The sequence below is a fragment of the Platichthys flesus genome, chromosome 6, assembly GCF_949316205.1.
Source record: "Platichthys flesus chromosome 6, fPlaFle2.1, whole genome shotgun sequence".
In the NCBI taxonomy this organism is placed as follows: Eukaryota; Metazoa; Chordata; class Actinopteri; order Pleuronectiformes; family Pleuronectidae; genus Platichthys; species Platichthys flesus.
The window spans coordinates 11446052-11498809 of record NC_084950.1 but is presented as its reverse complement, the minus strand read 5'-3'; the positions used below and the strand labels follow the sequence as shown (position 1 = coordinate 11498809).

At 43.5% G+C, this 52758-nt stretch overlaps 5 protein-coding genes across 7 annotated transcripts in view; 2 read left to right on the top strand and 3 right to left on the bottom strand.

Moving 5' to 3' along the window:
* Nucleotides 1–2019: 2019 nt before the first annotated feature.
* Nucleotides 2020–19722, bottom strand: kcp (kielin cysteine rich BMP regulator). Its single transcript, XM_062390760.1, has 46 exons — nt 19224–19722; nt 17690–18240; nt 17350–17422; nt 16456–16760; nt 16203–16371; nt 14867–14940; nt 14668–14761; nt 14070–14152; nt 13901–13994; nt 13739–13818; nt 13218–13303; nt 12998–13088; nt 12649–12748; nt 12474–12559; nt 12242–12335; nt 12000–12149; nt 11521–11627; nt 11347–11440; nt 11056–11229; nt 10896–10978; nt 10720–10813; nt 10434–10616; nt 10149–10319; nt 9854–10027; nt 9668–9750; nt 9486–9576; nt 9323–9405; nt 9069–9242; nt 8428–8607; nt 8043–8307; nt 7822–7904; nt 7639–7732; nt 7393–7566; nt 7219–7301; nt 6522–6642; nt 6348–6430; nt 6050–6149; nt 5870–5955; nt 5515–5617; nt 5287–5429; nt 4852–5024; nt 4307–4418; nt 4134–4235; nt 3876–4040; nt 3498–3798; nt 2020–2733 (listed from the first exon to the last, which is right to left on the bottom strand). Exons 1-46 carry the CDS (start codon nt 19324–19326, stop codon nt 2513–2515), a joined length of 6333 nt encoding a protein of 2110 aa, XP_062246744.1. The 5' UTR covers nt 19327–19722; the 3' UTR covers nt 2020–2512.
* Nucleotides 19723–22402: 2680 nt separating this feature from the next.
* Nucleotides 22403–29858, top strand: LOC133954951 (cadherin-related family member 5). Its single transcript, XM_062389550.1, has 16 exons — nt 22403–22589; nt 23306–23432; nt 23539–23753; nt 24360–24416; nt 24507–24599; nt 24696–24782; nt 24895–25005; nt 25130–25300; nt 25705–25795; nt 25930–26036; nt 26138–26338; nt 26428–26559; nt 27168–27246; nt 27332–27522; nt 27618–27638; nt 28422–29858. Exons 2-16 carry the CDS (start codon nt 23342–23344, stop codon nt 29418–29420), a joined length of 2646 nt encoding a protein of 881 aa, XP_062245534.1. The 5' UTR covers nt 22403–22589; nt 23306–23341; the 3' UTR covers nt 29421–29858.
* Nucleotides 29859–31356: 1498 nt separating this feature from the next.
* Nucleotides 31357–36544, bottom strand: calub (calumenin b). 2 transcript variants are annotated; one of them, XM_062389552.1, is made up of 7 exons: nt 36455–36544; nt 34554–34796; nt 34170–34363; nt 33898–34064; nt 33741–33801; nt 33373–33572; nt 31357–32712 (listed from the first exon to the last, which is right to left on the bottom strand). In XM_062389552.1, the coding sequence occupies exons 2-7, from the start codon at nt 34781–34783 to the stop codon at nt 32608–32610; spliced, it is 957 nt and encodes a 318-aa protein (XP_062245536.1). In that variant the 5' UTR covers nt 34784–34796; nt 36455–36544; the 3' UTR covers nt 31357–32607. The 2 variants fall into 2 exon arrangements, with proteins under 2 accessions (XP_062245536.1, XP_062245535.1); XM_062389551.1 differs by lacking the exon at nt 36455–36544 and adding an exon at nt 36123–36368.
* Nucleotides 36545–36751: 207 nt separating this feature from the next.
* gtf3c6 (general transcription factor IIIC, polypeptide 6, alpha) lies at nt 36752–39480 on the bottom strand. Of its 2 annotated transcripts, none has more exons than XM_062390699.1 (6): nt 39313–39480; nt 38894–38974; nt 38710–38773; nt 38139–38183; nt 37932–38039; nt 36752–37779 (listed from the first exon to the last, which is right to left on the bottom strand). In XM_062390699.1, the coding sequence occupies exons 1-6, from the start codon at nt 39334–39336 to the stop codon at nt 37652–37654; spliced, it is 450 nt and encodes a 149-aa protein (XP_062246683.1). In that variant the 5' UTR covers nt 39337–39480; the 3' UTR covers nt 36752–37651. The 2 variants fall into 2 exon arrangements, with proteins under 2 accessions (XP_062246683.1, XP_062246684.1); XM_062390700.1 differs by having other exon boundaries at nt 36752–37776.
* An 8226-nt stretch (nt 39481–47706) lies between these two features.
* The window catches only part of LOC133955848 (zinc finger homeobox protein 3-like), a 14572-nt gene continuing 9520 nt past the window's right edge, over nt 47707–52758 (top strand). The window contains exons 1-6 of the mRNA XM_062390885.1: nt 47707–49372; nt 49453–49991; nt 50107–50320; nt 50964–51068; nt 51192–51328; nt 51521–51631. Coding sequence (XP_062246869.1) covers nt 47707–49372; nt 49453–49991; nt 50107–50320; nt 50964–51068; nt 51192–51328; nt 51521–51631 — 2772 coding nt within the window. The remainder of the gene's footprint in view (nt 49373–49452; nt 49992–50106; nt 50321–50963; nt 51069–51191; nt 51329–51520; nt 51632–52758) is intronic.

The following is a 52758-nucleotide window of genomic DNA, read 5'->3' as shown; positions in this document are numbered from 1 at the left end:
AGCTAGTTTCTTTTTTTTTTTTAAATAAAGTTGATACAAAATAGGGCCACATGAAATAACATAACAAACAAATAAATATACAACCAGGGGTTATGAAAATCTTTCACATCAATCAATACAAACTGATAGTGACTAAAGTAGACAGACATAATTAAGAGAAAATACTCACACATATATATTCAACCTTATTATTTATTAAATTCAATTAAAGATTTAAGGTATTTTCTGCTTTTCTATTACAGGTCATTTACAGACAAATTTATTTTACATCTTCAATCAGGAAAGTAACCGAACAATCCTTAACAAGGAAAAATTATGCTGTGGTGTATTTCCCTCTTGACTGTGGTATATTCTAGTGTTACCAATAGGATTCAAGTAAAGTTCCTATAGTGAGGAAATCTTTTACCTTTCTACCTTAAACAAAAACATGCTCACCTTATCCAGCACTGCCTGGCTGCTCTCCTCAGCCTCTTCACTCCTCTCCCACTCCCACACAGCTCCTTGTTCCCCACTAGGCTCTCTGTCTTCGGGAGAACATAACAGAAGTAATCAAATAATGAAGAACAGAATCTCGACTTCAGTGCAGGAAAACACGGCCCCACTGTTAAAGACATACCTGTGAACTGACTGTTGTGAATGAATGTAAAGATCCTGTATCTGAGCTGTTGTTCTTTTTCAGAGTATTTGTGTTTGTGCTTTGAAGCAGCGTGTCCATCTCATAGAGAGTGTTGACGTGTCCGCCATTTATCAGCTGGAGGTCCCAGTACAGCTGAAGATAAAAAATACTCAGTCATGGTTGTGAAAACATTTAATTGTACATACAGTGTTTCTCTGATATTATAAGATTCAGAAAACGAAGATTGAATTTGACCTTTTCCTGCTTCTCCCTCTCCCTTTCCATTTCTACAAGAACATCAAAAACGTTTTCACCAACACAGGACCAGCTGATGTCACCACCTGCAATCTGACACCGACACAAAGTGAGAAACAAGGATACATGAAGGTGGTAGCTGGAGTGATAGGGACGTCTTCTTACCTTCTTCAGAGCCGAATGGGCTTCATCAGGGTCGGAAGGAACATGAAACACTTTTCCGTAGAGGACGCTCACGTCTTCTGAGGAAAACTCGGCTCCGACAGACAAACCCAGACACTGGTAAACACCGGCAACGCAATCCTGAGAGGACAACACAAGGACATTGTTGTAGTCCACACACACTAACACATGGGAAACCTAAATAATCAGAAGATCTTACTTGGTCCATGTTTTCACCTCCGTAGGCCTGGCAAATCATACAGGCAGTTACTATGGTTACGGCGGTCCTCTGGACAACAGCTGGATCAGGTTACCAAGCAACAAAAGTGAGAGTGTTGTCTGTCAGTGGGAGACGGAGACGGGTGACATGTGACACGCGAATCATGTGACATAATAAACATGTGTGGAAATGTCTGGTGACACATAACATCACATTCACTAAGTCTGGAATCTCCTCTGACAGTAGCTCCTGGACGAAAAAAAGTAACTGATACAAACAATAATAATAATGATAATAAATAGTAAGTAAGTAAATGCATCACATAAAAGCAGTTTGAACATTTATAATGAAACACTTAAACATTGAAATCTTAATCAAATTGAACATAAAAAGCAGATTAAGACATAAAATAAAATTTAACAGGATAAAATACCTCAGTGTATTGTCTATGGGGGAAAGAGTTCTGTCTAAAACTTTTAGAAATAACGTTTAAAAGAACTACAACATTAATGAGATCATTAGTCTTCATACATGCTCAACTTTAGACCTATTTCACATTTTGATATGTCCATTTCATCTGCTAGACTCACTAAAACCCTCATTGTATAATTAAAGGCTATTTCTACATAATTTTACAATTTGTTTTTTTTATAATTTTACTCATTCCGTTGCAGGTAACCTACAAATAAATTATTGAGAAACTGTCGATCTAATTTCTATCTTAGAATTTAAAAATAAATAAATAAATATAAAATGAAACACCAGAAACGTTGGAGAAACCTTTGTTTATTTGTAGAATTGAGAGCGAAAATAAAGGAAACACCTGAGGTCATGTGGTTTATTGTATAAGCAGTCAATATCACACAGGCTAAAATAAACCTGAACAGTAAACAAATGATCTTTGGACTGTAAATAAAAATGTTAAACAATCTCATATCTCATTAATCTGTGATACAGGAAAAATACAAAATAACAAGTGACATTTGAAATGAATTAAACAATTTGCTTTGTTATATAAATATTCAGTGCTACTGATTCATATATATATGAAGTTTATATAAACATCAAGGATTCAGTTTTACACTCAAGCCAAAGTGTAGAATCCACAGGTCGTGGCAGGAGTTCCATTTCAAACTTCAGTGACCAAAGGCTGATGCAGTCCGTGAGTAGACTGCAGATTACCATAGCATGGCATTGCGTGTGTGTTTGTGTGTGTGTGTGTTAGTGTATACAAATTAATGTCTGTAGCAGTTCAAGCATCATGTGTGTTTGCCGTGAATGATCTTGGGGCACTTTTCAGGCTGTATGCAGTGGTTGTTGTGCAGAACCAGACCGGCAGGACACTGGCAGCCTGGGACGCAGGGCTTGAAGCAGTGGCTCTCTATTACCCCCAGTGGTACGTCGACGTTAAAACAGGTGACGGGACACGGAGGGCCACACTCATCAAACACAAAGCCCCTCTCCACCGGACAGCCCACAGCTGTGAGAGACAGAGACAGGAATAAAACAGTGAGAGGGACTGGAGACACTGTGCATCCATTATGGTTTAAAGAGCATGATGACCTTTACTGGGGCGCAGCAGGAGTCAGCAGATTGTTAAAACATCTCCTGCCAGTAGCAGTGTGAAGAAAGCATCCCGGTTTTTACACAGCAGTTTAAATTGGAGCAGGTGGACTTTCTTTTAGATAGAAATAAAAAAAAAATCGGTTATGACTTTTATTTCAATGTAAAAACTCAAAGGTTTATCTTCGTAATTCTGCAATGTTATTCAGAAGATTCGTTTGTTGTCAGCAATGACCAAATTTTCCTGAAAAAGCCCTGAAAACGTGGTTTAAAATCTTTTTCTTGATAAGATGATACTGTACAGGGTAAATAAGAAAAATATGATATTGTTTACCATTTATTATAATCGATATCTAAAACTATTATCATAGTTTAGAACTCAAACATCACATTATGTTTCTATTTACAGTATGTCATATTCCTTGTAAGATTGTTTTTAATTATTTTTGCTGTGTTTTAGTATTTTTGGTGTGAGAGATTTGTGCCCACTTGTATTTTTGTCTATTCATTATACTTTTATATTTTATATTATAATTTTATAATCTGGTATCTGGTATGACAAACATCTTAAATCTTGGCTCTTTGGCTGATTATTTGTTTTCATGTAGACACCCTTTCCAATAAAGTAAGAAGCTGAAACATGTTTTCTTCTGGTTTTCTTCCACCACGCGTTTCTCTCACCACACAGCGACGGGCTCCTCCACTTCAGGACAACCCCGGCCTCCCTGCACCGACTGCTGTAGGCCTCCAGAGCGTCGCACAGACACTCGTCACTGTTGGCCCCGCAGGCACAGAGATCGTACACGCAGGCTCCGTACCACGGCTCAGGAGGCACCACCCGATGGCAGGGCTTAAAGACGGCGGACTTCAACACCTTACAGCGAGCATTAGCGCCCTTCTTGGCCTGGTAACCTGCGTCCTTGCAGGGGTCAACGTCCTCACCGGGTCGACAGGTTGAGAGGGAGCGGCTACCGTTCTCCACCTGAAATGAAAAAACGTTGATTGATAAACATGAGGCTTTCATTCAGTCGTTCTCTTTCTGGGATGTGTGGGTTTTACCCTCCAGCTGTTGCCAAAGCCAGACTCTGATAGGCTGAGTTGTCCGCTGGGCATTCGGAGGTCATCCTGGTAGTAGTTGTTGAAGTTTCCACAGAGACCACAGGTGTGGCCCTTATAGGAGCCCGGCACGCTCACTTCCAGGTGTGAACGGCCACTCCACAGCACCTACAGGGTGTGTTAGTGTGACGAAGTCGTAATATATCAGAAATCATATCATCCAAAGAGCATAAAGTAAGAAGGAATAACAACAGTGTGTACCTTCAGGCCAATGTTTGTGTTGAGTAAGATGGTGTTGGTTTGTCGTTCGACGTAGATGTACGGTTCTCTGAGGAACGGCAAACTCACAACTTCATCATCGACCTGAAAGTAAAATAAACGGACTGAGTGGATGCAAACACACAGACTTATTTGCAGTTGTTGCGCACACAAACCTTCACAACCCAATCCTGAAGTAGCTGCACTGCAACGTCTCCAATAAACACAGTGACCTCTTTAGTCCAGGACACTCCTTTACGTCCACGATCATCGTTGGTCACGTGAACACTGCACAAAGAAGAGACTTTAAGTTTCACATTATTAACTTATTTTTCGATTTAAATTATAAAACGTGTTTTTCTTCGGTGAAAGTCGGAGGGAACTGCTTGTTATTACCTTTAGTGGACTCATACTTTTCCACATGAAATAGGATGTTGGTGGAGGACTTGAAGACGATAGGTTTTCCGGTTTGTGAACTCCCAGATAACGTGTTTCTCTCTCTTTTTCTGTGTTTGTGTGACTACGTCTGAGCTCAGAATATCCTGCTGCATTCATTAAAGTCGGACCCAAGGTGATGTCTGTAAACGGCTTGTGACACTTATTCAAAAGTTGTAAGAGCATTTAAAACCAGCGTCTACTTCTGACCTCTCATCACCGGTTACGGCCTTCTACTGCCTACTCCTTACACCCCTTGCTTGTGTAACAGTGCTGACCCTCTCACCTGAAGTCTCCATCCTCACAGTCCTGTGCCAGGACGTACGTGCACGCTCCCTGGAAGTGCAGCATGCGGCCATCGAAGGTGCGATAATGAGGGTCACCGAAGGCGATGCAGGTGGCCGGACGAGGAAGGCAGTGAGGACAGCACAGACCTGGCACAACTGCTGGCATCTCATCCTGATGGCAAACACACACAGGCAGGCATGCACACACACACACACACACAAACACACACACACACACACAAACACACACACTGGCTGAGTAACAATGATGGACCACAGAGCCTCAGTGGAAGCCAAATAAATGTTGTCAGTGTCAATTCGAGCTCTGAGGAAAAGGATGATATTTAACATCATAACATTGAAAAAACTATGATGAAAAAACTGTGTTTGTGTGTGAATGTGTGTGTGTGTGTGCGTTTGGTTCTTATACTAACTGTTGCACAGGTGAGGGGAGGGCAGCGTTCACTATGACAGTGCACGTCTCCAGACACACACGTACAGCCGGTGCACTCGTCCACCTCCCACTGCTCGTTACTGTGATACACTGTTCCCTGGTGCAAACAGGACACCCCCGAGGCTACAACACACACATGTACGCAGCTTGTTAAGCAGACTTCATGCAAACAGTCAGGGATGGTCACTGTAGTGGCTTGCAGCGTTACCAGGGCATTCTGGGCAGCATTTCCCTGGAGTCTTTACTGGTTTTTGGCCGTCCAGACAAACTGCAGGTAAACACTCCTCGATGCTGCATTCAATGTAGCCCAACTGAGGAGACATACAGAAAGAACACACGGCTTTAGAGGTAGATTGAGGAAAATGGTCTGAATAGTACCTGATATTTTGTATCTCGTGCATACAGGATAAATATATATTTTTCTTAAAAATGTATATATATCTCTCTTGTGCGCACAAGGGGGGAAGACTAAAGAAAATATTTCCTGTCAAGGCTCCGTGGAATAGATACAAAAACTATCACCAAAAAATCTCGAGAGCTGTACGTGTTTCTTTCCGACTCACGTTACAGGTACACGTCACGCAGTTGTCATCGCTGTCTGTCCAGCTGCTGCCATTGGCCACTCTGCCTTGACCCTCAATCACACACTCTGTATGAAACACAATTATGGACGTTTTAATGCCAATAAGACTAAGAAATGTAAAAGGAAAAGAGAAATGGGGAGAAATCCTTGGTCCTCTCACCTTTACACACAGGGCAGCAGGAGTCTGGAGACATGAACTGTTCACGAAGAGGACAAGTCACCGGGACGCACTGCTGGTGGAGGCAGGTCCATGTCAGGTCCTAAATCAAAGAAATGGAATCACTGCGCCGAATAGAATCATATAAATCACATTAAAAACTGTTGTAGAGGTTTGACTGTTTTGTTTCTGTTCTTCAGTTGCGAATTAGTGTTGGTAAAAAACTATTGATCACTTAATGCCCTTTTAGTTTTCCTGACATATTCTGTTAATTGCACGAGAGGTGTCGTTGCTGTGTCACCTTGCAGTGGCAGGTAAAACAGGGGTCATCTGTGGCCAACACCTCGTTCCCAATCAGTGCAGAGGTGCAGTTACTGAGAGGCTCTGAACACAATATTCACAACACATAAATTACAAGTGCACAGCAGAATAATATTCATCACATCATATCATGTGAATGCAGTGTGGTACTGACGTGCACAGACAGGACAGCAGGAGTCTGGACCAGAGAACAGGATGTTGCTCTTGGGACAGTCAACCAGACTGGGACACTGCTTTCGTAAACACCTCAGATGTTGCTCTCCGTCCGGCATCACCTGGATTACAAACGGATGATCAGTCCAAGGTCAAAGGTTAAGGTCAAGAAAATATGGTCTGAAAAACAAATTTGTATTCGTAATTAATAGAAAGGCAGTTGTAAATTAATTTATAGTTACACTATAGGAATGATTTACCTATGAAATCCGAAAACGACCTTATAAAGCGCAGAAATGCATATCTTTTACAACCAATAACATAAGATACACAATCTAAAGCTTATTTAGATTATTCATTATCATATGGTATAAATGGCATCATTATGAAATGGCATTATTACATTATAAAAAAGTAATTATTGCCAAATTGGGGTCTATACAGTCTATGGGTCTACAGCAGCCTGTGTCCTTGTCTGACAAATATTTCCATAATGAATTAGTTTGTTGGCCTTTATTAAATAAAGATGCAAAACAATGTCTGGTTACAGTTTCACAATTGTTTGAGTCATGTCATTGGACCATATATAGAATTTTTGGCTGATAACACATCAAATTAAGAAACTTCAAACTTTCCCAAAATTGAAAAGTTGAACATAAGAACCAGGTCTCCAGTCAGAAGGTGTTTATGCCTCATACCTCACAAGTGCAGATCTGACAGGGGTCGTCTGCCGGATGAAAACTGTCCCCTGGGCCGTAAACTCTGCCCTCAAATACACAGTCTGTTCAAAAACATTGTGTAAGTTCATCAAATAGAAAAAAAACCTGATATGAAACATGCAGCCATTGGTCTTCACATCCTTATTTTCTTACCAGCACACACAGGGCAGCACTCCCCGGGCACGCTGATGAAGTTGATACAGGGAGATAGACAGTGCACTTCAGAGCAGGTGGTCACTCCGTCCACACACATGCACGTCATACAGGGAGTGGAGTCTGCGAACCAGCTGCTGCCCTCGGTGTGCTCCTCTCCTCCGTACGTGCAGCCTGCGAGAGGGAAGATCAGTCACAGGAACAACTGTTTTCCAGCTGTGAGGGCAACCGCAGTGAAGAATTTACCTCTGCAGCGAGGACAGCAGGCGCCTGGATCAGTCACCTGATGCATACATGGTAGTTTGGGACACCGGGGAGACGAACACTGGACCTCACCTGCCTGCAAGACTCAAACACATTAGCACCTGAAGACAGGAGAGGCTGAAAATACAGAGAGAAAAGGAAAGAGCCTCACAAAGGAGGTCAGACCTGGCAGGTGCAGCTGGAGCAGCGGTTTGAACTCAGGGTCCATGCTTGGCCGTCACTGAACTCCTTCCCATCCAGCATACACACTGAGACCAGACACCAAGACAGAAAGAAAGAAGTTAGAAGATTTCCTGAATTACTGTACGGAAACAAATAATAATTATGTGTTCCAAGATTGTCGGGTTATTTTTTCTACCATTTACACAAACAGTTCCAAAAATTACCTGTGCACTCAGGGCAGCACTGTCCTGGTTTGGTAACGGGTCGAGCGCAGGGCGTCGACGGGCAGACTAGCGGCACACAAGTGACGGTGCCTCTGACACATGTGCAGCGCTGGCAGGGGTTCGAGGAGGCCGTGAAGGTGTGACTGTGAGAGTGCACGACCCCCTCGTACAGGCAGGAGTCACAGACGGGGCAGCAGGTTTCTGAAGGGACCGGCTGAGAGCACCGGACTGGACAAGGTCTCCTCTGACAGGTCACCACCTCGTTCTGTTCAGGGGAAGAAGGTGGGAAAAGAGAACGGTTGAAAGGATGGACTAAATCAAACCATGTGCATTCGCCATTCAGATGTTTTTTATTTTTCATTCAGTCAGAATCGATCAGACTGACCAGGCAGGAGCACGAGGAGCAGGGGTCAGTGGGTGAAGGGAAGGTGGAGCCGGACTGATACTCTCTCCCTTGATGCTGACATATGCCGGTGCAGACGGGGCAGCACTCTCCAGGAGGAGTCACCGGACGCACGCAGGCAACGCTTGGACAAGATGCACTTGCACACACCACACCTCCGTTCTACACATAAAGACACATGTCGGCTATGAATATGTTACTTCATAATCCTTGTACAAATGAGAATGAATAGTGGAGTGGTAACTTGGATTCATCCATCCATTTTCAGGATTCTGTGGGTTTAAGGGAAACTCCACAAAGCACAAGTCACTATGTTGTGCTCCTTGTCTGCTCCAGTGGAAGTCATAGAGTATGAAGTAATTCAAACAAAGAAAATCTCTTGTGAAACACACTGGACATTGCAATCAAAAGCAGAAAAGTGGATCATGCAAAAAATGTAAGAAAAATAAATAAAACATTTCATAGCCTACAGATTTCCTCCTTAGCTAGCAAGGACACAACACACTTGACATGTGTTGTGTCCAGAGCTCTGAATTGGTTTCATAATAATGTGTAATTCAGATTGTTTGTCAGCTTAACAAAGAGAATTGTGTAATAAAACAAATAAAGTACATATTATGTACCAGACAGGAGCAGAGCTGACAGTGGTCCGTAGGGTGTTGGAATCGTTCTCCGCTAAAACAGTCCCGTCCGTTAAAGCTGCATCCATCACACACTCCACAGGCACATCCGTCCAGAGCCGGGTGTGGACATGACACAGCTGGGCATCTTCTCTGCACACACACCACCTCGCCTCTCTATGGAAGGATGACAAATAAACAAGGTGACGAGAAGATGCGATGGTGCAGAGGTCAAAAGGTTAAAGGGTCTCACTCACTGAGCAGGTGCATTCCTCGCAGCCTTTCTCTCCTCCGGGTAGAACCTGACCGTCAACATACGAGACACCTTGGAAATGACAACCTAAAAACAAAAGACAGCATTAGTTATTCACACAATCTGCACATGCATGCGTCTCTGTTATATCTGCAGTGATAACGTACCATCACAGACCGGGCAGCCACATGGGCTGGTGACGGGGTGAGGACACAGAGCTGCTGGACACGTTTTCTTCAGGCAGCGCACTGAACCCCTCTGCAAGTGAACAAGCAAGACATGTTGTTTAGAGAGATTAACCAGCAGGAATGTGTTGGTGAATGTGTGTGTGTGTGTGTATTGCTGCTACCTGGCAGGTACACTCAGAGCAGAGGTTCCCTGGGTCGGGGATCGTCTGCCCATTGGTCAGGACCACACTGTTATAGAAGCAGCCTTTTCAACAGAGACGCGTTGTGATCATGGAAATGATGAAGACACAAAGCGTGAATTAAGTGAATCCCGAACAAGTGATGTGTCTGGCTTTGCCTTTACGTACGGTCACATTCTGCACAGCATTGTCCGGGGGGGTTATATGGGTGGCTACAATCTCCATAACAGGGCAGCTTGGAGCAGACGACCTCCCCTCCGTAGCAGTAGCACACACTACAAGGGTCTTGGTCATCGGGAAACTCAGTGCCATCGGGATATTCTTTACCGTGAAACATGCAGCCTGCAAGTTGAAGATTAGAGGCCGACATGTTTTTGAGATGAATTAAAAAACAGTGTGTGTTTGTGTGTTATCTTCAGTAACGTGGGTTTTTTGTTGAAAGTCGAGTGTTTCAAACGCTCACCGTCACAGGACATGCAGCACTGCCTCTGGACTGGGTGGTTACAGTTGGAGGGCGGACAGCGTTTTCTCTCACAGCGGACAGATCCCTCACGGCACAAACATTCAGAACATGGGTCTGACGCTTCATCCCACCTCTCCCCGTTGGCTCGCTCTCGACTCTCATGTAAACAGCCTGCGAGAGGGAGGGAATTATGGAAACATGCTCAGACTGAATGTGCAGACTCTTAGAAACAATCTAAACTGCTTCGTCTTTAAGTTTTTCCCGACAGGACTCGTGAGGTTGTACCTTCGCAGGTCCGGCAGCACTCTTGTGTGATGGGGTGGGAACACGCTGTGAAGGGGCAGGGCTTGCGCTGACAGTGAACTGTCCCGTTGGTGCAGCCACAGGATCGACAGTTGTCAGTCGGGTGGTAAAAGCGCTCGGTGTGTCTGTAGGTCCGTTGTTCGAACACACAGTCCGATGGAGGAGCTGCGGGGACATCAGGGAAAAGAAAGAATGTTATGTGCCGTCATGAGCTTCTTTCCTCCACTGGTACTCCTCCTGATTGTTGTTCTCTCTTGCACAGCCTTACCTGGACACTGGGGGCAGCAGTCTCCTGGTATCACATTCGGGTGTGAGCACAGCAGTGGTGGACATCTCTTCTTCAGACACTGGACATTCCCATTCTGTAACAAACAACACATAAGATAACAATGAATACCCGCAACACCGGGGGACAAGTCATGGTGTGTGGCTCAGTATTCTTACGATGCAGCTGCATGTCCTGCACGTGTCAGTGGGATGAGGAAACTCCAGACCGTTGGGATACTCTTTCCCAGCATGGGTGCAGCCTGATGGCAGATTGTGAAACTGTGAGATTGGGTGAAATGCATGGAGTGTTCCTGAGGATGAAATAACACAGCCTCACCATTGCAGTTGTTCTGACAGCAGGTTCCAGGTCGAGGCGCGTTACAGTGCGGCTGAGGGCATTGTGCTTGGTGGCAGTCGATCCTGCCGCTCACACACTCACACTCCTCACACACACTCAGGGGATTGAGAAAAACTTGTCCATCCACAAACACACGGTTTTCAAAGGAGCAGTCTAGAGAAGATGCAAATACACAGAGGTGTGACCTGAGCCGACTGAGGATAGTTGATGAGGATAAAATCGCTGAACAATGTACAACATGAATCACGATCATGTCACGACTTTGTGTACCTGGACATTTAGCGCAGCACTCTCCGCGTGGTGTGTACGAGTTGGTGCAGTTGACAGGAGGACAAGGTCTCCTCTCACACGCCACAGTGCCGTGCTGAGGAGAAGGAAAAGCTGTCAGCGGGTCTGAGGTTTAACAGAGTAGTGCAGCGGGTTGGTGAATAGAGACACGCTCACCTGACAGGTGCAGATGTGGCAGGGCTGCTCGGGGGTCGCAAACCTCTGGCCCTCACTGTAGATACGATGATTGTAGGTGCAGCTTTCGCACGTTGCACAGCAGGAGCCTGAGACAAGGAAAAAGACACATGTACAGAGGGTGCACATTGACAAAGAGAGCGAGAGAGAGAGAGAGAGAGAGAGAGAGAGAGAGAGAGAGAGAGAGAGTCAGGAGGGACTGAATGAATGTGCAGCTGTGCTAAGAAAAGTGAGTATTTAGGAATAGTATCAATATCTTTTGGTCGGCCATGTGTTGATACTGAAGCGGTGGCCACAAACAAACCAACATATGGAAACTGAGAAGTGTCAAAATACATTTGATTCGAGTCAGAGAGCTTCAGCTGAGTCTGGTTCATCACATGTGGCCCAGACCACTTCCAAGTATGGTCTGAGTGAGTGAATGATCTCAGGATGCATTCAGGACCGGGTCCAGGTCTTACCAGTGGTCTTGGTGGGATGCAGGCACTCGCGGGGTGGGCAGTGCGCGTGTGTACACCGGGTTTCTCCATTCGCACAGGTGCAGCTGGAGCAGCGGTTCTCCAGTTGCCAGCTGGAGCCTTCGTCATACTCCACCCCCTCCAACACACATGCTACCACGAGAAAGGAGGAGACGCCATGTGTTCACATAAGAAGTGAAGCCGTGTGTGTGTGTGTGTGTGTCTGTGTGTGTGCAGATCATTACCTTTGCAGATCGGACAGCAGAGTTGTGGGTCTATTATGGGGTTGGAACACTGGACAGGAGGACACTTCTCTTCATGGCAAATGACATTGCCACCCTTACAGATACATTTATAAGATAATACAGACATATGAGGGAAACTTAGCTGCAGTGAAAAATGTATAAACACAATGTAGTTTAATGCAGAGTGGAATCATTTAATCTAGACTTTTCAATACTTTATTTTAGAGTTTACCTTACACCTGCACTGTAGACACGGCCCACTCCCTGCAGGGGTGAACACTTCCCCATGAGCATACATCCTCCTGTCATACTCACACACTGCAGGAAAAACACACAACCTGATCAGGTTTCAGCTTGAGCAGGAAAAGTTGAAAATGGAAGATGAAATGCCAATCAGATACACAAACCATCACATGTGGGACAACACTCTCCCTTGTGCTTAGCTGGATGATTGCAGCGCGGTGTCGGACACGATGAGTCCAAACGTTCACAGGACACTTCGCCTGCCTGACAGATGGAGACAAGATGGGATTAGGTGCTTCAACCCGATGCAGCCAACATTCATCCACTGTCAACGATTTGAAAAACAGCCTCATTTTTAACCCTTAATCCCATTTTCACATTAGCTAATGAGAGTAGAAATGATTTTTGACTGGTTTTCTTTCAACATGTGGGTCGTGAAATCTCTCGCCAAATCCAGCCACATGAAGTTCACCTAACCGTGAAACCACCACAGCTTTGCCAAACTGAACTCACAGAGCAGTAGCAGCGGAGGCAGGGGTCTCTCCTGGAGGGGAACGTCTGTCCGTCCACATACACCTTGGACTCATATTCACACTGCTCACACCTACAGAGTTTCAAATCAAACACAACAAAACTCTAAATCTTTTGTCTGCATCCCAACTTTCATCTTTGGGTGAGACGGAACAGCTGCAGGTTTGAAAGGGACATGGGTGAGGTGAGGCAGGTTTGATACCGTGGGCAGCAGTCTCCAGCACGATGTACAGGGTTTCGACAGGACAGAGCAGGACAGGGAAGAGGGGAACACGCCACGTTTCCATTCTTGTAAATAAAGAAGAAACACAATCAAACATTATTTACAACTGATTTACACCACAGACTGCATATAAAGAGAGAAGACGTGTCAGCTCCCCAAGATGTCTCGATCACCCCACGGATGGCCGGCTGCAAGACAGTTCATAAATCCTGCATCCTCCATGTTAGTGGAAGGGACATGGAACAAACTAAAAGTCCAGTCGCTTTTAAGGTTTGGTTTTAATTAGTTATTCATGTTACAGAAACAGGGTTAAAGGTCATAATTGACTCTCTACTGGTCAAGAGGGTGCATCAGTGGGATCTCTCATGTGCAAGAGGGCAAAGTTTGTATTCTGACTTCATTTCTAGATAATTGAAGGGAAGTGGAGTTGCGTCTTCCATCTTTACACAGTCTTTGGTGTACACAGGCAAAAGCTATAATCACTTTCTTCAGTCACGTACCACACAAGTACACTCTTGACAACGGTCTCCAGTAGGAATCGCGGCACCGTTGGGGAAGTCGTGACCATTCGCTCCACAGCCTGAGAGACACACATGAGCACAAGCTGTTTCTCTGCAGTCCATCACACACTCACAATGCTCGGGTGAATGAATCAAACCCACCCTGACAGACCGGACAGCAGGTATTTGGCGGTGGAGCAGCTGGGTTTTTACAAGGTGTGCGGCACTGCTCCTTCTCACAGTGAACTTGACCCTCCTGGAGAGAAGACAGATAAATATCACTGGATATGAAGAGATGAGAACATAAGTGGATGATTATCATTCAGCTCACCAAACAGTGGCAGACGTCACAGGGGCTCTCTTCTGGTCTCCACTTGGCTTTGTGATCATAACGGACACCAGTATGGATGCAGCCTGCAAACAAATGTTGAATCCGATTACTTTACTGTCATCGTGGAACTTAAGTCTTTCAAATTAAATTTAACAAAACAAGATATAATAGAGAAATTCCGTCTTTGGAAAAATAAACCCATTTTCTTTCTGCTGTTTATTGTATTAATTGCATGAATATAAATCCATACTCTTTAGCCATTTAGCTTTATCTTCTGTATGAATGTGTTTTAATTATTAGGGCCCGAGCACTGACAGACACTGACAGACAGTGAGGCCCTATTGAAATTGTAAGGATTATTATTATTATTATTTTTCAGGCAAATGAATTGAGTTTTTGAGGGCTTTAGCATGCTCAAATTCTTACTAAAATTGAGTAAATTAGAAAGTGGTGAAATATACTTTTCATTTATTTTATTTGATATATTCATTTATTAATTTTTATTTATAATTTCTTTTCTTTTTTGAATTTAATTAAATTTAAAAAAAAAAACCTGCGCAGAAGAGAAATTGATTTAAATATTTTTTTGTATTCTTACTTTTGCATTGCGGGCAGCAGTCTCCAGGTACAGTCTCTTTCTGTGTGCAGTCCAGTGAGGGGCAGGGCAGAGGAGAGCACTCCCTGGTACCACCCTGTGGCCAAAAGAGGGGGGAACAGGTGAGACACAGTAAAAAAATACCAGAAGAGTTGTTAATGCTCAATAAAAAAATGTGCCTATGTGCGTGTAAAATACTTACCTTACACGTACATGTCTGACATCCATCCAGAGTGCTGTAGGACACATTATGAATTGTGCCGTCCAGCTCACATCCTGAATAAGAGACAACATCTTCAGTGCACCCACATTTTTTATCTTCTCAGTGCGTACGTCTGCATATTCCAGGTAATAATCTAAGAGTGTATACTGATCAATAAAAGAAGAATAAATATGTTTTTGTTTCATTGCCAGTGGTCTTGTCCTCTACACGCTCTTTCCATGAATGCAGATGTTCTTCACCTTTTCTCTCTCGGTCACTGGAGGAACATCTGGCTCTGTTCTCTCTCTCCAGTAACAACAGAGGAGCGTTGTTTTGATATAATACACTGTACACCTGCTCGGTCTCTCACAATAAATTTTAACGGTGCATAACTATAACCGGAAATGCCTGTAACCCTTTTAACGACTACCACTGGCGAGTCTATTAAAAATAAGGGAGATTTACAGTTGGAAACAAGTAGAGGAAAAATTGGAAAAGGGGGAAGAGGTTTCCCTCAGGGGGATTCCCTCTGGACGATGGCGCTAACGACTTCCTCCATTCTGTGGCTGTTTTACTTATCTTGCTAAAAAAAAAAAGTTGTTTACATTACTGATCTCTGAAAAATCAACGCTTGCCAATTTTTTTTTCATCAAACACTTTCAGCGAGCTTATCAAATAGTATCTCCACTTGAACTTTTCAGGAGATCCTTATTTTAATGACGAGGACAGAGACAATGTGTTTGTGTGTGTGAGAGAGAGGGTAGTAATCACAGGGTGAGAGAGAAAGAGAGAGAGCGGCAGGAGAGGCTGCCTACTGTGCCAGCAGCCAACAGGCATTTCCTCTAGCAGGCCAAGCATGCATGAGATCAAAGTGCGGGTGTATATCAGCTGGGAGCCGGCGGAGTCTTCTGGCCTACATGCAGAAACAATTAAGGCAGAGATGAATGAAAATGGCAGAGACAGTGACGGAGAGGGCGGTCGTAGGGGGTGAGAGAGGAGACAGTGGGGAACATGTTTATTACATTGATGGTGAAAATGTGCACGATAAGCTGAACAGAGTGACGTTTACATAACCCTCTGGGAGTGAGGACGTTAGAGAGACACACAGAGACACTGGGAATCCCCACTGGGGCCAGTCCAACATCCAACGTTAGTCCCACATGTTTGCTCAAGCAAACAAGCTGTGGAAAGTCTCCTCAAATGACTAGAAAACATTCACATGGATTATTTTATAATTATAAGGGATTTTGTAAATGTGAGTGTGAGAAGTGAGCGGTAGAAAGAAAACAGGTGGAAATGGCAATAAAGACAAAGACAAAAGCTGAGTCCTCTTTACCTCTGATGTTAGATTGACATGTGACCTTTCCAGATGTGCAAGTGCAAACATTGCTGAGGTCAATTTGCCAGCGGTGGCCATCGTCCACTTCACGTCCCTCCCATTCACATCGCTGCCTCACACACTCACATCCCTCCAGGTACTTGACACGGGATTGTAGTTCGGCATTCTGCAATAGAACCACAATATCTAAACAATTCCACGATGTCATTTCATGGTTCATCATATCACTTTTCATGAAAAGTCGTACTACCTGAGCTTTGACCATGTCCAGCATACGAGCCATCTCCTCCATCCTCTTCTCCAGCGTCTTCAGCCTGTCGTCCTTCTGGACCTGGGAAACAGACTTTACCCCTTCAGGAGAAGCCGGAGGCCCCAGGGCGACACCTCGCTGCAGCTGGTCACTCTGGACGTCCTGGGGATAAGTGGCGGTTTGGTCCACTGGCCTGTGGCTTGTTTGAGATTTACTGGGGGAAGCACCCTGCTGTAACCCTCGGCTGCTGTCAGCCCAAGAATCTGCGCTCTGGGCGACTGCATGTTTAGACGTAGGCAGATTATCTGGGAAATAACAAGAGAGTGTGAGAGTTTGTGTTTGATGAGAGGAGCAAGAGATTCCTGAATATTTACTGAATGAATCAAAGAACAAATTCGGTGCCTGAACAAACACCCAGGAGAACACTGTGAAGATTAAGATCCACAAGGAAAGAGGTAGAATAAACACGCTGTTTGGGAGGGTTACTGCCTGAGGGCCAAAAGATATGATCTAATCCACATCGACTAGGTGGTCCCTGCAGTCAGGGTCTCGCTGTCCACGATGCCAGACGAAATAAGCAAAGTAAAGTATTATCAGTGACTTACAGGTTCATATAAAAGGGAATCACTAGGAAACCTCTGGGGGAAGCATAAATTCGGATCACATGATAAACCCGCACAACATGTTATCGTAAACAGATGTACAGATATACACACACAGACGTCAATGTACTGCATACACACATACAATATTGCGAAAGTCAATTTCAACTCTCCAGGTAACTTTGAAAATATCTATGATTGATCATGTTTATTTTCGAGGGAATATTCACATTATTTCTGAAAAAAACAAACAGATGTACACTCAGGATTGATATAGATAATGTTTCTTTACCTGTAAAATTGTCGCAGACCCACGGGCGCCTTGAATATGCTTTCATTGAAATCTCAGCTGTCTTCAAATATCCCTGTTTTGATAAAGAAACACAGATATGCTCACATGTTGGACTGGATGCTTTGAATGCACGTTAAAGAGATGAAGACGATATGGAAGCGTGATTTAAAAGTTACACAGATTCAGGACAGAGTATATTTTTGTCCCCTGGATAGTTATAGTATGTTTCCTTTATTTTGTGATGTGGAACTGCAAGTGGCGTTATTCAACGGGGCAGCGGCTCATGATTGGAAGCACCAATATTTTCGCCAGATGCCGTGAACTATATCACTAAACTCACGCTGAATTTGCTGTCCTTCCTCCGCGGCGCGCTGGCAAGAGTGATGACAACGTTCTGAGGCAGCTCCAGGTGGATCTGCTCCTCGCTTTTTATCGGCACAACAACAGCTTCCTGACAGTCCACAAAAAAAGCCAGTCTGTCGGGCTCCAGGCTCACGGCCAGCTGTACCCGTTCCTCCCTGGAGAAGGGGTTTCTCACAGGGAAGAGAAAGCTGGCAGGGCCCCGAGCTCCTCTTCCTCCTCCACCTCCTCCTCCAGCCTGGTAGTCCAAACGCAGCGTGTCGTTGAGGGTGGAGGAGATGAATTGGAGAATGGGTGAGGATGGAGTGGAGAGGGAGAGGAGAGTGGCACTGGAGCCTGACGACTGATGCCCCACGAAGTACAACCCCATGCTTCCCTGCAGGTTAGAGTGCAGGAGGTGGGAATATTCTGCTGGTAGAGTGAGGTGGGGGGCTCTGGGACGTATCCTGTACATCACGCCACTGGGACTCTGCAGTTTGGATACGCCGCTAATGTGGCTGGACATGTTCAGAGCCTCCAGAAGGTCAATCACTAGGAGAGAAGTAAAACACAGAGTCAGACTTGGGACATACTGCACACAAGCATGAGGTAACACTCTGTGTAACCGAGGATGACACTGTGCAGGGATTTGGGTTCTAATGAGTGTGAGTCTGTGAAGATGAGATGCAAAGTGAAGCCATTCTTCAGGCCTGTCACAGGTGGCTGCTTCGCTGACCTCAAACCCAACAGCAACAGGTAAGTATGATGGATAGAGTGAGTATCTGTCTGCTTCTCAGTGGCTGAGATACAGCGTCTGATGCAACCTGAAGATAGGTGAACTACATGTGACTGGTTTGGATTTGGTTTGGGACATGCATTTATATAAACATATAGTGACTAAGAACATGAGCTCTGAAGTAGCCATTTTATCCAACTATTTCTAAATTAAGCTTTTGTCTTCTTTCTTCAAAAATACATTTCTACCTTATCACAGATATTTAACAAGTATAGTTTCGTTCCAAAATAAAATGATCTCCTCCTTCACCAACTACGCTTTAAAACATGTTATGTTGAATTGACTCAATTATGTTATGTCAAGTGGTAAGATTTTATACATTTGTCTAAATCAAGATATATATATATTTTAAGTTTAGTGCACATATGTTTTTAAGTTCATTGTAATGGTCATTTATCAGTAATTTAATATATAGTTGAAAAATATATGTAGGGTCCAATAACACTTTAAAACCGGTTAAACAAGTGGGATTGAAACATTTACAAGGGGTCATATTCCATTTCTTCAGAGTAGAACATTAAACTGCTGCCTGCAGGTGAATCTATGAATAATAATCATTGCATTTCTAAACACAGTATAAACCAACAACTCACACCGTTTCTGTACTATAGTTATACACTTTCACTTAAGCCGAATGCAAGGCTTCTGGAATAGTTTAAATAGTTGTGCATGAACTTTATCTCCACATAACATTATAGCACAAAGGTTGAACAAGTCATTGACAGTTTTGTAAACTCACCGTTTTCATGATGGGAACCAGACTGCCCCTGCACCGTCTGCGCACACACCCAGAGAAACTGTATCCCCAGCAGGATTGGAGTCCTCAGTTTGCCGCTCTCCATTTCTCCAGACGAAAAGTTGCACCAACATCCAGCTCAGAAAAAAAGCATGACTTTCATTTTTCCTTCAATCCGATCTGGTGCCATGGACAATGGCTCGTGCGGTTCAGGATCTCCCCCTCGTTCCTCCGTGAGCAGAGCTCTGTCTCCAGAGGGGAAACATGGAACATCTGGATGCGGGCAGGGCGTCACTACTCTCTGCAGTCACACACACTTACATTCCCCCCCGGGGCCACATCCTCACCGCACTTTCACACCGAGATCAAAAAGGCAAATAGTCTGGAGAGTCTGAGGATTAATTGTGAAACACTGACAACCTAGTTTTAACCATAGGAGTGGAAAAAAAGACGAATGCGTAAAAAGGGTTCAGGTGTGCAGTGCGCATAAGGAGGGGAGGGAACCGGCTCCTATCTCCGCCTCATCCAGAACCACTGCTGTGAGTGGACTCTTTTTTTTCTTCTTCTTCTTCTACTTATCCTGTTTTCCCTCTTTTTTTATGTTGGGAAAAAAAATTATCTCCACCCGGCACAGTTCAGCGGTGTTGATTCCCAGGGACCCTGTTTTTGGTAATGCGCTAAAACCTGGTGTGGAGAACTGGAGAGGAGCCATCCAAGCTGGAGCAGCAACAAGTCTGTGTGTTGTGTGTATGCAGAGACACAGAGAGAGAAAGATAGAGAGTAAGATGGTGGGGGTAAACACATGTAGTCATGTTTCACTGCTTTGGACTCAGTCCCAGTGTGCATCCAACTGTGCCCTCCACCCACTCCCCTCTGTCTCCAACAGCTCCTGGCTCTTCTCTCATGTTGTTGTTCCCGCTCATGTCTGCTCTGTTGTTTCTCAAACTACACCCTCGTAAGCAAAAGCTCTGTTTCATCAAATCGCTGGTGATGATGATAGGACACTTAGTTGTTGCTGATGGCTGAAGCAGATGGTTCTGTCTTTGTTTTCCACATGGGACAACAAAACCTGACTTTGTTTCAGAATCTTCCCACCATCTGTCCACCAAACAAACATAATCTCACCCCCTTCTCTCTGGTATGTGGCTGTAATTGGGATTATTACAGCCAGTTAGTCTAATACTCACAATTAAAAAGTTTTCCCATAGGACTTCCTCGCTTCATTCCATTGGTTGCCAGGTCCCTCTGGATGGCAGCATGGCACTGTGAAGTCTTTACAATCCTGATTTGCCTCCTGGAGAAACTAAATAAAGTTTCCCCTAACACCCTGTGTGTTAGTTTCTCGGGTGCAGTCTCCATTTTAAACCTGCCGGTGTGGAATGGGCTGTGTGCCTGGCCTGTGGTGTTGCCTACCTCAGAATTATCCCTTGTCACTTGTGAGTCCTCCTTCAACAGTTTGACAACATTCTCACTTTTCAGTCACTTTTTTATTGTTTGAGTCCTGGCGTGTGCAGAGATTTTTATAATCTGAGTTTAGTCTATGGTGCAGAGTGAAGTTAGAAAACGTTATCTTCATCCTACCTGGTTTATCTGGAAAGGAGATTTTATACACAACCCAACTGTTAAAGTTTCATACTTCTTAATAATATACTTACAATAACAATAATGATAATAATTTATAAATCACAGTTATACTAACTACAGTAATTCCTTATTTATTTACCGCTGTATTGCTTCTTTGCACAACACAAAGTCAACATTTGTTATGGCAACGTTTCCATCAGTACTTCATGCAAATTGAGCTTTGCCCAGGAGATGTTATCTTATGCACAAATAGACTAATAACACACAGCAAACATACCATATGCATAAAGGAGTAAATGTGTGAATATTTCATGAGTGGGTTTGAGTTACTCTCCCAAGAGCTTCTGTAGTAGATTTGATTCAGTGAGATGTCTGTCTTTAGTGGAATCAGCCTTCAACAAATGTTTGTTTCAGTTTTAAATGGGTTTCATTTTCAGTATCATTACAAGAAAAAACAAAACACACACACACACACACACACACACACACACACATACACGTATACACACTCTCTGGAAAAACAAATGTTCTGATGTTGCAGAGGTCAAAGAGCTATGATCGATCCACCTTATCCTCTGTCACAACCTATCTGGTGACATCCAGTGGTCAGGTCCAGACACTACAGATCAGTTCACCCAATCTGGAAGCCTGTGAGATGAGTCATTTTCAAATACTGTTAACTGCAGAGTATCATAACAACATTACACTCTCAGAGTACCACTTCCCTATGACTTGTCTATCTTTAAATGCCATCTTTAAACATTTACTCAGTCTTTCTCCGAGACACAGCCTGCACAGTGTTCAGCCTTTTCCTCCCTGAGGCCCTTTTGAGTCTTTAAACACTCCTGCTCCCCCTCCTGCTCCCCCTCCTGCTCTTCTCTGACAATGGAAACCACTCACATGTCTGCACTAACCAAAACATCTCTCATGGAGCCAGACGGTTTCTTTCATCACAGCCCTGAAGATATGTGGAGACACACTCCTCACTGTGTGTGTTTGTGTGTGTGTGCGTGTGTGTGTGCCTGTGCATGCTGTGACAAGAGTGTAGAAGGATGTGGGTTAATCTTCAGAAGGCGAACGGCCGATGTTTGATAGCTAATCCCTTGTCAGGCCCAATTAGTCGTTGCACACTGCTAATTGAGCAAATCCAACCGGCACAAGCTGTGTAGCCAAAGAACCTGCTTACACTCAAGTTTTAACCTGAACAATGACCTAAAATACATCTGTATTTACATTATGATACAAGCTGCACAGACCTGATATGGCAGAGTTAAATTATACCTCTGGATCTCCTCCGTGACGAGAGCTGATTGGACGCCCAGGCTGCTGAGCTTTGATTGCATGACGTTCTGCTGATGAAGGTCAAGTGTCTTTGTTCCAGACAAATCCCCTAAATTCACATCTCCAGGGTCAGATGCGCTCCAACCTCACCATCCGGTTCGTTCCATGTCCAATCTGATTGGCTCACTCTTTCGTCCCTGACCAGGTTAGCCCCGCCCTCAAGCTTTACCCACTGAGCTGACGTTTATCCAAGGACATGCACCATAATCTGCTGTCTACCTTTTAATGTGTGCGAGGAGGGGGGTCTGTGTTTGCACGGCAGTGTGTGTGTGTGGCCTGTGTCATCCTGTTGTTGTTTCTCTTGCTTTGTTTTTTCCTTAAAGCTGCATCGTGGCTTTTTGAGTGACTTCTTGGTTCGTGGTTTTGTGTCTGAGAATCAGAGATGCTGCTTCCATCACAAGTCAGGAGGATATGGACGAGCAGCAGAGGATTTGACAGCAACAGGTCAGTGGGCTGAACAAATCCACAGACGGTCTGCGGTCATACTGACTCTGACTCAGTTTGTAACAGAAAGCGAATACGTCTGTTTACATTTCATTGGCTGCAGAGTTATTGTTTTAGTGGGATGTGACCCCAGGTCCTGTTAAGACCCCCCACCCCTTCTCCTCCTCTAACTTCAAACACATGCGCCAACACACGCAACTGAACCCAGAGACACACAAAGACCACGAGAGACACAGAGATATATGGTATCTGAAGCTGCATCAGGTTTCAGAGTTTGTTTTAGAAAGGTTCTTGATTACAACATCATTTGTGTGCCTATAGAAAATGGGTGGGGCAATTGTCTGCAGAGCTCGACAGGGAAAAGAAAAAGAGAGCAACTGTATAAGAGAAGCATGAGAAGAACAAAAATAGTATACGACCATTTTACAGGTTTGTTCTGTAGACCGTGATAGACAAGGCAGAAATCCAGGTACAGGGATTAAAGGGAATTACAGGACACAGAGTATATTTGTGTGTGTGTGCGTGTGTGTGTGTGTGTGTCAGATTTAGATGAGGAGAGGGTATTTATGTGTAGCTATCAAGACACAGAGTGAAGCTCAATCTCATGAAGAAGATGAAACCTGTTGTTAAGGGGGCATATTATGCGTCTTTTCCACAATTTGACAACGTTTCTGAAGGTCTTAAAACATCTGTGATACACTTTGCTCTTCTCTCAGGCAGAACTAGCCCCTGAGGCCTCGCTGAGCCCAGGAATGGACCTCCCTGAACTCAAACTGACTTCATTTCAGGCCAAGGCTCCAGTCTGGTCGCTGCTGGTCCTTCTATGTCTGCACACAGCCAAAGGTTAGAGCCAATTCACATCTGATCCTATTAAGAGTGTGGTTCTCGGCCAGAATGAACAGGGTTGTAACCGTACTGCGTATACGTGTCTGTGTTTACGTTTGCGCAGGGATGTCGGGGTGGGGCGGGTGTTTGGATGGACATGATGTATTTGTGACGGTCAGAGAAAACAGCCGCCCAGGAGAAGTAGTCGCTGAGCTCTCGGCTGACACCACAGTGGAAGGGGTACAGTGGATCCTGGATGGAAAAGACAAAGATTGGTTCTTCCTGGATGAACGATACATCCGGTTGAACACATCGGTCGACAAGGCTCTTGACCGGGAGGTAACGATTCAGGATAAACTCTCACAACACACTGAGATGTGTTTCAAACTTCTTATTACAACGACTCAATGAAAACAATCTATCGGACATTGAACTTCACGTCCTTGTTCTTGGACTAAACACAATCCGTCACCGTCATCCTCCTCGCAGGCAGCTGTCTTACATCATGGCAGCTTTTAAAGTGTCAACCAGATCAAGGGACTCTCTCTCTCTCCCTGTCTGTCGGCTTCTGTTACTCCATCCCTAACATGAAAATATTGCTTGACTGAAGAGTTTCAACATTACACCTTCTCAACACAATGTGCTTTAAAGCATCAGTTCAGTGTGTGGCTGTCTACCTCTAAGAAATGCTTCCTTCTTCCTAACATAATCTTAATTAAAAATTGGGAGGGGATTTTTACAGTGTACCTGAAGAACAGTTGAACATTAGAAATGTGGATATTTGCTTTGTCAACACCTTGACACAAGCCTGTTCTCAGTGTTTTGGTAATTCAAATGTTTCAGGCTCAAGCATTTGTACAGATAATTTGTGTTTAAACGTTTTAATCATCTTAAAGAAAGTCTTCTCCTCATACCCGGTCTGTTCTCTCTGTTCTCATCTCTCAGGCCCAGAGTCCCGTTCTGATGGCTGAGTTGCAATGTTATGAGGACGATCTACTTCAGGTGCTCTTAGTCCCATCATCTAATTAACGATTTCATGTGTCATCCTCCATTTACACATGTCTGCATCTTTTTTATCTGCTGTTGTTGTAGATTGTGTACAGGGTCATGGTGGAGGTTCTTAATGAGAATGATAACTCGCCTGTGTTTGCAGAAAACTCCACCCACTCTCTTACTATAAGTGAGGTATGAAGCTTTGATAAACACAGTATGACACTCAAGTCAGTGCACAAAACTGTGTAAAGGGTTTCCTGTCTGCCTTTCTGTTTGGGTGATTTCCAGCTGACTCCAGTGGACACTGTGATCTTTACCGTCCTGGCCACCGACGCAGATAACGACAAGATCATTTACATCATTGACCAGACATCCGTGAGTTTTAGTCTTTCACTCTTAACAAGAATGGAATCAAGAAGAGTTGCATGCCTCCTCCACGAGAGAGAAACTCGATCCCTGAATTTCTGTTTCTGTGTGTTTTCTGCAGCCTGATGCAGATTATTTCAAGCTTGATTTCCCAAACAGTGGAGAAGTGATCCTGTCCAAGCCTCTAGACTATGAGACTCAACCCGTGCTGACTGTTACCATCCACGCCTCGGTATGCTCTGCACATCCCCGCTACACTGATATCACCCACCTCAGAGTCCAGAGTCATGACGTGTCCATCAGTTCATGCATCCAATCCATTTCTCCAAAGACAACTTGCCTTGTCATTACCTCAGGAAATGAGCACCGCTGAGCGCTTCAACACCAGCGCCAACATCACCATCCACGTCCTGGATGGAGACGACCAGTACCCACAGTTCCTGCCGTGCACGCTGCTGTTCCAAGATGAGACCAGTCACATCTGCACCAGTCCTGTGTACACAGTCAACATCACGGAGGGGGAGGAGGTCAGCGGCTGAAGCTCACACACATTACCATATTGGAGGATGTGCTAATGTTATCCTGGATTTCGTTAACTATATTATTAACCTCATGTAAAGCTTTTTAAGGACAGAGGTGGACAATTCAATAACGCATGTCTCACTTCCTTGACACTGGAACCATAGGTGTGATTATATTATATCTGACCTTACAGAATATACTGCCCCATTTGTGATGCACTCCTGTGTTTATTATTCATGTTGAGTCTAGTATTGTCATTGCACAAGTTCTAACTCTGAGATCATCTCGAAATTGACATAGCTCAGTTGATAACGTCCAGACGACTCAGGCTACTCAACATTCATGGTTTGTATTGTGAGCTGTTGTGAGGATTTGATGAGTAAAGCACCGGATGTGTGTTATGCTGCAGGACATTGTGCTGGACTTCTCTCCTGGTCCTATATATGCAGTGGATGGAGACAGAGGCCTCAGCACTCCACTCAGTTATGCCATACTCTCAGGTACCACACACACACCCACACATACACACAGACACGGACACACACGCACAAACACACACACACACGCAGACAGATGTAAAGTATTAGATGTAAAAATTATGCTGTATGCTTTCATGTGTGCATCTATAACTCAGGCAACGACGACGGCCGTGTCCTGATCGATCGAGTGACAGGGGAGATGAAACTGACTCAGGGGGTGACGGACAGACTCACAACTCCAATGCTGCATCTTCAGGTCCTGGTAAGACTAAGCTGCTCTGTGTTGATGACGGGTTTAACATTTCTTTCTTAACTCCCCAAACCATCCTCCCTGCTCTCTCTCTCTGTGTGTCTCTCACCCAGGCATACCAGGATGATGACCCCAGGAAGTACTCTGTCGCCACAGCGTTGATCCGAATCCTGGCAGTGAACCACTTTCACCCGGTGTTTGACGAGGCTGAATATCACGGCTTTGTGACTGCGGTAAAGAGCGCTGCCTCTCTGGTGAACACGTACGGTGGCAAAGTGCTGATGTTACACGTAGAAGACCAGGACTTTGAGCAGGTGTGAACGGTGACATGATCGCTGGCTCTCTCTATTCGTTTGGTTTTTCTGTTACCCACCATCACTCCCTTCTCTCCACAAACTGACAGGGTTTCAATCCCAGGATCAGCTTCACCTTCAGCCCTACATCCAACCACACAGACATCTACCAGCTCACACAGGAGGGCCTGGTGATCGCCAGGTCCAGCCAGCTCAAACCAAAACAGAGACACACTATAGAGGTGAGCCTCAAACATACTATTATAATGATGCGTTTGACTGAACGGCCGTAGTGGTGAGTGCTTGTGGTTTAGACCAGTGGCAATAAACGATGTGAGATTTAGATGAAGTCAGATGCCAAGGCCCAATTCATCCCTTAAATTAAATCAAGCGGCACCAAATTACTCACAGATATTATAATATTCCGTGGAATATCTGTGAAAGTGTCAAAAAGCACCTTATCTCGCAATTTTGAAAAAAGATATCATATTTTAGTTGTTAAGTAAACTTGTGAACTAACAAACAAAACAACAAACAAATGGATAGGGATGAAAACATAACGTCCTTGTAGGGGGTAATAGTAATAAAGAACTGAAATTGTAAATAAAATGATCCGCACTAATGTCAAATATATACAATTTAAGTTAGTTGGCAAAAACACTAAAATGTATCAACCTGTCCTAAACTTACCAAAAACAGAAAAACAGTAAAACAGTTATAGGTATAGGCTACACTACTGCACATTATAGTGAAGCAAGTTCATTGTACTATACAACATCTATGTCTTTCATCGGAATCTTAGAAAAGACATAATGAAGATGATGTGATAAACAGTCCAACTTATTTCCAGGTAACAGCCACAGATCAAGAGTCAGGTGATGCCACCTGTACTACTGTCGTGATCGAGGTGTTAACTGAAGGACAATCAAGTGAGGACACACACTCCGACATACACACTCATTGCAGATGAGCCTGCTGACAATAACTCTGTGCGTCCTTCTGTGTGCACTGCAGTTCCTCACAGTCCACTGGGAGAAGAGCGCCTGACGGGCTGCACTGTGGGCAAAGCATTCTTCCTGAGCGTGGTGTTCATGACTACGGGTGGATGTGTCCTGTCTCTGGTGACGTGGTTGAAGAGGAAACGAAGGGGAAAGAGGGACCCACTGGAGAGAGGCTGTGTGGCCCAGGGAAAACACCCCAATGTGGTGAGGACTCTGTGTGACTCGAATCTACATCCAGAGTCAGCCTGTTTGTTTGTGAACACGGTCTCAGATTTCTCCTACTGTTGATATTTTCACAGAGCTTGCGGTGTTTCAATCTGGTGAGTTATTTATTTTCTCTTGTTGTAGCTAAGATTCTCTCTTGTCCTGATTTCCGGTCTCATTCCTACAAAGACTACGTATATAACATGCATTTTATTATTAGTTAGTGTAGAATAGATGTCTCCACTATTCATTTGATTTGAACATGTAAGGTACCTTAGTGCGGAAGGTAACACACTAACTTGGTAATTGATGGATTAATTCATTTCTTTCCCCTTAATGGTTATTGAGAAGCCTGGTCTCTTTTTTATAACAGTTATTAACTCTGGTAAGTAGGTTAGCTTTTCATTGTGCGTGAGCAGGGCTACGCAAAAACTATAAAACTGATTTCCACCAATGTTGCTAGAGGGATGGAGCATAGTGCTGGAAAGAATTCATTACATTTCGGTGCAGATAATGAATTAAGGAGCAGATCCAGGATTTAAATTTCTGTTAATATCCCAGTGAACAATGAGCAGACCTTGATTTTCCACTGTCTAGGACTTTTATGTTTTATCACAAACAAATCTGTACTTAGACCATTCCTTTTTTCTTTATATTATGTCAATTTCAATAATTAGAATAACAAAAACGTATAATAATTTATTATATAATTCTTCAGCATTGGCAGAGGTATATGCGCTATACTGAGTGCTTTTCTAAATCTTACTTTGTCATTTAAGTGACATAATGTGAAGGCTTTCAATCAGATTAGCATTTCGTGTTTTTTGGTAATGCTACTTACATTGAGTCTCACAACATTTCTTCCAAGTATTGCCTCAATGACTGTGGTTTATCCTCAGGTGAGTCACCGCACTGCCATGCCTAACACGGAGGAAGTTCCCAACAACAGGGAAGAATATGGACTCTGTAATCCTTCCTTCAGCTTCACTGACAAACCTGCGATCTACACCGTCCAAGATCTCCCCACCTGCCAAGGACCTGCTGCACCTGGAGCACCTGCTGCCCCCCACAGCAGCTTTGTTCACCCTGAGAACGTGTGTAGCCCTGTGATCTCCATTAAAAATGTTTCTTTACCAATCAAAAGCTCCCATAGCCCACCCACCTCTCACCCAACCACTGTGGATTTGAGGCCTACACACAAGGCTCAAGATGTTGTGCCATCCAGAGAAAATCTTAACTCCCCGCCTTCTACACCCCGGGAGCCTCCTGCAGAACTACCCAGCACCAGTCCGAGCCCCAACACACCTTATTCCCGTCCCGACTCACAAGCAACCACCTATGATGACATCATTGACCTTGTCACAAGCCCCTCCTCTCAATCCAGCGCTCCATGCAGTCAAACCCGCATTGCTTATGCAGAAATAGACAAACCATTCCGCAAATCTCGCGTGAAGACGCCCCCGTATTCACCTTTACTGTCCTCATCCCACCCCAAGCAGATGAGCACGCCCCCTCCCACCCCAGAGCAGGAGCCTTTCAAAGCCAAGCTGGTCCACATGGATACTTCACCGCTTGATACGCCTCCGGTGACGCCACAGCGAAAAAGCATGGAGGAAGACCAACCGTCCACCTCGCTGGATCAGGTAGACCCACCCCAGCAGCCATGTGCAGATACCAGCAGCCCATCTGAGAACAGGAGGCCATCTGAGGACAGAAGGCCCTCAGAGAACTCAGCAAACACCCAGGACGACCGCAGGGCGGGGGAGGAGGATGACGACGGCTTTCTGGGAGATGAAGATGGAGACAGGCAAAGTGACGATGTGTTAGAGTCAGATGAAGAAGAGCTGCTGAGAGTGATGGCTCGATGTAACCCTATTTTTATCACCTTTAGTAAGTGATGTTATTACGACGTGGCAGGGACTGAGTGTGACGGGGCAGAACGACGGAACATGGAGGATGTAAGAAGCAGATGAGGAGAACACATCATCCACAACAAACACGACGGTCTGATTCTGCTGAGTCATGGAAGAGGGCAGCTTTCTGTAAAGACAGCACAGCGGCCACATGCATATGTTTACCCACTGTCCTGATTGAAGACACTTAACGCACATTAATGTAGATGAATTAAAAATTCCCTAACATTCATATCACACAATTAGGCGAGCTGACATGTATGATACACAAGACACAGGTCAAATAACAAACTTATTTGACATACAGAGCTTTTCCAACAAAACAGCATATTCGTCTATAATATAGCCATCATAAATATATTCTCTTTGTTGATGAATAATACGACTGTATTCTTGGTCTGTGGGTAAATCCACATGAAATCACAAAGAAAGGCTCGTCTCTGCAGTTAGAATATCTAACACGTACATTATACATACAGTCTGTGGACTGACCACACATTCCCACAGTGGGTGTTCTCCTTCAGCCGTGTTTTTTTTTTATCCGACTATAAATTGAATAAAAAAAAAGGCACTTACTTATAGCAATTTGTAGTTTTGCTTTATTTTGAAGAAATTGTACTTTCTTGATTCTTGTCGTCCTTGGTCTGTACCCTCTGGGTCGAATGCACTTATTGTAAGTCGCTTTGGATAAAAGTGTCAGCTGAATGAAATGTAATGTAATGTAATGTAGGAACGACACCTGCCTTGACATCACAGAGTCTATAACGCACCGGCACCTCTTTTGCTCCTGTGGTTCTAGGGTTACCATGTAAGTAGCTGCACATCTGTATGTTCAGAACTTTTACATTGTGTACTTCGTCGTGAATTACTTAATAATGCCTACTCTTGATAATTCTTGATAATCTACCTTCTGGGTTCTGTTAGGGAAATCTGTCCCATGTATCTTGACCTTATGTTAACCTTTGATTGCATGTTATCATTCTGACATAATATCTCCACATCAGCGTTAATCAGTCTAACACAAAAAATGTTGCCAAAAGTGAAACATGACCCGATGGAGGATTTGATGAAAAGTTGAGGGAATTCCCAAAGTAAATATATATGAGATTATTAAACACCTGCACGCAAGCAGAGTGTGACTGTGCAAATGAAAATGTGCAATCTATCATTTCAGGACTGATTATCTGACTCATTCTAACACCTTTACACATGTACAAGCAACATAAGCACAAAGAGACTTTGTTTATTACAACAAAGAAAACATAAGGACGACAGCTTGACTAAAGTTTCTAAACAGGGTTAATTAAAAAAAGACGAGCTGCCTTAGTGATCATCACACTTTATTTAGATGTGAAAATAAAAGATAGCACCTCATACAGACATGAGATATAGGAGGGTAAAAAATGCCCTCGGCTTCAGTTGCATAAACCGATATGTCTTGAAAATGGACCATAAGCATTAGATTTGTATTCAGTTGTGATACTTTGCAGTGTTTGCAGATTTAAATAGCTGATATTAGATTATTTATGGGGACATTTATGGGAAACAAAGTGACTTCCTGTGAGAAGAAACAGGTCTGAAACAACAACCCAAGGTTCAGCAGGTCAACAGCCTGAAGGAAACCAGGAAACGGATCATTTCCTGAAGAGGCAGAAAGCTGGGGAACATGTGAGAAAGGGATTCGAATGCAGCACAGACAAATTCTAACTTAACAAATTAAAACTGAGGATTTCAGATATTTTTAATCGAAATTAAAAAAAAACTTTTAGGGAATCAAAAAATCCTTTGTTGATATATATCTTGCTCTCCATAGAAACAGCGTGGCTGCAGAGTATGATAACACATCATTGTTGAAACCAATTACCATGTACGGATAAACTCAACTAGCACAACGAGTCAAAAGAACACAACAGACCACAAGTTCCAATTGTTTTTTTTTAATTGAGACGTTTTTCCCAATCACAAAAAGTGGACCTGCTCGTCAGAGTGCTCAGTTCGCAGACCAACAACTTATTTACAGTCAAGTCACTCGTGAAATGCTTGTTGCTGCAGTGAGCCTGTAAAAAAACATTGTCATATACGTTACAGTATATCATAAAAAGTATTGACAGTGGTTATAAATGGCGGTGAAGGGTAAGTGAGAATATAAGAATAACAAACGTATTTGGAGAAAGGGGAAGGAAAATAAAAAGGTATTAAGATTTATTTTTTCTTGCTTGGCACGCATATGATATTAGTTAGTTCAGTAAGTTCAGCTGAATCAAACAAAACTTGAAACATACGAGGGAAGTCATCACGATAATGTATACGCACACAGATTCACACCCACACGCACACACAGGCTCACACACACTCACACACAAACTGTTGAGTTGATGAGAAAGGAGGCTGCTTCAACGAAAAAGTATCCATCAGTCCCTAAACACATCTTGATTCCTTCAACAGCACAAGCAGCCCTAAAGCAGGGGCCACTGCTCGTGTCGACATGGCTGCCTTTGGGGGACCACAAGTACAGAAAACACATCATGGTCCCACTGATGATACTGTATTGCACTCGTCCAAATTGTTTTCATTGAATTTTTATATTTACTCTTTGTTCCAAACACACTACACTACGCAATAAATGATCAATAAAGAAATGAAAACAAAAGATCAAATTAATCAGTAACTAGTCTGTTTCAGTCTGGGCTCGATTACGTGAATCGACAGATGGCTAGAAATTAGCTTTACTCTTCACAGTCCGGTGCATTGCAGGAAAATGCTATGACCAACTATTGTGTATACTGCAAGCCTAAACTTGTTGTTCTGTCCCAAAAAAGGGCTATTTTCATTTAAAAAAACATAAATTCAACCGAAATAAAGTGTCATCTAACACTGTTTGTTCTTTCGCCTAACCTAGACAGGACATGGAAAGTGGGTGGAAGCAGAGCAAAGGCCGGTGATATATCCCAAGTTACACACAGCTAAGCATAAGGACACCCTAGCCAGGCATGTACACATTACTTTAAATGTTAGTGTGTACAATGGGACACATTCCCTGACAAAAAAAATAAATTATTGTCCGTGGCGTTGGATTAGGCAAACTCATCTTGTTCGAAACTACTCCATCTGCTGTCGGAGGAGTAAGGCTGAAAACACAAGTTGAACACAAAGTCTGTGGAGGTGGAGGACTTTAGAACTCATCGTGTCGAGTCAGAGCTTCTCCAAAGTCGGTGGCCTGGCTGCCCACGAACAGATCGTACTTATCCACGATTTCTGCCTTAGTCAGGACGCCGTCCTATCAGAGAGAGAGAGAGTAACAAACATGATAATCCTTGTTAGGCATTAGTTAACCTAATGTAGTTATTATGTGTTGCTTCGGGTATTTTATCGATCTGATTTGCAATTGTGTCACTGAACAATTAAGGTTGTTTTACATCTTAATCTGACAAATTAAATCTAAAGAACTACAATAACAGAAAGGCTGATGCTTTGTTAGAGCTGTGATTAAGTTAGATCCTCATTAACTGTGTTAAATTGGTTAACCAAATGTAAAAAAAAAAGCCACAAAATAAAAGGACACTGGTATTTCTTGGTTAACGTCTTACAATGCATTCCCCTGCACACTCAAAGCCTTCCAGTGGCTGAGACAGGAAGACAAGGGGTGCAGCTGAATGGCTTATAATGGAAAAACTGCAGGTTTAACCCAGACATTTTGAGTGAGGTGGTGTAAACCTATGTAACTTTTTGCGCTACTTAATTCATTTGGCATAATATCACCAAAGCAGTAACCACTAAATTGTATATTGTTCTGCGTAAGACCACTAATAGAATCATGTGCTGTCAGACACACGATTCCCCATCTTTTCAATATCCACAGAATAAGACAGGAAGTACATTTATGAGAAACATGCATTTATGTTATCTGAAATCATTTGAAGTTTTCCCTTTCACGTACTTTGTCTGCATCCGACTCGTAGACGAGATGTTTGGCCTCGGCCTCAGCATGATCGTAGTCATTGGGCAGGATCCAGTCTCTGGTCTCCTCCTTGTCCATCTTCCCGTCTTTGTTTTTGTCTCTAAATTCAGAAAACTGCTCCCTCTCTGTCTTCACCCACTCTGGTTCTGAAGAGTCTCCCTCCTGGTTGTACATGTCACCTAGAGGACAACAAATAAAAAGAGACGAACACGCGAGTGAGAAATTGCAGATTTTTGTAAAAGTGCTTAATGTTTGCAGAGGCCTAACAACATAAAACCCATCAGAACATAAAAAAGATGTTTCACAAACTGATGATACTAAATAGACTCTGAGCTGTAGGAACTCACCGATGTACTCATCAAGATCAATTAAACCATCTCCATTCTTATCGATGTCTTCCATTGTTTCCTACAGAAAAGAAAGAGAACACCCGGCAGTGAGAGAGGAAGTAAAAGATACAGTGTTAAAGTCATTATCTAACACCAAGGTGCGAGTGTGACTCACCAGCACTACAATGTCTTTCATGTGGTCATACTCCTCCGGGTGAAGGAAGGCTGTGAACTCCTCCTTGTTGGCTTTCAAGTCGTTGTCTTGGTCAGCCATTTTAAATCTTCTCTCATCGCGAGCCATCATCTGCCTGTAGCTGAAACCATCATCGGGGTCGGGGTCATCTGCAAGTCAAAGGTCACAGCTTCATATAACATGTGGAAGTTTTGAAATATATACACTGGGATACATTAAAGTATACAAAATGAAAACGACATCTGCAACTGTACCCAGAATGTATCCGTAGGTGGCGTTCTTGTACTCTTCCCAGGACACCACTTCATCCCCGTTGAGGTCGTGACTCTTCCACTGTCGGTCCACATCATCATAGATCCACCTCTTCTGGGCGTGTTTGATCCATCTCTTCATCTCCTCGGCTGTCACGAAGCCATCCTTATCCTCGTCTATACGTTCAACCAACATGCTGCAGAGACATTGGGAAAATGTTTTTGTAGTACCCTTTCAACACCTAGTGATGTCATCTCAGATGAACTTTTCTGCTCCCTTAGGTCAAACTAGGTCATTACCACAGGTATGCAAAAAGTATGATGCATGTTTTCCTGCCGTGCCCAGTAAGTCAACAGATTCACACTCTGTCTGACATGTGTAATTACCCGAGCCTCTCCTTGCTCTCCTCAGGTGTGAGCTGGTCGAAAGTCTTGGCCTCCTCCTGCCCGAGAAACGCTTCATGGTCATAGTCAAAGCTCTCTGCGTCATCATGCTCTCGGTTACTGAGGGGATCATCGTGATGAATACGTTCCTTTTTCTCTGTTGGTTTGCTGGTGGCGTAAACCACACAGAGAGCAAAGCACATAACAAGTGGCCGGAGCTCCATCATGTGCATGTGCTAACACCGTCTAGACAAGAAGTAAAAAAGACAAGAAAAGGTTATTAACCTGGGGCTACTCAACTTTCCACATGGTAGTTTAGAAGTGTCTGACTCACAGTGCAAGGAAATACTTAATGACGCAATGAAAGGTGAACTGCTAAGCTGATCTGTTCCAGGCCACAGAAGCCCTCACTTGATCCACTGCGGTCAATTTGTAGCAGCTGATTTTAAACATGTTCAACAGCCATGAGCTCAGCAATTCTCCAAACATTAACAGAAACTCAACTTATCAAACTAGACAACAAACTACACTCAGTTTGATAGTTTGTTAGAAACAACTGGCTGACACAGTCTGATGCAACAACCCTGCAACAAATCCTCCTTTCATAAAGGTTACAATGACCAGGTTATGTTTGGGCTGGTTCAGAAACATTGATTGACTTTTTAAAGACTGGGACTGTTGCACAATTGGATTTTACTGGGATACGTTTGTAAAATCTAATCTGACCTCTGTTTAAAAAAAACGGGGTGAACACAATTCTCAGTAAAAAGAAATACAATTTTAAGGACTACAAACTACAGTCTCCCCCAAAAAAAATCAGCTTTCCATGAAAACCGAACATCAAACCTTCACTAACATCAGTTCTTTTGATAAACATATATTTATTTGTCTTTAAACTGTATGATAAGCACTTTGAACTGCATTCCTTAAAAAAAGTGTTATACAAATAAGGTTTATTATTATTTTCATGACTTATTACAGACCCTTTGTCAGACATCACTAGTTTGATATAGGTGAAGCATAATAAACATGACAGATGGAGTTATGGAATAGGAAAATACTCAACAATTAGGATTTGATGATGTGGCCACAATTTGATCAAGACAAATCAGTCAATATTGATAATCATCACAAAAGAAGGCACATTATTATTATTATTATTATTATCAGAATCTTTGTTATTATCAAGATTTGGTTATCATTGTTATTATAAAGTTAAATGAGAGATTTTGGCTCCTGGGTGGAGGTTGCTGTTAAACACTTCTCTTCACTTCTATATCTCCTCACTGTGCTTACACTATACATTGATACACATTGAACTTTTAATGAAAATTACATTGTAATTATCAGTGATGTTGTTTTATGGCCCAGCCCTGCAGCTAACTCTTCCAATGTAGTCACAGCTGAAACACTGACACGTACACAACCTGGATTCCCTCACAGGGGGACAACACTCACCAATAACATGGCAGCAAACGCAGACCTTACAGATTAACAGACATTAACGCTGCTGTCATTTCAACAACAGGAAACATTTAGTTACGTATCGAACGGAGAAAATAGTTTTGTTACCGTCACGTCCACCGTTGTATCTACAGCTTCACTGAGACACGTTCACTGTGTGCGCACCTCGGCCCGTGATCTGCGCTCAGTGACTTTAAATAACGAGACGAATCACAGCGGGAGCGAAAGTTATCTGCAACTCGCACCGTTAGAATCCACAGACGAGGTTAGACACGAACACAGCAGCTAACCTAGCATACCGCTGCCGTTCCACTCGTCGGGAGAGGATGGACAGACAACTACAGACCAGCTCTTGGCGTGTCTGTTCGAACACAGGCGGCCGAAGAAACACTTAAAGTCTGTTATTGTATTTTACACCGACATTAAGGAGGATAACTCACCGGTGTCTTGAGAAGTTCGTCGTTGCCGTCTTAGTCCCGCCCCTCGGAAACACACCCAAGCACTTCCTGCGCCAAAAGGCCCACTGACCAATCAGGCTGCGGCTAGGCGAGTGCGATGTCGCTTGCTGATTGGTCCACTCCGAGGGACCATCGGTGATTGGATTGGCCGAAAACCGCCACGTCCTCAAAGTCAACAAAACCCCGTTCATTCATAAAACCGACACCGACTCAGGGGAAAGATCAAACCAGAAGTTTACAAACTCACTATCACAATGAAAGAGGATCAACACCATGACCTTCAGTTTCCATCTTGTTTTATTTATTCACAGTTCTTATCATACAGGGGATCTGAGCCCTCAGTGACATTCACGTTTTAAACAAATGTTCGATCCACAACAGTGCAGCAACAATTCTAGGAAATAAAAGCACATTACAAAACAAAATAGCATAAGTATAACATACATGTTTAAAAAAGATATGTCACGTTGATTTAATCGACAAATAAAACAGCTGAATTTCCTTCCATGATGGTTTTCTGTTGCTATAATAGTGCCAATGGAGTCAGTTTTTCACAAAAAGGTCAAATTTGGCCCATGTATTTTGTAGTCAAGTACCAAACTTGTTTCTATAATGAGAACAACTCTTCTGTAACCCTGCAGTTCTTGCTGATTTCTGTAGAGGGCTGCAATTACAGTTTTCATTATTTTATATTCTGCAGCCAACAATCAAAACAGTACAAAAATACTCAGTATTTCCTACTGATCAGATCTCCCTTTTGATGCAAACAAAAGTCCCAAATCCCATAGTTTTCTATCATTTCCTGTCAATGAATTAATCATAGATATAATGACTGCACTTCCTACCTCTAAACTGAGGTTTCTCACCACATTTCTATAACTGCCCTTAACACTCGTACCATTCAGATCCGAAAGAGATGCTTTTACATGTTGAATTGTTAAAGTCTGTTTTTACCTTCAGGTAACCTTTTGCCATATATTTATGTTGCATGGTAAATTATCCTGATGAAGAAGTGAAGAAAAGGCATATTGTAAAGGACCTCCACTTCTACTGTCCAGTCTCCTTGTTCCTGATTTCCTGTACACCTAACTGTCTTTGAAGAGCCTCCTCACAGCTTCACAAATGCTGGTGTTTGTACAGGGGCATAGCAAAGTCATAATGTAGTGAAGCATCTACCGCTCAACCCACAGCCGAGTCTACATTTATGCTCTCCATCTCTTCTTTTGATCCCCCCTGTTGTTCCACATTTTCTCCTTGATTGGACTGAGAGGTTGGATCTTGCTGTTCGTCACCATCACCACTTCCTGCTGGGAGAAAAAAACCCAGCCATATTTAGATTTTTAACAAAAGTACCAATACATTTAAGTTTGTGCCACAAATAACAAGCAATAATAATTTTATTAAAAGACAGGGATCACATCAGATTTCCATCATGTTGAGTTTAGCCGTTCTGCCTGACCTGTGCTGGTTTCACCCTCTTTCTTTTCAGTGAGGAAGATTCGTTGCATCATCAGCTTCTTCACTGTGTGGCACATGTATTTGAGCTCTGGAGCACTGTCTCCTTGTCCTGTACACGTATGCCAGAGTAAGAAAAGAATAAGAAAAGAAAAACAAGAGTAAACTCTGACCTCAACACTGCAATAAACACTGAAAATGTATATCTTACCTTTCTGTGGTCCCTCCTCGAACAGCACACACGTTCCCAAGGCGTCTTTCAAGAGGGAGGGATACAGATACAAATTTCACTTGAGCTCTTTCATTGCTGGTAAACATATTCAACTATTTGATTGCTTTTTGTTTAAACTTATTATTCAGAAATAAAGCATCTAAAATGTCTGTACCATCTACTGTATAACAAGATATCTGTGGTGCTTTTATTATTATCAGATTTCTGCAGGTGCAGTTCGCCCACATTTGTCATTACAGAGAACACCTTGGACATTGAGTGAAGTGCTTAGGATGTGTCATGCAAAAGATGAAAACAAAGACTCGGGCAGGATCAGAGAGATGCAAAGAGTGAGTGGGAGCGGAAAGACCATTGAATGTGTAAGATAGAAATAGGAATAGAAATAAATTATATGAAGCTAAGAAATAGATATTTATAATACAACAATCAATGGAAAGAGTTACTGCATATCAAGTTAGTAAATTACTAACTAGTTAGTAAAGTGACATGTTTTCAGCACAGCAACCTGCTTCAAGAAGAGGGGAAGGTATTTTTTAAGGTAAATTTTTACCTTCATATTCTCCTGCGAACACATACTGTCCAACCTGCATCATGGGCCTGTCACTGTCAATGTCCTTGAACACAAAATGGACAAAATAAAACCAGGGATTCTGCAGTGAGAGACTGACAGTGATGTTTATGTAAAGTTCATGCAAACACACAGACACAATATAAACACAACACCTGCAACTCACCAGTATCTTGCATGTGCCTCGACACTTGGACAGAAAGTCGTTACTGATTATACCGGAGAGCTCCACCACAACAAGTTGCTCCTTAACAAACACAAACACACACAAAGACACAAGATTTTAATTATTATTAAAGACACTAATTTTTCAATAGGTGAAAAGAACACAGAGAGAAACCAATACAAAAACATTACAACTGAACTATTTATACAATAATTAGATCTGAATGGGAATAAATCACCTGTGGGATTCACTCGCTAAAAACCCAAACAACATTTGCCGAGTAGTTTGTCCCCAAACCTCTAATCGAATGGTTTAAGTCAACACAAGAACAAACTCTGAAATCATTCTAGTTATCATTTCTAATCGGTTGCTAACGAGCTAGCTCGTGTTATCGTTATCCAGGACTTTTAATTCCATACCTCTTCTTCCCATTCATCGTCCATGTTCACAGAGATGGAATACAAATATTATAACACCAATCAGGTTAAGCATCGAGTCTTGCAAATATTGTCAAGAGGAAACTGCCGCTCTCTCGTCCTTTAGCATGTCTTCGATTACTTCCGCGAATGTACGGTGTCCGAGAGGAGACGTTGGTCCAGTGTTTTGAGTCTCCTCTACCTTCAGTTACAGAGTCCGACCATTGAGGGGCACTGTTGCTCAGGTTTACAGTTACATGTTTAATAACTGAGCCGTTTCTATCTATCTATCAATCTGTCCTTCCGGCAGTCTGTCTGTCTATCCATCCATCTGTCTTTGATTCATTCTGTCTATGTATCTATCTGCCTGTCTTTCTGTCTATATATCTATGCACAAGCTATCTGTCTGCCTGTCTGTCTGTATATCTACCTGTCTGTCTGTCTGTCTATATATATATATATATATATATATCCAGCTATCTGTCTCTCTGTCTATATATCTATGGACAAGCTATCTGTCTGTCTGTCTATCTGTCTGTATATCTATCTATCCAGCTATCTGTTTGTCTGTCTGTTTGTCTGTATGTCTATCTATCTAGCAATTTGTCTATCTCCTTATCCTTCCATCCGTCTGAGTACGACTGGATATAAATATTGTCTACCTGTAGGTGCGCTCATCTACATGCAACATTAATGTTATTAACGTTCTCCTGACCTGCAGGAGGCCATAAGAGATGAAATGAGACGATACACTTTATTGATCCCAGAGGAGAAATGAATCTGTTAAAGGCAGAGGCGACAAAATCAAAAAAAGAGGCACACACATCAAACAAATTTCGCAATAACAGCAACAAAAAGAAGGAAAAAAATCACTCACACAACACAGACGCCAGGTAAGAAATGCTAATAAATCAAAGACCACAGAATATGTCTGATTGAATCATGGTTTTTTATTAAGCGAGGAGACACAAAATAGGTGAAACCAGACAGGACACAGACTGTGACATATTCGAGGTGACATGACAGGGCGGATACGGATGTCTATGACTACATTATAATCAAAGTGCACAACAAGGAAAATATATAAGGAACAAAAGCCTTGGTGATATGAACATACATGTGAGAATCTAGACGTTGCGTTTTTTGTCTGTTTGGATGTAGTTATTTTACAGAGGTGAATTTTGGGGCCTTGCTGACTGTGGACTGAATATCAGACAGGTATAGACCCCGGCCTGAACAAACCTGATTCTGTCGATGCATATCATAATCAAACATCCACCTAAAAGTCTGTTATTACAAAACATTTTTCAGCGAGTCAATATAAATGAATAGGAAAGTTAATTTAAATTATATGTTTTTCATAATCTAAAGATATTCTGTTGTTAATGAAAGAAGCTTTATCAGTTTTATTATGGGCTGTGTGTAATTTATTCATTAAATGTAGTCGCAAACAACATGTTTGGCAAAAAAAAAATAGATTTATTTTCACTCACACACTATATATTTACAGTATATCAAGACGGATGCAGTTTGTAATATCAAATGCTTAACAGTCGTTATCAGTAATCATACTTATTTTATACTTCATTATTTTATACTTCATACTTAATCCTTAACGGTAATTATCGCTTTTCTCTCCTCCAGTCTACAGGGTCAGGAATCAGGGTCGGCTGAGGGGCAGCACCTCTGAGGGCGGCTAGAATTTCATCAGCGTGCGCAGGACGTGTGGAGGGCGGATTTTTCTTCTCACGCAGTCGTCCACCTGAAGGACCATAGTGAAAAACAGGTAGTAATAACCAGAAGATGTGATAAATGAATGAAATATATTCACGAAAATGTAATCATCTACGATCAAGTGCATTTCATCCATGTGCGATATTTCATCTGGCACATTTACATTTTTGCTTTTTGTTCGAGGGGCGCGGATAGATCTTGGTGCAGGGGCGGTCACGATGCTGTTTTAATCTTTAAGGAAATGGGGGTAATATTAAAGCATGTTTTCACTCCTGTAATTTCCTGTTTGTGGTCACAATAAATAGCAGAATGTGGAATTTGTCCCCAAAAAGGGAAAATTGCAATTCCATTATCTCCTATTCTCTGGACTAAATATTAAACCACTGTGCTTTATGGCCTACTGTACAAATATAAAACTCGCTCAATATGTCATTTTGTATTTCTAGCATTGTAGAAAATATTTTTATTGCTAAGATTATAGAATAAGGTTGAGAATATACGCCCAGGTGCCATAGAACAAGGCAGGTGACTGTTAAGCGGAGCAGCTCGGAGGCTGACAATAGGCTGTCTATACCTGTGTAAATGTAAAGCAGGTTGACGCTGATGGCGCCTCAGCCTCAAAGAGGGAGCGAAGAAAAAAAAATAACATTTTGAATCAGAATCAGGCAAACCAAATTAAAGGGGGTGCAAATCCCCTGTGAGCCGTCTCCCTCCCCATTTCTGGCCTATCATCTATCTCTGGACCATGGTGGGGTTGTCATGTCGACCAGCCCACAAGTTACTATGACAACGGCTCAAGGGGAAGCACTTGCTAGGGAGGTTATTGCCTCCTTGGGGATGTGAGAAGGACAGGGGGAATGTGTGCGGAGACAAAGATAGAGGGACTTATATACACCACGAAGCCTCGAATGAAGGGAGAGGTCAAGTTGGAGTGTGTTAGCTTGAAGTGTGTTTGTGTTTGCGACGCCTGGTCCCATTCATAATCATTCACAGCTGGACTCAGTAAGTCAGAGTTGCCCCGTTGCATCTTTGGTTGCACAGCAAAGTTTTTTGCTCCCCCCTGGGCGAGGCCCGAGCCCCTCCAGTACATGATGTATTACACTTCCAACCCAACCGCCATACCCTGGGGCAGAAAGGGGCGGGGGGCACGGGAGGGAGTGACATTAAGGACCCTCCAAGGTGTCAGATGGGTCCCCAGCTAACCTCCACCCCCCCTCACATTTTGTCATATAAATGTCATAAAGACAAGTTTGGAGTTGGGGAGCTTTTGGTTCCCTTTCTGCCTGGGGGGTATCTGAGTGGTTAATTGCCCCATTAGCAGTGACAGGGTAAATTGGTGGAAGGGCTAACTATATATTACAATAAGAAACAACAACCCCTGGCACACACCTGAGGGCATTGAGACCATGGTGTGCTTCACAGTACGGCCTGTGCATGTTAAAGTGTGTATGCAAAAGAGAGTGCGAGTGTAAATTTGAGATGAAAATGTTCATTCACATGAGAGCTTTAATATCGGTGAAAATATTACAATTCCATATTTATTACTACGGAAATGAATTCACAGCGTCAGTCTGAGGGTTCGTCTCCTCTAGTGTCTGTGCTGAAGTTTCTCAAGGCGAACATTTACACTGACTCAATTGTGGAATCATTTGACTAACGTGAGAAATGTGAAACTGTTTTTCAGACAAGACTGTTTATTTTATTGTGAAGCAAAAACATGCAGTGGACTGTGTGACACACGCCCTGCACACACAACATCGCACATGTGTATTCACCTGGCTTCTTATTGTTTTAGATGGGGCCTATAAAATGTGGTCGCAAATTCAAATGTGAATGGAAATCTACATCAAAAACCGCTGATGCAAATAACACCAAGGATTATTAGAAAATGTTTTATTAATGTTCCACAGCGGACTGGTGATAATTTGTTTGTGATGAAAATACAGTTTAAAATCCAAGCTAAATTATCAGAGGTAATTTTAAATTTTCATATCGTAGGTACATGAGAATAAACTGATCAACCTTCTGTTTATCTCAATATTTCTCATTTTATTAAACCTTTTAAAATCAGGAATGGACCTATCAGTACTGTCACACACACACACACACACACACACACACGTTAAGATTTTCAGTCATCGAGGTCATGGTTGTGTTTCTAAGTGCCACACAAAGGCAACTGGACGTGCTTGAGGCTCTTGAATGAGAGGTGAGACGCCTTTGTGCAGCACCTTCACATATGGACTGACGTTAAAATTATATCACCACTCACTGCCATTGTCTTTTTGCTCATGAACTCGCATAAAATAGTCACGAGTCTCAAACTGCAGCCATAACAACAGAAAAACACCCATGTGGGCATAAAGACACACTGAAGAGTCCCTGATTTATGCCTGTGATAACCTGCAGTCTTTGCTTTGTGGGCATGTGCCAGACAGACAACGCTTGAAATCGTAAAATAATTATTAAATGCACTGCAAACGTGGGTCAAATCATTTAGAACTTAATTACAGGCCAATGCATCGATTCTTTACGCATTTACAGATGCGTAACTGCAGGAAAAACACCAAATCTAAATGCCAGTGCAGTCAAAACCAACATCACGAAATATCATTAATATTCATGTTCTATTCCGATATGGCCTTGTAGTGTGGTTGTTTCACGCAACAGTGAGCTGATAGTAACCGCTATAACAGTTAATGCAATAATGCTCGCCTTCCTTTTTCTATCCTCCTGTGGAAACACTAATATTCCTATAGGTTTTGCGTGGGGAGCTTTTGCTGCAACCCTGCATCCTCTGTTAAATCTTTTTTCTTTTAAGAAAGAGGAGGTCAGATCAGTAAGTCAAAGTCTGATCAAAGAGTGAATTTGATCTTACAAATAAAGGTTGTTTTCACCTTTTTAAATATGGACGATCGACAGATTGCACATCCAGCCTTAAATTCACAATAGTATTATCATAACAATGGAGCCGAGTGGCGAGGACGGGACGGCCGGAGCAGAAACCCCCCCTGAAGGTCCAGCATGTGCGGTGACAAACACAAGGATGGACACGTCAATTTTGATCCTGAATTATATATATTTCGTATTGTTTAACATCTGAGAAAAATCAAACAGCAAACTAACACCCGCGAGCCAGACCCGCAGCGTCCACCTGCTCGGTTAAATAACAAAGGTGGAAGGTGTGATTTCTTATACAATCATACTCAGACCAGACCTTTTTTTCTTTTTTGATTTAATCTTACATTTTTTTTAACGTCTTTGTCTGGGAGAAAAATCAGTCTCTCAAATCCCGGTGCTTATGAGATACAACTTTTCAAAAGCAAGGGGTCTATAGGACAGAAATGACAATAAACTCATTGCGATTTTAGTGTGGAATATAATCTATAACCCCTCAGTTATAATCCGCGATTTATTTAAAAGAAGATAAGGATATGATTAAATAATCCTCAAGGGCCTTTGAGTGTGTTTGTTCCTCAACAGTGAATCACGGAGATTGCGTCGCATTTTGAGGCACTTTTCATTTATCATTTAACAACAATATTCATCTAAATATCCTGTTAGGACTAAATTAAATTAACTTGTATTTCGAGGCTGCGGTGTTTCGTGTTGTTTTTATTGTGTATTTATATGAAATCAAACAATTTCTATTGAATTGTTTCATGTCTATGCTTCTTATATATAAGCAGAGGTTCAACTATAAATGCGCTTAAAGTGTAGTATTGAAATTTTTCCATCCATATCAACCATTTTATGAAAATAAAATTCAACATTTCTGTAATTTCTATTTTCCTCTCCCCTTGTGTCTTCTCTCTGCGTCCCCGGTCGGCTCCCCCGCCCTCCTCTCTCTCTCTCTCTCTCTCTCTCTCTCTCTAGTCCCCTCTCTCTCTCTCTCTCGTGGAATCCTATTGATCCAAACGGGCTAATTAGCGGTGTCTGCGCAATTACGCACATGCGCACTAGGCGTAATCTCAGCCATTTTTTGAAGGAAACTAATTAGCAGGAATAAAGAGCCAAGTGTTTTTCCCCCCACAGTGATCAGAACTCATTCTACCTCTGGAGCTCGCACATACCCCTCCGTCTCCCCCCATCGTCTGTTTACTACAGCCTATATGTAGCTTTAATTACACTGTTGTTTGGTAACAACTTGGACCCCGCTGCTCCCTCTCTCTCTCCCTCTCCTCCTTTTTTTCCCCTCTCCTCTCCTCCTGGCTCCGTAAAACACGCAGAGGATCATTCATAAGGAATGAGTGGTCCCTCTATACGACTGTTTTGTGGACTACTTTACATTCAGCATACGGAGCTTTGTGCCGGAGCCGCTGCAGAAATGTAAGTGTGCCGTTTGTTTACGATATTTAAAGAAACAGGGGGAGCCGGGAGGAAGCGATCCGGCGGCGGTGGCAGGGAGGAGGAGGGTGTTTGGCCAGCGCTGCCTGGTCTTTTCGTGCAGATCTACCGTCTTTTGTCGCTGTGTTTGTGCATTGAGTCACCTGTTACTGGAAACTGAACGCGATCACTCTTTGGTTTTTGCGGAACGCGCAGAGTAGTAGCGGTGCGGTCCACTGTAAACAAAGGCCGGGCTATAGTCTGGAGGCTGGATGTTGGTCAGCGAGCTTGACAACACCGACCGAGGCTAGGGAGTGAACTATTCAGATCGCCGTTCAGTCAAACAGCCTCGAATAGTGCAAAGAACGGAACGACCACAGCTCAGTGCTATTACCTTGACTCTGGAGAACAGTCTGTGTGCGGTCCACTGGGTCCTCACGCAAAACAGTTGCGTTAAAAAAAGCAGCGTTTGTCCACGTCCCAGTGTGTTTGTCCTCCTATACGATCACAGACAAAATGTAATATCCTAAAGTATAGCCACACAACTCTTCTCTTGGTCTCTTTCTCTCTTCCCTTCACACACCCCTGTCTCTCTCCCTTCTTGTCTCTTAACCAACAGACACACACATACCAAACACACTTTTTGTTAGATCTTTCCACCTGATTTCATGTTGCTACATCAGTACCATGCACACCTCCATAGCAACATTGGATTTGTGCATTCAAATTTTCCGAACCCCATCAATATGCCTGCTAGATTACAGGTGCCCTGTCTCAGTGTGTGTGTGTTTGATTGACATGATCCGAATCAGTCTGCAGTGCACAACAGGATGTGTACACATTATGACACACATACGCTGGATATACACACACACCCCTTGTTAAATGATGGTTTCCCGCACTTGTGATCGATGGCGAGCCAGGAATGCTTGTATAAATAGTTACATTGCCGATAGACCCAGGTTATTGATTGCAGTGTAAATGAAAATCTTTATCAGATTAGAGAGTGTTCTCAGCTGCTGGCAGCCAGGCTCAGCCCCTCAGCGCTCCCCGGCAGGACAGTGGACAGCTGCAGTGGGCAAGGGTCTGTGGCCTGTGACATAAACACAGTACATTAAAGCACTATCAGAGTGCCGATATGAGCCATATATCTTTAAGCTGCAGAGAGGGGAGCGAGGAGGAGGGGGGGGGGGGGGGTAGGTGGACTCCGAGGGAGAGGGTGTTGAAGGAGGAGGGGGTTGGTTGAAGGAGAAGGTGAAAGGGTACATTAAGGTCTCTCCTTGATTAAAAAAGGTCAGTAATGAGATTGTGGGACACATGGTGAGAGAGATGTATCTGTCTCATCTGGCATCAATCCGTCACTCACAGGAGGAAAGGCCAGATTAATTTTTTAAGAAGGCGTCTGTAGTGATGCATTTTTTTTTCATGATATACTCGATTGTTTATCACTTATCTTCAAATAATCATTTCTTTATGATAAAATGCCAGTTTGTGATTTCAAAAGCAGAGGAAGTGCAGCGTGAACATGTGCATATTTTTTAGATTTATATTTAAAACACAATGCACATTATTTCATTGATGTGTATGTATATGGGTGTGTTTGTGCTGGGCAAGCAATGACACTCAGGGGACCCACGCAATATTATATATTACAAACAATGGGGACAAGTCAGAATATAACACACTGCTCTAAAACATCACACACTATTGTCTGCAACATTACCTCAAATTTCAAGCAACACCTCTGAAATCTAAATAAAAATTGTAGAAGCATCATAATTGTTTGTTGTACCTTGGACTAAATTAAATTATGCAGGTGCTTTTATGTGTTTGCACAATGTTTCATAAAATGGTTTGTGCCTCACATAATATCAATGTGAAGCAAAAAATAAAGACACGGATACATGGGCTTTAAAAAACAGTGGTTTTATCCGCTTTTATCTAAGTGTGGCAATTTAGTGGAAGCCCTTTAGCTCAGAATCATTCAGTTCTTTATTTAATCCTATCCCCTGAGGAATATTATAGACCTCCTGCGTAGCCTCTACCCGCATTCCTCTACCTAGTTTAGTGTTCATGCTATTGATTTTCCCATTAAGGGCTAACGCTAACCCCTGAGTAACCAGCCTCTGTATTGCGCTCTGTGAAGGCTGTATTGAACAGATGCTATCCAGGGACTCTAATCAATGGCTTCCACTGTTATGCAATATTATTTACATGACTCATGTATTTCAATTCTTCTCTTTTTTCCCTTCCCCTTTCCTCTGTCTCTGTCTATCCTGTTTTCTTCTTTTTTTCTCTCAGGTGGGGTAGCAATGTGCGGCAGCTGTAGCCTCTGCTATGGACAGCGGTGAGGGAGGCGGAGGGGATGGAGGGGGAGGAGAGGAGAGAGATGCTGACCTCAGTCCCCAGGCTTTATCTCTTCCTCTCCTGACCCAAGCGGTCATTCCGGAGCCAGGGTCATCCTCTTATACCTCAGCCATGGCCCCTGCCAAAGAGCCCCTGACCCTGCCTCAGCAGGAGGAGGGCACAGAGGGGTCCCAGGCTAGAGAAGAGACCCAGGGAGGTGATCAGAAAGACGGAGGCCGACACACACAGGAGAATAAAGCATGTCAAAAGCAGGGGATGAGGGAAGACTTCGGGGAGGGAGATTTGTCAGGGCAACAGAAGGAAGAAGGGGAGGTGCATGTACGTGTGGGAGAGGCGTCAGTTACAGGGGGCTTCCCAGCAGCCCTTTGCAGCAGAGGCGGAGAAGAGGAGAAGGAAGAGGAGGAGGCCATCTCAAACCAAAGCCAAACCAAATCCAAATGTTCTTTATTACCTCAACAGAGCCAGCACAGCTCTTCTTCCAGCACTGCAAAGGCCAGTGGCACACTCGACAGCAAAATAGCCGCCTCTCCAAAGCCCTCTCCCACATCTTCCCCCTTTCCAAAGCCCTCCCCTTGTCTTGCCACCTCTCCAAAGCACTTCACTGGTCCATCCTCGTCTTCTGCCCTGCTGAGCGAGACAGAGGTAAAAGACATTAAGGGAGATCAGGGCTGGATATCTGGGTTTCCTCAGAGCTTTAAATCCCAGCAGTCTACTATGGCTTTTCCACTGGCAGGTACGGAGCCTGCCAGCACACCTGCTGAGGATGATGGGTCGGCAGGGGTTTCTCACTCTTCCATTACCAATGGAGATGGTGCCAAAGCTCCAGAACCAAATGAAAACCAGCTAGACACAGAAGGGGACGACGAGAGAGACAAAGAAGGAGAACAGAAAGAAGCTGTTCTTAAAAACCTCAACCAAGACCTCTCTTCGAGTTCACTCACAAGTCACATGACCATAATGCACTCACGCAACTCCTGCAAGACCCTGAAATGCCCCAAATGTAACTGGCACTACAAGTCCCAGCATACACTGCAAGTCCACATGAAAGAGAAACACCCAGAGACAGGGGGGCAATGTGTGTGCGGTGCATCCGGAGGAAAGTGTGTGTGTGGTGGTACAACACAAGGTGTGTGCAGTTATTGCAGTTCGGGCAAACCCCATCCTCGCTTGGCCCGTGGTGAAACCTATGCCTGCGGCTACAAGCCGTACCGCTGTGAGGTCTGTGACTATGCTACCTCATCGAAAGGCAACCTCAGCATACACATGCAGTCTGATAAACACCTTAATAACGTTCAAAATGGAGGACACTCTAATGGTCACGTGCACACTTCTCACATTACCAACAACAGCAGCTCCTCCAATGGTCACACAGTGGATGAGCCGGCATACAAGCTCCCACTCTCTATTCCCACGCCTACAACCCAGCCCGCCAAGCTCACGCCACCTGTACACTCTCACTCTCATGGAAAACGGTGGCGGTGTGATGTGTGCGACTATGAGACCAGCATTGCCCGAAACCTGCGCATACACACCACCAGCGAGAAACACACACATAACATGCTACGGCTCCAGAGAGGCTACTATCTATCTCACTGCAGGAGCCTCACTCCACAGCTTAAACACCTACAAAACACAGGTGAGTAACACTTCACTCCTCCTCCTGTCATCCAAGGTGAAAGTCTGTCATTCTTAAAGGGTTTCTCTCTCTGTTTTTAGGTGCCGAGCTCTCCATGAACATGCGACTCACCAGTCAGCAAGTCGCAGAAGCGCCAGTCACCCTTGGCTCTACACTGACTCCCTCTCCGTCCCCCTCTCCCTCACCCCCTCCAGCCCCATCTCTGTCCCCCACTGGACCGCTCTCTCAAGGCATGTTCCAATGCCTTGTCTGCTCCTGCTTTTCATCTGACAGCACAGAGATTGTGGAGCAGCACTTGAATGCCCCTCGCTCCTTACCCCAGTCTGAGTGGTGCTCCCTGGTTGCTGGTGGCTGCCACTGCAGATTGTGCGGCTACACCACCCCACTGAGGGCTAACTTCTCCTTACACTGCCAGACTGACCGACACCGCTCCCGTTACCAGCTTACTGCCCACATCCAGGAGGGAGGAGACAGGGGTCAGGAGGGAGTTGCCCTTATTGCTAAGGGAAACCCCGTCCAGGTCAGGTGCAACCTGTGTGACTATGTGACCAGCAGTTTTGAGAAGCTACGAGGACATTCCCTGGGTTCACACCATGAGGCCGGCGTCCGGGTTTACAGAGTCAGTACATTCTCAAAAATAACCTTAAGAACTATTTGAACAATTTAATGCTAATCATAGCAGATGTGAGTCATGTTTTCCAACCATAATAATATCACGCATTCTCTGTCTTTAGTTCCTGCAGCAGTATGATGGAGAGGTTGATGGAGGTTCGTGGCTGTTCCATTGTCTCCTATGCAACCACTCCTCCTCCTCTAAACTCCAAGTACTGAAACACAGTCAAACCCCAATCCATCAGCAGAGGGAAGAGCTTCTACAATTGCAGCCAATGGGTGGAGAGGAGCTGGCAGCCATTTTTACCATCAGGAAGAGTCCTGATGGCGTCACAGGTGAGAATACGAACTGTGTGGGTGTGTGTACTCGCTGACATAAGAGCAGCTGTCAGGGGGTTGAGATGAAAAGAGTGAGAAAATGAGTAATGGCTGCTGCTGAGATATTGATCGAGTAAATTGATTAGTCAATACACATCCTTGTTATATCCCCAATCACCCCTGACAACAGCTAACTAGCAACTGCTAATCAATGAACCAAAACAAATCCTGTGAACAAGAATGGGGGATGTCGAGGCCAGTCACCAGTCTGTGCAAAGTAAAACACTGAATTTACATTGTCTGGAGTAAGTGGACAACAGACTCCCAACTTCTACAATGAGTAGCTCAACACTTAAGTTGTAAATGAATTCTATCCTGTGATTTGCTTCTGTGTGGACTAAGACTTATTGAGGGGAACTGATGTCTTGTAGGTCCATATTACCTCTACTCCACCTCTGAGGAGAATCTAATGGGGAATCAATACTTGATAAATACTGAAGGAGGCAAGGAAAAATGAGGTGTGGTCAAAAGACACTGGCCTCTTTAAAGGATGTTATCTGGAGAATAATATAAACTACAATAAGCCTGATAGTTTGTGAGAAGACATTGTACGAAGCACTGTATTTGCATAATGTTAAGTATTTGTCTTTTCCTCTTCCAGGAGAACTCAGTGATGATATGGATACTTCCAGCGAGACCAGTGGTATTTTGGAAACAACCAAAGACACATGTAACTTGGGGGTGAAGCAGATTTCAGAGGAGACAGGTATGATTGCTTCTAGATGCAAAATAAGTCAACACACTCTGCAACATATAACTCAAATGATATTGTCATAACATATTCTAAATATGACTCTATTTTCATGTCAATTAAATGTTTTGCTTGAAGACGAAACCAGGGGGGAGGAAAGAGACAAGAAGGAGTCATTGAGCGCTGTCAAGCGTCCGTCCTCTGGATACGGGGAGATGGAAAGCTCCATTGAGACCAAACGCCCGAGAATACACCAGCAAAATGAGAACCAGCAGGTGAGCTGATGACACACGTTTGAATAATTTAAATATTCCCATGTGCACCTAAACTGTAAAAATGGCCACGATGAATGAACGGATGCGGGGACTGGAAGACATAGAAGTTGCTCGTGTTATCTCAAAAACCCATGCACACCGATGCTCGCTTGTTGCTTTCTAATTGAAGAATTTGTTTCTCTCTACACTCAGACTGTCCAGTGCCCTCTGTGCCAGGTTCAACTCCCATACACACACCTTCTACCGCATCTCACACATCTGCACAGTGTGGCACAGGACTGTGTGGACAAGCTCATCAGCACAGTAAGTATAAGTATGCAAGTGTGTATTTGTTGTATTTGCGTTCATCGGGAAGCAACAAAAAAAAGAAAAGAAAAGAAGCCAACGCGATGGGGGATGGGGGAGAGTGAAATGTAGGGAGACAATTCCATTAAGAAGGCACCAGAGAGAGAGGCAGCGCTTTTTTTTAATGCATGTTTAAGTAGCTCCTCGCTATCATCTTTGATGCAGCCGTGCATTCTGTGTGTATGTGTATGCGCGTCTTTTAGAGTGGAAGAGAGCGGGTTTGACTGAGAGTGTGAGGGAAAAGCCAGTCTTTCTATAATGCATGTTTAAGTAGCCCTCTATTACCAGAAGTGCAGTCAAGCTAAAAAGGGGCCCCCATGCTTTTTACTGTGTCTCTCCAACTAACAAAGACTGGTCATCTATCCACATCACCATCCTCCATCTCCCTGGCCCGTATGCTAAGTGGCCTTTGTCTCTTGCTCTCTTCGCCTCCACTTCACTGACTGCTTTTCACCCTTTCTCCCCTCTGCTGTCCCTCCCTCCCCCTCCAGCGACTCCTATCATTCCTATTCTGCAATCTCTGTCCCTGCCCCTCCCTTTCTGTCTCTACCAAGCTCTCTCTCAATTTCTTATGAGTTACCCCTCCCTTACCCGCACTCTCTCTCGCCAAGGCAGTTTTTTTTTGTTCATTGCCCCATACTTCCTCCCTCCTCTTCCTGCACTCTCTCTCTTTTTCATATTCTATTCCCCTTACCCCCCAAAACCATCATCCTCCCTCCTTCCCCTCTTACCCCTCCCTCACTCTCTCTGATAGTAATTGAGGTTCATTAATTCAGACTGAGGTGATGATGGCCATTATGTACCTTGCTTTCCAATTACGCTCTCTAGATTAAGCCTGACCTTCAGTTTTCTCTGCTGTGTGTGTGTGTGTGTGTGTGTGTGTGTGTGTGTGTGTGTGTGTGTGTGTGTGTGTGTGTGTGTGTGTGTGTGTGTGTGTGTGTGTGTGTGTGTGTGTGTGTGTGTGTGTGTGTGTGTGTGTGTGTGTGTGTGTGTGTGTGTGTGTGTGTGTGTGTGTGTGTGTGTGTGTGTGTGTGTGTGTACATGCATGGTTGTTCCTCTCTTTCTCTTTTATGAAGAAAAAACTC

Bases quoted from the DNA above. Each gene is read 5' to 3' on its own strand.
- gtf3c6 (XM_062390699.1), bottom strand. From the start codon at position 39,336: ATGGACGATGAATGGGAAGAAGAG. The intron at 38,184-38,709 runs GTAAAAATTTAC...CCCTCTTGAAAG, and splicing joins GTTCGCAGGAGAATATGAAG to ACGCCTTGGGAACGTGTGTG. The intron at 37,780-37,931 runs GTCAGGCAGAAC...TTTTTCTCCCAG, and splicing joins AGAGGGTGAAACCAGCACAG to CAGGAAGTGGTGATGGTGAC.
- LOC133954951 (XM_062389550.1), top strand. From the start codon at position 23,342: ATGGACCTCCCTGAACTCAAACTGACTTCATTTCAGGCCAAGGCTCCA. The intron at 24,417-24,506 runs GTGCTCTTAGTC...CTGTTGTTGTAG, and splicing joins ATGAGGACGATCTACTTCAG to ATTGTGTACAGGGTCATGGT. The intron at 26,560-27,167 runs GTGAGCCTCAAA...ACTTATTTCCAG, and splicing joins AACAGAGACACACTATAGAG to GTAACAGCCACAGATCAAGA.
- calub (XM_062389552.1), bottom strand. From the start codon at position 34,783: ATGCACATGATGGAGCTCCGGCCACTTGTTATGTGCTTTGCTCTCTGT. The intron at 33,802-33,897 runs GTGAGTCACACT...TCTTTTCTGTAG, and splicing joins TGAAAGACATTGTAGTGCTG to GAAACAATGGAAGACATCGA. The intron at 32,713-33,372 runs GTACGTGAAAGG...TCTCTCTGATAG, and splicing joins ACGAGTCGGATGCAGACAAA to GACGGCGTCCTGACTAAGGC.
- kcp (XM_062390760.1), bottom strand. From the start codon at position 19,326: ATGGAGAGCGGCAAACTGAGGACTCCAATCCTGCTGGGGATACAGTTT. The intron at 14,762-14,866 runs GTAAGTATTTTA...TTTTGGCCACAG, and splicing joins GTCAGACATGTACGTGTAAG to GGTGGTACCAGGGAGTGCTC. The intron at 4,041-4,133 runs GTACACACTGTT...CACACCCTGTAG, and splicing joins ACACAAACATTGGCCTGAAG to GTGCTGTGGAGTGGCCGTTC.